The 71,307-nt window shown below is 43.5% G+C and overlaps 3 protein-coding genes across 6 annotated transcripts in view; 2 read left to right on the top strand and 1 right to left on the bottom strand.

The window, feature by feature from the left end:
* LIN9 (lin-9 DREAM MuvB core complex component) overlaps positions 1–8,818 on the top strand; it is a gene marked incomplete at its 5' end in the record, with an annotated part of 40,784 nt that extends 31,966 nt beyond the window's left edge. For all 4 annotated transcript variants that reach the window (XM_080936745.1, XM_080936746.1, XM_080936744.1 and 1 more), the window contains 4 exons: positions 980–1,105; positions 7,453–7,632; positions 7,757–7,854; positions 8,706–8,818. In XM_080936745.1, coding sequence (XP_080792871.1) covers positions 980–1,105; positions 7,453–7,632; positions 7,757–7,854; positions 8,706–8,811 — 510 coding nt within the window. In that variant the 3' untranslated portion in view covers positions 8,812–8,818. The remainder of the gene's footprint in view (positions 1–979; positions 1,106–7,452; positions 7,633–7,756; positions 7,855–8,705) is intronic.
* A 4,844-nt stretch (positions 8,819–13,662) lies between these two features.
* On the bottom strand, positions 13,663–15,947 carry MIXL1 (Mix paired-like homeobox; the record flags this gene model as incomplete). Its single annotated transcript, XM_080921950.1, has 2 exons — positions 13,663–13,968; positions 15,555–15,947. 2 exons carry the CDS (start codon positions 15,945–15,947, stop codon positions 13,663–13,665), a joined length of 699 nt encoding a protein of 232 aa, XP_080778076.1.
* A 28,500-nt stretch (positions 15,948–44,447) lies between these two features.
* Positions 44,448–70,144, top strand: ACBD3 (acyl-CoA binding domain containing 3). The gene is made up of 8 exons (XM_080936657.1): positions 44,448–44,746; positions 50,741–50,882; positions 51,811–51,951; positions 54,330–54,488; positions 56,226–56,400; positions 61,557–61,743; positions 63,393–63,677; positions 68,126–70,144. Exons 1-8 carry the CDS (start codon positions 44,467–44,469, stop codon positions 68,335–68,337), a joined length of 1,581 nt encoding a protein of 526 aa, XP_080792783.1. The 5' UTR covers positions 44,448–44,466; the 3' UTR covers positions 68,338–70,144.
* Positions 70,145–71,307: the final 1,163 nt, after the last annotated feature.

Below are 71,307 nucleotides of genomic sequence, written 5' to 3'. Positions count from 1 at the left end.
CAGAAGAAGGAATTTGTCTGGGTTTATGGCTCTGGAGGACTAAGAGTCCCATCTTGGTGACAGGAGCAGGAAGCTGAGAATTCACATCTTTAACCATAATACAAAGTAGAGAACTAGCTGGGAGTGCCATGGAGTCACAAAGCCTACCTCCTGTGTTATATTTCTTCTATCAAGACTGCACCTCCTAAACTTTCCCAGGGAGTTCCACCAAATATTCAAACATCTGAGCCCACGGTGGGGGGAGGCATTCTAATCTAAACTACTAAGTTCTACTCTCCCCACACCCATTGGCTTGTGGCCATATCAATGTAAAATGAATTTAGACCAACTTCAAAGGTCCCTGTAGTCGTTCACAGTCAACACTGTTTCAAAGTTCAAAGTCTCTTTTAAAACTCAAGACAATCTCTTAATTATAACCTCCTGTAAAATAAAAAGGCAAATTAAATATTTTCTATCAAGGCATAGTGTGGAAGTACTAGATCATAGCAAGACTGGAACCCAGAAGACAAACACCTTGAGCTCCATCTTTGATGTCAAAGGGATGTTGGCTTCATTTAAGTTCTCTGTATATAAAATTTCCACTGAAGGAAGTAAGTGGGAGCTAGAGAGATGGCTGAGTGGCTAAGAATGCATACTGCTCTTGCAGAGAATGAGGGCAGTTCTAGCACTTGCATTGAGCAGCCCACTATCACCTGTGACTCCAACTCCAGGGCAGTCCTATACTCCTTGGGCATTGGTGTTTACATGTCCATACACATTCTCACCTAACTTAAAACAATCAAATAAAAGAGAAAAAAGTGAATAGCAGACATTATGCATCCCTAAAAACCAGGACAATCTCCTCAGGATATTGACACCATTATCAGGTAAGAACAGTACTATTGACTGTAGGCTGGTATAATGACCTGCTATTTGTTTTAGATTATGGAAATTGCATTGTTAAGATAAAACCTTATCAAAATATGTTTTTTCATGTCAGAAATCATATTCCATGCCCATTGGCATTGAATTTCAACGAAGATATGCAACAATTGTTCTAGAGCTTGAGCAGTTGAACAAGGACCTAAACAAAGTTTTGCATAAAGTTCAGCAGTATTGCTACGAGGTGAGTAATTTATGCTGCTTTTATTGTTTTGTTTTGAGACAGGGTCTTACTTTGTAGCTATGGCTATTCTGGATCTTGCTCTGGAGATCAGGCTGGCCTCCAACTCAGAAATCCACCTGCCTCAGCCTCTGTCTTCAAGTGCTGGGATTAAAGGTGTGTGCCATCACACCTGTCCTGGTTTGTATTGTTTTCTCTCTGTTTTGTGACTTGAAGCTTAATGATCTTACCTTCACCTTTTATAGGCTTTGAGTTAAACCAGTATCTTTAAAAGATCTTTTAGTAAAACTAATTTGCATATATATTTACTCATTGGTGTTCAAAGAGTATTTTATACATAATAAACTATCAATATTCAATTACTAAGTTACAAGTGATATTGCTTTATCAAAAAAAGACTTAGAATTAAAAATTCAGAAAAATAATCTTGTATTTTGATGGTGCATTTGTGCATGAGTCTTCATGTTCCTTTGTTGGGGGCAGGTACTTATGGGTTCCAGAGTCAGCAGTCAGTTTCAGAGTCTTCATGTTCCTTTGTTGGGGGCAGGTACTTATGGGTTCCAGAGTCAGCAGTCAGTTTCAGGTATCATTGCTCAGGAACTGTCCACCTTGTTTTATCACACAGGGTCTCACTAGGACCCAGAGCTCACTAAGTGTCTTTTTGTGCCTCCCCAACACTGGGATTGCAAGCACAAACTGTCGTGCCTGTTCGCTATCTGGGTACTGAGGATCAAGTGCAGGTCCTCAGGTTTGCCCTGTTAGTACTTCATATACCATTTCCCCAGTTTCTAGCTAGTCTGTTAGCCATGAACTCATAATTCTTCTGCCTCAACTTCCTCTAGCCTAGAATTACAGACATGTACTATTGCGCCTACCAATTGCACAACCAAAGAACTCTTAATTCCACTGTAGAAGAATTTTAATCCAGCAACATAGCTGTTCCAGCAAGGAAAACATCTAAAGGCCTGGGTCTTTAGTACACACCTTTAATCTCAAACAATGTAGGTAAGATTAGTCTGAAAGTGACTACTAATTGAGGGGCAGACAAAGTGATAAATCAGAAAGATTTGACGAACTCTCATAAGAACAGACGGAAAGAGAGGAGATGTAAGAGCAGAGCAGATTATGTGCCATGGTCAGTAATTTGGGAGTCAGTTGAGTTTGGTGCAGTGAGGTCATTCATTTATGACTTTGTGCAGTTCTGTGCAAGTCAGCAGAAGCAGTTTTTACCAGGACAGTTTTACAGACAGACAGGTTGCAAGAGAAGACAGGAGGAGCCAGAGAATGAGAAGGAGCCAGATTGAATCAGTCAGCTTGAAGAGGAGTTTGAGCCAGAACAGCTGAGTTGAACCAGCCAGCTAGAGTTCAAAAAGCACTAGAAAAGGTGAGTTTATTCAGCAGGAAGTCTAAGAGGCTGAAACATTCTAGACTTAGGCTAGCAGACGGAGGCTGGAAGCTGAAGCCTTTGAGGTCGGACTTGCAGATGTTAAGATTGTATGGAAGCTTCCAGGCCTAGGCCTGGAGATAGTACAGAGAAAGAAATGCTCAGGGCTAAGACCAAGCCATGTGTTCGTACAACTTGGGTCCAGCTCTCCTCTCATCACTCCATCTGAGGAAACAAAATCACCATTTCCATTTACTTTTCCACTATCTCAGAAACCATATTTTGGTTTACTTACTATGTTTCTTTTTTCTTTTTTTCTTTTTTTTTTTTTTTTTTTTGCCTGTGCATATACTTTTGCACCATGTATGCGCCATTGGAAGCCAGAGGTGTCAGCTCCTCTGGAACTGGAGTTACAGACTATTAGCCATCATGGGGTGCTGGGTCCTCTGCAAGAGCAACAGGATTAACTATCCATCTAACTGTCTCCCCAGCCTCCTCCTTTAAATGTGCTTATTTTACTTAAGTGTGCACCATGTGTGTGCTTAGTGCCTCAAGAAGTTAGAGAGGGCTGTGGGTGCCTTGGAATTGGAGTTAAGCCTTGTTCAGAGTCACCATGTGTGTGCTGGAAATCAAACCTGAATCATCTGCACAAACAGTCCTAAGCCGCTCTTTCTCCTTTCAACTGTGTCTTAGAGCTGTGAATCTTGGATTTCAGGGACACAGTTCACGAAAGTGTTCTTAATTTTTTATTCACATATGATTATAAATAGGAGGGTAGTCAGCCGTCTCCTAAATTTGAAACTCTCACTGCTGAGCTTTGTATTAAACTATCATGATGCTTTTCCGTTCTTTGAAGCTGTGTTTCTAATAAGGCCCCTCTGTTTGTGATTTTAATCACCATGTTAGCAAGTCCCCAAAGATCTGCCACAGATGATGATGTTTATCTGCTTGAACGGAACTGAATGAATTGTAGTCATCTATGCCTGTTCCTTTAACCATCCATCCTCACACACCCCAAACCCACACCTGCACCCCTTTCATGGTTCTGGGAGTGACATAACCAGGGCTTTTAATATTCTAGGCAAGTTCTTTGCCACTAAGCTGTATTTCTGATCCTTTGATTTTAGTGATACAATATTGCTCTACAGCCAAGGCTGGCCTTGATCTTAAATCTTCCCACGCTGCTAAGTGCTAAGATTGGAGGTATGTGACTGAGCTTAGCTTGGTCATTATTTATTCCTACTTTCCTGATACTTGCCTGCTACTGTCCATCAGTGACTTGCTCTAGTAAATAGATTTCCTGCCCTGACTAATATCTATCTGGAATAAGTATAGACAACAGGGTTTAAGAGATTTCCATGACAAATGACACATAAAGATAGGGCTTATATATCAGTCTCTGTGTCATCCCCATGGACATTTGTGATAGGCTTCTTTCCTACTCAGATTGATTTCCACAAAGTTCTTGAATTGCAGCATCAATTTAAAGAAATAACCTAAGCACATGACTAAGTAGTTTTATTCCTTAATACACACAGACAGGTGAATACATATTTACCAAAAGGAACATAGAATTTTCATTCCCAGAATGAGAAAATTGATGCCAAAATAAAAGTTAAAAGCAGTTAAAAGTACTGGGTGCTCTTCAAGGGGACCCAGGTTTGATTTTCTACGGCCATGTGATGGTTATTCATTGCACCGTTGCCAGTGACTGCAAACATTTAAAAAACAGTTAAATTCCAACTCTTAGGAAATTGGCTGGCTAACTTATGGGACCCTCCACACAGTTTAATGCTGTTACAGGAGAAACAAAGAAGAGCTGGAGAGTTGACTTGGTAGTTAAGAGCACTTACTGTTCTTGCAGAGGACCTAGGTTCCATTCCTAGTGCCCACATAATGACTCATAAACATCTGGAATGAATCCAGCATTCTCTTCTGATCTCCACAGGCACCAGACATGCACATAGTGTGTAGAAATACATGTAAACAAAAAACCTCATGCACATAAAATAATTTTAAAAACAGGGGTGGGGGGAGCTATCTTCCAGATGTAAATTTTAAGATTTTTTTTAGTTTAATTATTATGAGAATTGTGTGTATGAATGCATGTATACATGTACATGCTGACTCACATGATATGGCACACATGTGGAAGTCAGAGAACCACTTTCCAGTTCTCTCTCTTACCATGGTTTCTAGCATTGAACTTGAGAGGCAAGCACATGTACCTGCTGAGGTAAAGCATGCAAATGAGGTGTGGCAGCAACGTCCCTACAGTCCAAGCTATTCTGGAGACTGAGCTGGGGAGTTGAAGCTAACCTGGGAAACATAGCTTGATGGGTGCTCTTCTCAATAAACAAGCAGAGGGGGAGGAGGAAGGAAAGAGGGAGAGGGAGGAGGAAAGAAAAGGGGGTGGATTTTGTGGGACGGGGTGGCACTTATCTTATGTGGAAATAATTCATTTTTTCCTGTTTATTTCTTTTCTACAGAAAGGATAAAGTCATAGACTGGTTTGAGTGTAATATGGTCCTGGAGAGGCAGGAGGAATAACATGTGCTTGAATGTTTGTTTTGCCTATAAATAAAAGGAAATTGATTAGGATGTAGCTCATGGCTTGTTCAAGGCCAATTCTGATCCATTGTAAAATCAGGACAGAAGTTGTGGTAAAGTCCTCACTGCACAAGTGTGAGGACCTGCATAGATCTCAGCACTAAGGAAGGACAGCCATGCTTGTCATTCCAGTGCTTGGGAAGTAGGAGCAGGCAGGCTCCTGGGGCACTTTTGGTACAGGGATAGTTTGACTGAGGGTACCTGAAGTTGACCTCTGGCCTTCTGTACGCATGTGCACACACACAGAAACATTTATTCACACATACAGAGAGGAAACTGAAGAGAAAACCAAGCAAGCACAAGTCAACTCTACAAGTGAGCACACTGAGAGATGAAGTCTGGCTTCATCTCAGTGGACACACACTAGAGCAGACAAACTGATGCTGATGGCAGGAACTAAGTGTTTTCAACATCCACCTTTAGTCTGGTGCCAAATTCTAAACTCACTAGGAAAGTTCTATTCTCACAGTGGCATGAAATAGCAGTCCTGAAATTCTGTGTATTCTAGGGCTGAGCAAATGAGCTTGTTGGGGATAATGGGAGCCAAGTTTCTCCCTGTGGGGGAACAGAGTTGTGAGAAGAGAGACTAACTACATCCTAAGGCATTAGACTGGCACAGGAAGCTAGTCTGAGTTCATGGGTTGTTCATCACTAAATGAGTACGTCTATTAGCTTAGGAGCAAAGATGTCCTAGCAGCAGAGACCACACCTCACAGCCAGATTTGATCTCAACATTATTCCCAGTAAAAGGAAATAGGGATTCTTGAAAAGAGGCAGTCTGGGGGCCTAGGGCAGCAAGAGGTAGATTAATATGGACCATTTTACTATTTCAGGAAAATGTGCCCCAAAACATTTAAAATCAAGTATCATCATAGAGTTCTGAATGCATATTGGTATTTTTAAAATGTTAACTTGGGCTGAGGTAGTGATGGCTCAGTAAAGTGTTCACCATTCAAGCATGAGGACCTAAGTTCAAATCCTCAGTACCTTCTTTAAAGCTAGGCACAGTGGTATAAACCTGTGATCCTATTACTGCCAAATCAGGGAAATGGACACAGCCAGATGGATCCCTGAGATTGATTGGTATAGGCCACCCCACATACCCAAGTTGGCGCACTTGACTGAGAGACCTTGTCTCATAAAAGAAAGATGAAAAATCACCAGGAAATGACACATGGGGCTTGGAGATATGGCTCGGTGGTTATGTACTCACTGCTCTTACAGAGGACCTGGGTTCTATTCCTACCACACAGTTTAGCAGCTCACAAGTGCCTCTAACTCCAGTTCCAGGGAATCTGATGCCTCTGGCCTCTCTGGGCACCTGTATCCATGTGATACACATAACACACATACGTGCACATACTCAGTAATTATAATGAGGGTTTTTACAGTCTCGCCCTCCTTACATCTTCCCCCTCCCACTGAGGATCTTACAGCTCCCCTCTCCCACTAAGGCGGTCCCACACCCTCCAAGAAGGAGTGCTTCAACCTAATCTGGGCAACCCCTGGAATGTAAGGGAAGAGCCTTGATATATGACCCAGACAGGCACCATAACAGCACTTCCCAGGAAGCAGTGTCTTATCTGGGCAGTCCTGGAAGAATGTGGGGCATAGGTCTTTAGATGCAACCCACATTGGCAGCAGCCAATTGATTTAAAAATCAACTAAACTCACCAATGCTTGCATGCCTAGTCACCATTGCTGTAGCCCACCTGTTGTTAGTAAGTGTATAAAAACTATACTGACAGAGGGCTCGGGGTTGCCTCTTCTAGATGTAGGCCACCCCAGTGCACTGGACTAATAAACCTCTTGCTTTTGCATCAATCCCTGATCTCTCGTCTCATTCATGAGAGCTTCAAATAGATAAGGGTCTTAAAATAACAATAAATTTAAAATAAACGTAACATTTGACAGCCATAGTAATGACTGATACAACCAACAAGCATCATTGGATATTCAGATTGGTAAGGAAAACTGATGCCAAACAGGAACTTTACGTAGCCTCAAAGTCTTTTCTTGAATACTAATTACAAAGAAATCTTCACTATGTGGAAATCTGGCAAACACTTCACTATGTAACAGCAGAAAACCGCATCTCACCAGTAATGAGACAGATAACCACTGGGTACCATGCAGTAATGATACACAGAGATGACTCTGCATCACACTGTGGTACTCCTGCCAGAAATGTGCAAGTTCAGTGTAATTATGACAGCTCACATAGCCTATGTGTAGGGATATTACCCATGTCCTCCAAGTGTCCTTTGACTCCACGTGTATGCCATGGCACATTCGTGTCCACACACACACACACCATTGTCAGGGTATATCTCATGTTTTATTCCTGCATGTTCAGCTTGCACCAGACCAGGGACTCCAGCCTGCTGATCAGCCAACAGACATGAGACGGAGGTGTGAGGAAGAAGCCCAGGAAATTGTCCGGCAAGCCAACTGTGCCTCAGGACAGCCCTGTGTTGAAAACGAAAATCTGACAGACTTAATCTCCAGGCTCACTGCGATTTTATTACAGATTAAGGTAAATTGAGAGAAAAATAGCTTTGTTTTTTTTTTAATCCTAAGAATCATATTAATTTGTTCCTTCTTATTTTTATATTTAGGCTAAAATTTAATTACATTTTGAAACATTTTTTTCCCTGTAGTGTCTGGCAGAGGGAGGAGACCTGAATTCCTTTGAATTCAAATCACTCACAGATTCATTAAATGACATAAAGGACACAATAGATGCTTCTAATATCAGGTAAGTCATAGGTACATGATGGCATTAAGAGTTCTGCTCATTTGTAAAGTATTTGTATTTGTTTATTCTTTAGATATACTTAAAAGAGCTTTTCACTTCTAGTCCTCCTGTTGACAGAATAGACATTTTACATAAGCTCTGCATGAAGGCATCAGGTCGTAACCTCCGGGTTTGGTTTTCTGCAAAGACTATGCTTCTAAGCCTACTTTCCCGCCAGCACCGAAACAGATCTGTGCCTTCCCTGAAGGCTTTCTTAGATTTTGGGATTTTGGGGTTTTTGGTTTGTTTGTTTGTTTGTTTTCTGAGGCATCAGGGTCTCTCTGTAGCCCAGCTGTCCTGGAACTCACTGTGTAAACTGGCCTCAATCTCAGAGATCCGCCTGCCTCTGCCTCCCAAGTACTAAGATTAAAGTTAGCTGTTTTCTAAGAAATGTATATTTGCTAATTAAAACTAAGTACCCCCCCACACACACAAATGCTTTTCTTGAGGTCTTGAGATGGTTCAACAGGTAAAGGCATTTCCCTCCATAGCCCAGCACCTGAGTTCAGTCAGTAGGATATAAAGGTCACAGCTGTCTTCTGATCTCTGGGTACCACAGCACGCATGTGTGCATGTGTACACAGTAGCAAATGAATAAGTTGTAGGGCTGTCAGGATGGCATTTGTCATCCAAACCTGGGGACCTGATCTCAGTCCTCAGAACCCACATAACAGCAGAGAGAAAACAGACTCCACAAATGGTTTCCTGACTGCCACAGTTGTGCCATGGCACACACAATAATAAGAATTAACTAATTCATGTTTTGTTTTTCTTAACTTTGTGATAGTTGATTTTATTTTCTCTTTCTTTAGTTGTTTTCAGAATAATGTAGAGATCCATGTTGCACATATCCAGAGTGGCCTGAGCCAGATGGGAAACTTGCACGCCTTTGCAGCCAACAACACTAACAGAGACTGAGCACAGGAGTCCTGGTACCAGCTGCACAAGACCTCGGTCTGAGGAATCCTTTTCCTTAGTCTAAGCTTCCAACACCAGTAACCTATCTGCTGGGAAACAAGAAAACTGTGCATCTCCAGATACGGCTTTTTAATACACTGTACTGCTTCTTAAACCAGCATTGTGCTGACCAGCATTTACTTATTGTTCTTTTATTATCGAGATGCAGTAGTGTTGCTTCTGTTTCATGTTTATCAGCAAATATTTTTAACCTGAAACTATCTGAATGTACTATCTCATGGAGGAGTATCACCATTGTTTATACATGCATGAATTCTGTGACAGAGAACATGAAGAAGCATGGTCTTTCCATGCATGATGGATGGTGGGAATCCCATCTGAGAATCGGCAGTCCAGTGGATTTAGTTTACCATTGTATCTCAGGCTTCAGGTCCTGAGTGTGGAAAGTCCTAGTCTTAAGGAAGCCCCTGGAATACAGACGGGAAACTTGGACTAAGTACAGTTACATATACTGACAGTTGACATGGTTCTACAGATCAATGTATAATAAATAAGTATTTTAATTTATCATAATTTATAAAAGCTTTGTTTATCAGCAGAAGAAAATGAAGGAGCAGGAGGAACGGTACCGTGGAATGCTGGATTTCAGCAAGTGGACTTGACATGCCTTCCATGATTCAGGGCAAAAGTGCTATTGTTAAGATTTATTTTAAAAAAGACTGATAAACACACTATTTTCATATTTTTTTGTTTATTTGCACAACTTTAAACCAGATTACTGGTTAAAATTCAACAGTACACAATTTATGAAGTAAAAATATTTTATAAAGAAAGCATATGACTGGTGTGAATTATAGAGGGAGGTTTGGGTTTAGTTGTTTTCTTGTTTGGTTTGATTTTCTTTTTAAGAAAATCCCTGCCTAAAATAATCTTGTAAAAAGTATGTATTTTAAAATTTTTGTTTTAATATAGAATATTATAAAGCCAAAATATAATTGCTTTCAGATTTGGAGTTTAAAATAGAGCTATAGAGGTGGTTCTGATTCTTTGACGTCTCATAAAATGAGACTTTTGTATATTAATGTATAATAAAACTGAAATAAGATTATTTTCCCTGAAATTTTTGTATAGTTTAAAAATGCTTCTGTGTTCTTTGTTGGTATTGGGCCACTGCAAATCTTAGTGCAGAGTTTATATTTAGCTAAACTGTTATGTTAATTAAGAAATGCACAAATCTTTTATTCTTAATATTTGTAATTCTAAATAAATCAATCTATGAAATTTAATGTCTGAGAATTTTATTAATGTAAGATGGTAATTAATATCTTAAATGTTTTCATGTTTTCTGACTCTGTAAGTTACCCTCTGAGCAGAGCACCCACACACACACACAAATGAAAGTAACCCTTTTTTTAATCCAGGTGTAGTGTTGCATACCTTTAATCCCACCACTAGGGACTTGGCAGAGGCAAGTACATTTCTGTGAGTTCAGAGCCACTCTGTTCTACATAGAACCTGTCTCCCAAAAAAAAAAAAAAAGTGTTTTTTTTTTTAATGTTTACTACAATAACAGTTTCCACTAAGTTTTTAGGAGATACAGTACAGATCGGTGGCCAGGTCTCTTGTGTTTTTGTTGTCAAATTCTCACGGTATTGCCCAAGCAGGCTTTGCAGCTGGGACTTTAGATGCAGCCCACCGAGCCCAGCTCTGATCATCTGGAAAGTCATCTCTTTCCAAGTATCACTCACTGAGAGGTGGTTTTGTTTTTCTATGAGTAAATCATTGTGGAAACACTAAGCAAGTAAACTTTGTTTCTTAGTACGAACCCAGCAGAAGGCTAAATTTAATATATTCTGCCTAGAAGTCCATGAATGTTTTGACATCTTTAATATTGCATAACACTCACTTGTCACACTTAAGACAGACTTTATTTTGTACATTGCCCTTCAGTGCTGTGTGTCAACAGCAGAGCCTGTGCCTAAGAATATAGCTGAAGTTTTATTTTTGTTAAGGAAGGAAGCACTATCTCATTAAAGTATCTAATTCTGAGTCAGATGCACCTGGGCTTGAATGATTCCATCCCTGGTGAGCATGTTTGCAACTTTACAGAAAGATCCCAGGGCCAGATGGAGCCAAGAGACTGAATCTCAGTTACTTAACAGTAAAAATTACTCAACCCTAAAGTCAAATTTTGTGGTCACTTAAAATGCAAAAAGACAGATTTGCCTTTAAATTTTCTTCATTGAACTGGCCTGGCGTGAGTAAACCCATAATCCCAGCTTATTGGAAGACAGAAGCAGAAGGCTCACAAATTCATGGCCAGCCTGGGCTACAGAGTGAATTCAATATTAACCTGGGCAAGTTGGTAAGATGCTGTCTCAAAGAGCTAAGGGAGAAAAAAAGGCAGTGGGGGGAAGCATAAAAGGGATCAAGCAATGGTAGCACATGCCTTTAATTCCAGCACTCAGGAGGAGTGGATCTCTGAGTTCAGGGTCTACCTGATCTACAGAGTAAGTTCCTGGGCATCCAAACCTTTCTTCCTGTCTGTCTTGTTTTTTATGTGTCTTGTACGTATGTTCGCTGTTTGTATGCCTGGTACCCAAAGAAGCCAGACTTGGACATCCTATCTGGAACTGGAATTAAGGAAAGTTAGGAACCATGTGGCTGCTTCTTCAAGAGCAACAAGTGTTCTGAATCACTGAGCCATCTCTAACCCCTAATTACATGGTTTCTTTTTGACAGTGATTCTGAGTATACCATTAAGTTTAAGGGGTTCTGAGATCTTGACACTAGATTTGCATCATCTCAGTTGGCCTGAACAGTCAGTCATCTAAACTCACCAGTTTAAGTGAGGCTCTGATAGTGAAACTTCAAAGTACCATATTAGTATATATATATTACATTACATTAGTACATTTACATATACTAGGAATGCAAAAATAGGGGGAAAACTCTGAAAACAAAATACTAGTGAGTCTTTGAATACTCGTGAATACTTTCAGCAAAGGTAAGTGTGATGGTTTGAATGAGAATGTCTCCTCTAAGTTTGAATACTTGGTCCCCAGTTGGTGGAACTGCTTGGGAAGGCTTGGGAGGTGTGGTCTGTGGAGGATATGTTACTGGGGGTTGGGCTTTGAGGCTTCAGAAGCCTACACCATCTCTAGTACTCTACCTCCTTGTTTCCAAATGTGAGCTCTTCCTGCCTTCCTGCCTTGGCTTCTCCATCATGGACACTACCTCTCTGTCAGCCCAACTCAACACTTTCTTTTATAAGTTGTCCTGGTCACAGTGTTTATCACAGCAACAGTAAAATAACTAAGACAAGCTTTTTTAAAAAAATTTTTAATCAATTTTATTTTGTATGTGTGTATGTATGTGGGTGCACACCATAGCACACATGTGGAAGTCTAAAAGACAACTTAAATCCATTCTCCTTTCCACTCATGAGGGTCTTGGGGATCAAACTCAGATTGTCATGCTTAGTGACAGTGTGTTTACCTCTACTGAGCCATCTCATCAACCTGGCAAATAAGCTTACTCAAATAAATTCTCAAAGTTCCCTTCAGAATGTTTTCTCGGTCATTCATTATGAACTACTCAACTTTTCCAGGACCAAGGTCTGGGAAAAGAAGGTTCAATTCAAAACAGGGCTCATTTCAATGGGATTTTGTAGGAACAGTAGTAACATTCAGTAATCCACTAATGTTGCACAGGAAACAATAACAAGTGCTAAGGAAAATGGTCATCAAAGTAACAGGTACAAAAAATAAGATTAGTTAAGAAAAGTTCAGGCTTCAGAAAGTGGGGTGCCTGAGCTGTTTTGAAAGAGAAACTTCTTTTTACTGAGTCCCAAGCAGAAAGGAATGACAGAGAAGCACACTGGGTAAATGATCTTAAAAGTTTGCATAAGCTAAAGGTGATGTCATTGACCGGGAGCGTGCTGGACAGGGTCTTACAGTTTCGTAACTGGAGGCTACCAAGGATTTCCAAACAGAGTAATTAAAAAAGGGGAATGAGAGGCATGGGGCTCTTGAAAGAGCTCAAAGTTAGCATCTTTACTGATGGAGTGTGAAGTTGACAGGCTAGATGAGAAACCAGTCAAGTAAGGGCAGGGAAGGTAGCTAGGATACACAGTCAGCTAGGAGAGAGAGACTGAAGAACTCCATGATAATGGCTATAGTTAATATCATTTCATATACTTAAAAATTGCTAATTGATTGTATCATCACAGAAAAAAGGAAGGTGACTGATGTCATGCATGTGTTATGCAGCTTGATTTGGACATATATGTTAATATCATATACAATATTAAGCAAAAATAGCAACATCCAGTCATGATGGTAAACAAAGGTAGGAGGACAAGAGTTCAAGCCATCCTTTCTTACACAGCAAGGTCAAGAACAAAACGCAAAGACATAATAAATGGTGATAAGGTTAGAGTACAGGATGCGAGTTAGAATGAATAACCTCACGTGATAAATCCTGGAGGGACTACAAGAAGATAGCAGCTACCAAGAAACGGGAGAAATTGAGTCAAGCTGAAGGTTCCTATGACGAAAACAAGTTCTGAACAATCAGTCTGAAAAATAAGAATAACCCTAGTAAGAAGGCCAAGGGGATGTGGACCAATAATGTGCAGTCTTGGAGATTCACAGTGACTTCTGGGTGGAAGGGTGGGTAGCTACCGAGAACAAGCCAGCCGTATAGGCTGTCTCGGAGAAGGGAAACCCAAATGTGAGAGGGGATCCAGAACCAAGGCCATGGCCAGTCAGGAGATCAGACAGGGTAGTGCTCTGGCTTGAATCAGTCTCCCAGGTCTCCCTGAGTACATCCTGAACTCTCCCAGAATCCTCAGAAGTTACCTAAGGCAGAAAAGATGTGCTCTTCCCATGAGTCCAACTTTGAGCCAATATCTCCAGAGAGAGATGAGTAAGTTTCAAAACTCTGAGAACCAGATGTACAGACGGCTCCTCCAGCCATGCTGGGATCCGGAATGTGATTCACATCTGCCTCTGGAGGCAGCTGAGGCTTCAGACAACTTGCTTCAGTCCCAGGTGCAGGGTGATGGAGGAAAACTTCCCGCCTTGAGGAGGATAAGGGCTGAAAAGACTTCCCACTCTGCCGCCTGGACTTGGCCCGTCTGTTCTGGAACCACACCTAAGGGACAGGAGGAAACAAGTAAATATTCAGCTGCTTTGAATTGGGGTTTTTATTGTTAATTTGTTTGGGGGTTGATTGAAATAGCATCTCTAGCCAGTGCTGGTCTCAAACTCAGGGTGTAGCTAAGGAGGACCTTGACCTTGAACTTGTGATTCTCATTCTTCCATTCCCCAGAGCTGGGGTTACAGGTTACACCACCACAAATGATTTATGTGGTAGTGAGGACTGAACTCAGGGCTTCATGCATGCTAGGCAAACACTCTACAAACCGAGCTACATCTCTAGACTGGCTTGGAGCGCTTGTGCTGTCGCCTGGTTCACAACTAACAATATATATGGATTCCAGTTATTATCAGCCAGAGTCTGTGCCTTACAGAAAGCACTTGAGCTGATGAGTTGACGTTCAGAGTTCCAAACCTTAAACCTTCTCGGCCATTCTCAGATGCAAAGCTGGAATGGTGTCTGGTTCTGTCTACACTGGATATACTCGGTTTGTTTGTCTGCTTTTCATTTTACACATTAAAAAAAAAGTCTCAGCTGCTCTCTCTCTCTCTCTCTCTCTCTCTCTCTCTCTCTCTGTGTGTGTGTGTGTGTGTGTGTGTGTGTCACTGAGACAAATTCATGCTGCGTAGGGTAGCACACATTTAATCCCAGCATTCTGGAGGCAGACGAAGTTGGATCTCTGTAAACCAGCCTGGTTTACCTGAGCAGCAGGGAGGGGGATGTGGAGGGTGTGGGAGAGAAGAGAGAGAGAGAGAGAGGGAGGGAGAGAGAGGGAGGGAGGGAGGGGGAGAGAGAGAGAGAGAGAAGAGAGAGAGAGAGGGAGGGAGGGAGAGAGGGAGGGAGGGAGAGAGAGAGAGAGAGAGAGGGAGGGAGGGAGAGAGGGAAGGAGGGAGAGGGAGAGGGAGGGAGGGAGAGGGAGAGGAAGGGAGAGAGGGAGAGAGAGAGGGAGGGAGGGAGAGAGAGAGGGAGGGAGGGAGAGGGAGGGAGGGAGAGGGAGAGGAAGGGAGAGAGGGAGAGAGAGAAAGAGAGAGAGAGAGGGAGGGAGGGAGGGAGGGAGGGAGAGAGAGAGAGAGAGAGGGAATGAGGGAAGAAGAGAGAGGGGGGGGTGACAATTGAATAATGAACATTAAAAGTCCACACTCTCCTGAAGTTAAATGAGGCCTCCTGCATAAAAGACATACACTAAGGCACAGACTAACCATCAAGAAGGCAAGCATCTAAACTGGGTGTTGGGGGAACACACCTGTAATCCAAGCACCCAGGAAGCTGAGGCAGGATTGGGAACTGAAGTCCAGCCTCGGACTACGCAGCATGAACTTGTCTCAGTGACAAACACTCAAGCGCGCGCGCCGCATTGTCTTCTTACTGGGAAAGAGCGCAACTATTTCTCACCACCTTCCCGCTGGGACCTTTGATGGGTCTACAAGCCTAGACTACAAGCTAACACGGCCATTACTGGCAGCCCTAGCTTGTAGTCTAAAACCATAAGGTTCAAAGAGTAACTTTTCCCCACAAAATGAATGACCCAACAAGCCTGTAACTCCCCAGCACCTCCACTCGAACTCGTGACTGCGACTTACCTGGATCCTGGACTCGGGTAGCAACGTGAGCGCAGCCAGGCGCTCCCGCAAGTGGATGTCGGGGTACATGGTCTGTCGGAAGACGAGCTCCAGCAACTGCAGCTGCTCGGAGCTGAACGACGTGCGCTTGCGGCGCTGCGGCGCGGATGGGGCGGCCGCGCCTTTGGAGGGTCCCGGTGGATCCTGGCCGGCGGGAGTCTGCGCTGCCGGCCCGGGGTCCCGGCTTGGAAAGCACGGCGTGGCCGCTGGGGCGCGAGAGTCCGGGGGCGCCGGGGGCAGCCCAGCGGCTGGGCGCGCGGCCGGGAGCAGCTGCCCTCCGGGGTGCGCGGCCGGGAAGGTGGGGAAAGCGGCGCCCTCTGCGAACTGCAGCTGCTGGGACCCTGCTGCGGCCATGACTCCCGGACGTTTCCCGGGACCCCCGCGCGCCTGCAGTTATAGCGGCCGGGAGCCGGGGAGGGGGCGGCGGCGCCATCAAAGGCGTGGGTGCGGGGAAGCCGGGTCTCCTCGGGGTGCGAGCCCGCCCCAGCCCCGCCAGACGCCGCGGGAATAATCGCTTCCGCTGACTCCGGGACGGAGTGAGGGAGGCGCGAACTTGAGTCCGGGCCGCCCCGTCCCTTCCCCGCCCATCCGCCGGCCAGCCGGACCACCAATCCACATACCTAGAACCGCTCTGCTCCGGTGGGGTCGTCCCAAGTGCGGGCCAGACTTGGACAGGACTCCCCCCCGCTTCCGGGTCAGAATGTCCCTCGAGAGCGCTTGAATCTCTCGGGGGGCCTGGTTCTCTGGTCCCGCGCGCTGCGCCCGGCCGGCTGTCCGCCTGTCACCATCAAAGGCGCTATTTACCACCCCTGCTATGTGCTAGACCTTACTCCAGGTTGGTTAAACAGCCTAGCCCTGCCCTCGGCAAACCACCCTGACACATCCTGAATCCGAGGGGGGTGAAGATAAAGAGAGCTCAAAGGGGACAGGCACACATCCTGAGCAGGGACGCTGCTCCTGCCTAGAATATCTGTGACCTGTCAACAAGAATGCTGTAAACTGGGCGGGGCTGAAGTTATACCCGGGAGGAAGGGGGTAGCGCTCCTAGAAAGTCCCAACAGTGCTCAGAACTCGAATTAATAAAACCACTCCTTGAAGTTTCTGTTCCCTCTGATGCCATTACTATTTCCTTTGTCGCCTGGAGCTCGTTTGAGGTTCCCCGTTTTGTTTTATGCTGATTTGTAGTTTAGTTGTGATTTCTCTATTGGCTTCCCCTCGTGCATACACGCATTCATTTCTTCATATAAGTCTTTCCCCACCTCCTTACCCTCTGGTCCTGAGAATAGGATCTAGGAACCGGAAATTCCTAAGCAAGACCCTCAGGGAACATCGGTTGAACCAGAAACCGAGTTGCTTCGTAGAGAAATCAGAGGCGTGTAGTGCTATAGCAGAAGCGATAAGGCACAGAGCACTGCTTGCAAGGCCTTAAAGGGGCTCCCTGCTGAGGAAGGGGTGTTCCACAGCCCAGCCCAGCCGAGGACCTGTTTCTGCAGCTTCTTCATTGCTGATAGGAGGTGTCACAGGAGAAGGCATATGTGGGTGCTGGTCATGAACTCATCACGTCTGCTAATACGCATGTGAGTCCCCAAGGAGCCCCCCCCCCAAAAAAAGGTTAATGGGTTGTAAGCCACCTGACACAGTGCTGGGAACTGAACTCTCATTCTCTGGAAGAGCAGTAAGTGGGCATGTCTTTACTGTGGGCAGTTATCCCAGGAGACAGCCCAGGGAGATCCGCAAGCAGCTGGGAGGTGTAGGGTTGAATTGTCCACGCGGGGTAGTGGTGGGAAGTGTCCTGACCTTCTGCCTTACGGAGATGCTGAGAACCACCAGGCCTGCTTTTCCATCTGATCCCCCCCCCACACACACACAAACACACACACACACAAACACACACACACACACACCTCCAATCCCGCTCCATTTCTTTCCTCTTCTATTTCTTTGACATATTTTCAGGTTCACAGTGTATGGAATGGAAAATGGAACCAGATTTTTTTTTCTATACTTTTTTTCCTTCTCCCGCCCCCATACATATCAAGGGTCTCGTGTATCCCAGGCCAGCTATCCTCAAACTCTCTATGTAGCCAAGGATGACTTTGAACGTCTGATCTTCCCACCTCCACGGTGCAAAGCTATATTTACAGACATTCTACACGATGCCTGATTTTGTGCATCGTTGGAGGTCAAACAAGGCCTTGTTACATGCTGAAGAAGCACCATACGAACAGCTATGCTACATCTGCTAGCATTTGTTTATTTAGAGACTGGCTCTCACTATACAGCCCAGGCTGGCCTTGAACTTGAGATCCACCTGCCTCAGCCTCCTTAAAATGAAAGTTCATACCTACTTTTATTTCCCCCCAACCCCCGGGATCATGGTGCTGAGGGTCAAATCCAGGGCCTCGCCCATGCCAGCAAGGCTTTTATCACTTAATTACACACCCGGCTCACCGCTCATCTTTAAAATGAATGACTCGAAAACAAAAAAACTTCTGGTGGCCATGTCAGGCTGCGCTGATGTATGTTTTTATACAGTAGGTGTGTGGTGTGTGTGTTCCCAGTTTTACTCTCCAAGATAATACACTACAATCCAGATCAAAGCCCAGAGACCTGGACAGATGTTACACCAAGCTGACCTCCAGATGTGACTCTTGTGGGAACACTGGATTCCAGTCACCTTGGGAAGAGAGGGGGCTTGGTCTCTGCCACCTAGGAGCTGCTGCCCTTCAGCACAGTGGCTGCGGCACTATTGTCCCTGAAGGGTTCCGGGAGCCAGTCTGAGAAGAAATCAGAGGTCTATGACTACTGCTTCCAGTAGGAGCTGGTGACAACCGAGTCTCAGGCTGGATTCCGAGCTGTAGGAATTCTTCAACCTGCTATGCAGAAATCCCCCAGGTCCCTTGTCCATCAGCCCTCTGCCCCCTTCTGCCAGCTCAGGAGGAACCTTGCAGAGCAGGCTGATGCGAACAGTGACAGGCTGTGTGCTCCTGGGAGCTGTGGCTGTGTGTGGCCAGAAATCATGATGCAGTTTGTGACCTATGATCCTCTAACCTAACCAATGAGCATCGCTTTCTTTTTCCTTTAGATTTGTCCCATAGCACAATGTGTATTGAATAAGAGCTCAGAGTTTCTCATTCTCTCTTCCTTTTGCTCTAAATTTGGCTTTTCCTTTTTTTTTTTTTTAATTCTCTCTGTCTCTCTCCCCCTCTCTGTCTCTTTCTTGGCGGCAAGCACTTTTACCTGCTGAGTATCTTGCTGGCTGTGAATGGAGTTTTTCTTGCATGTGCCCTTGTCCAGATACAGAGAAGACTCAGGTTGGAACTGGAAGCAATAGAAAGAAAACCTCCTAGTCAGGCATGATGGTGCATACCTTTAATCCCAGCACTCAGAAGGCAAGAGGGGAGGCTTTCTATGAGTCTGAGGCTAGCTTGGTCATACATAACAAGTTTTAGGATAGCTAGGACTATATAGCCCTGCCTCAAGAAAAAAGAGGGAGGGAGGCATGCACGCATGCCCAGGCCCTTGCACATGGTGGGGGGAGAGAGAGAGGGAGAGAGCACACCTTTTATACCCTTCGGCATTGCTTCAGAATTATTTTAAATCATGCTCATAAAAGCCAGCTGTGGTTATTGAGTGCCTATTTTTCCAGTACTTAGGGGGTTGAGGCAGGAGCATCACATCAAGTCCCACCTGGTCTACACATGATATTCCAGGTCAGTCAGGACTACATAACAAGACACTGCCTCAAAATCTAAAATAAATAAACAAGTCACATGCACGGATTTTGTGAGGCATTTTTTAAGCCTTTTGAGAGTTCTTCTTTTTTTTTTTTAAAGATTTATTTCTTTACATATATGAGTACATTGTAGCTGTCTTCAGACACACCATAAGAGGGCATTTGGTTGTGAATCACCATGTGGTTGCTGGGATTTGAACTCAGGACCTCTGGAAGAACAGACGGTGCTCTTAACCACTGAGCCATCTCTGTAGCCCCAAGAGAGGTCTTCTTTTGTAGTTATTTTTTTGGGACGAGGTCTCGCTGTGCGGTTCAGGCTGGCTGGAATCTCTGGTCCTGATTCACCCTTCTTATGCTGAGGATACAGGCATGTACCATCAAGTCAGCCTCAATGTTGGAAGAATAGCTGTGGTGGGGCCTTCTGGGTTAGATCCTGGAAAAGAAAAAAGATACAAATCTAGAAATGGGTAGATTTTAATTAAGACCCACAGCACAGCATGTCCAAGACCCTCTGAAGAACAAAACAAACAACCAAAACTTGACTTTTACAAAGCCGAAGCAAAGGATGCTGTGCCCTCAGCGATATCGGGTTTCCCCTTTGTTCATGATGGGCTGGGTGACGGGGGCCACTGCAGCATCTGCAAAAGCTCCCCCGTGCACACGTATGTGCAATGAAAGTAACTACTGCTTTTTTGTTCGAGGACTTGTCATGAATACTGTGTATGAAAGCTAACAAAATGGCTCAGTGGGTAAAGGCGCTTACCTCTAAGGCTGATGATCCCCAGAACTCACATAACTGTTAAAGAAGAGAAGCAACTTCACATATGCACCATGGCACAAACAGCCCCCCCCCCGCCACAAATTAATAAATACTTTATGTGTGTGTTGAATGTGTATGTACATGTTTGTATGTATACATGTGTGTGTATGCATATGCACCTGTGTGCCTATGTATGGAGGGCAGGAGTGATGTAAGGTATCTTTCTCAACTTGCTCTCTTTGTAAAAAAATATTCGTTTTTTAAATTTATGTGTCTATGTATGTGTGTGTGTGTGTGTGTGTGTGCACATGGGTATGTGTACAGTGCTCACAGAGATCATAAGAGAGGATTAGAGCCCCTGGGACTGGAGTTATATAAGTAATTGTGACTGTCCAACATAGGTGCTGGAAAACAAACTTGGAATCTCTGCAAGAACTTAACCACTTAGGATCACCCTGGCCCCTCATCTTACTTTATCAAGACAGGGTCTGCTACTAACCCTAGAGTTCTCGGAGTCCGCTGGAGGTACTGGACAGGGAGCTCCTGGGCTCCGTTTCTTGAACTTGAGACATGAACTCCAGGCATGTTCTGCTGGGATGGGTTCTTACATGTATGTAGACATCCAGATTCAGGTGTCTATGCCTGAACAGAAATCACTTTGCCTGCCAAGCTAATACCCCAACCTTATAAATACTTACTGAACTCAAATTCTGTGTTCTGCTGGCCATTTCTCTTCTGTAAATATGCATTAAGTAGTGCTTCTTTCATATTTATTACTCCAAATGGAAAATATAAAGGACTCATCTTCTTAATAATACCTTTAAATTAACCAGGCATAGTGGCACATGCCTTTAATTCTAGCACTTGGGAGGCAGAGGCAGACTTCTGGGAGTTCAAGGCCAGAACTCAGTCTACAGATTGAGTTCCAGAACAGCCAGAGCCACATAGTGCGTGCCTGTCTCAAAAATAATTTTTAATCTTTAATATATGTCTTTAATTTATACATATAATGTGTGTGTGTATATGCATATATGTGTATAGAGAGAGAACCGTTTCACAAAAAGATACACTGTGAAGTTTAAGGTTCAATAATAAAGGACCTTGTCAAGCAGAAGCAGGTTATACACTGGTTACTGAAAAGCAGACTGAAGTTTAAGGCTAGCTCAGACAGCCATAGCTGAGATTAAGGTCTGGATTTGCCCTCTCCAAGCCCAGGGCTAGCTCACTACATGATAGGATGTGCTAAGTGCTTTAGGCCAGTACTCATACTTAGTATTGATAACATCTGTTGCAACATACTCGGGTAAGAACTCAGTGAAACAGAAGGCAGTCCTCAGACACACCCGTGCCATGAGGGAAGCCTTGGTCAGCCAAAGCCACAGCTAGGCTGGGACAGACAAGGCCACTTGGAGTCACTATCCCTTCTGCAGCTTCCATGTTTCTTGCCACCTTTCCCATCCCCAACACCCAAATATCAGAGGCCTGCCTTTCCTCCCCAAGTGCTAAGTGTCCTCTTCCTCTGCTCTCTTTGTTGTTGGAGTTGGGCCCTCTCCCTGGGCTGTCCAGGACCTGGTGGAGGAGCCCAGGGTGTTTATTAAAGGGAAACCAGGAAAAGGCAGCCCAGGGAGCTGATGGCTCTACTTCCCCCATGAGATCTCTTTTCCCTTTGATCCTGATCTTGCTTTGATTTCCTTCACTCTCCACCTTCAGTTTCTGAAGTTTATTTCACAGTCAGTGGTTACAGTAGACAGAGACGGTGTCCTTCCAAAAGGCATACTGTGGCAAGCCATTGGAAGCCTCTTCTGTGTTCTCCTGGCAGGAGGTATAAATTCATCTGACTAACACGGCATCCCTTTAGATCCTGTTATGGGGTATCTTCAAAAAGAACGGCACCTTCTCTTCTGGCCGTTATCTGCCACCGCTTCTGAGTAGGAAGGACCACTCTGGGGGAGTCTTTCATGAACCGGTTTATGCAACTAAGCAATAAGGTTGAAAAAAGCAGAGAAAGAAAACACTGGATCTGAAAACTGTCAAGACAGTCCAAGCCTGTGTGGTGGTGCACACCTGTCAACTCAGCAAGACCCTGTCTCAGCACATTAGCAAAAGACAAATACTTGGTTCTCAAATCCATTGACTGACATTAAGATGTAACTTTCTGAAAGGAGCATCCCGGTGACTGAATGGCTGGACCGCCCAGCTCTGCCGCCAGTCCTTCCCCCCACCCCCTTAAACTCTGACTCAACCCCTCCTATTATTAAGTGCCCCAAAGACACTTTCACTTTGCTACTGGTTTAAACAGTGCCACAGACCTCCCTCTTCTTAACTTTGTTTTGGGATTAACTAAGCTCGTTAGCACTGAGACTTTGACTACTAACCATTTCCCACTAAAAGGGGGGAAAATGAGTCCTTAGAGAAACAACCCATTCCAAGGTTGGAGCCTCAAATATTTTGGCCTAGAATATTTAGACACACTGAAAGGGAGAAACAGCAAGCTACGAAGGAGTGGGTACTCTAAAGAAATCATCTGGGGACAGGGCAGATGGCTCCACAGGTGAAAGAGCTAGAGCTCGCTGTCAAGGAGAGAGCTGATTCCTGTACATTTCCTGATTTCTACAGATGGAATGCTCTCTCTGTCTGTCTGTCTGTCTGTCTGTCTGTCTGTCTCTCTCTCTCTCTCTCTCTCTCTCACACACACACACACACACACACACACGCACACATGCACACACTAAATGTAAGCACATTTTTTAAAGAAGTTAACTACTTTGGCCTGGGATCACTTGTCAAGACATATAAGACCCTGGCTTAAATCCTCAGTTATAAGGATGGAGGAGGAGGAAGTGGAGAATGGGGAGAAGGAAGACTTAGAGAAAAGGAAGAAGAAAAGGAGGCAGGGCTGGGTTGTGATTCAGTGGTCTAGCATTTATCTACCGTGTGTTGGGGACATGGGTTTTCCATCCATCCCTAAGTATTTTAAAAACAAGAAAAAGCCAGTACCTTTAAAATAAGTGGAGACAGGAAAATGAAATGGCAGGAGGGGGTAGGGGTTAGGGGGAGGGTAGGCTTTCTGGGAGGAAAGTGGTACCTCAAATGAGCTCATCTAGGACCAGGCCTTCCTTTGCTGTGTCCCCAGAGAGCACCATTCCCAAGGGCACTGGAGTTGACTGGTAGGGGGCACGCCCTTCCTGTGAAGGGAAGGTTCTGGGAGGTAGGAGGTCAGAGGCTGAACCTCTATGCAGTGTGGGCACAGCAGGTTGTGAGGCGCGACAGGAGATGGGTATAAACCAAAGTGCTGATACATGTGACCGGCCTGTGCTGAAACAACTGTGCGGGTAGCTGACTGGGCCCTGAACCGAGACTGAGGACCAGAGTTCTGCATCCCAAGGATGTCGAACGAAAGAATTGCTCACCTGCAGACAAAACAACAGGCTCTTCTTCCACTGCTCCAGGGAGCCATCTTCCTCGCCTAAACTGTTCGGTGCACATGACTGGGGACTCGGAGCTGATTTCTGGGCTGTCTCCAGCAATTTCCTGTGTTGTTACATTTCCCGCAGAAGAATTAGCTCAGCAGAGGACCAGCTCAGAACTGTTCTTTAACCGTGTGTGTGTGTGTGTGTGTGTGTGTGTGTGTGTGTGTGTGTGCATTCATGCTACAGTGGGCAAATCAAGCTCAGAGGACCACTTGCCAGAACCAGTTCTCACTTTCCTTCCATTATGTGGACCCCAGGAATCAAACTCACTGAGTCAAGCTTTGAGGCATACATGTTTACCTGCTGAGTTGCTTCTATGGTTCTTTTCTGAGTTTTTGAGACAGTATCCTTCTATACTGGCCAGGCTGTTGGAGAATAGCTTGCCAAGCTATTCTCTCTTAGCTAAATGTTGCAGTTATAAGCACGTATCACCCACCACACCTGGCTTTTGTTTTTTGAAATACAATTTAAGGCACAGGACATTCATTGAAAGTCCTCTTTGTCTGTTTCTTGCAGTACTGGGAATAGAACCCAGGATCTTGAGCTGGAGAGATGGCTCAGCGGTTAAGAGCACTGGCTGCTCTTCCAAAGGACCTGAGATCAATTCCCAGCAACCACATGGTGGCTCAAAACCCTCTTTAATGGCATCCGATGCCCTTTTTCTGGTCTGTCTGAAAACAGCTACAGTGTACTCATATACATAAAATAAATAAATCTTAAAAAAAAAAAAAAGAACCCAGGATCTCAAAGCTGCTAGACAAGTGCTCTACCACTGAGCTGTATCACTAGCTCCATGGCAAATCATATCCAAGCAGCAGCATAGAACATGCTAGACTACTATAAAATCTGTAGTAGTCTCAATATTTATTTGATATATTGAGAGAAATTTCTGAGCTGGTTAGTGGCAGTCCCTTCCTTTAATGCCAGCACTGTGGAGGCAGAGGTAGACTTATCTCTGAGTTCAAATGCAGCCTGTCTACAGACTGAGTTCCAGGTCACCAAGGCCTAGACAGAGAAACTCTTGTCTCAAAAAAGAAGAAAAGAAAGAAGAATCTGAGTACACAACCTACCATCTGCACGTATGCAAACCTTCAGGAAAAAGGGGACTGAGTGAGGACAGGGGTACCTTTATTTTATTTTATTTTTTTAAGATTTTACTTACTTATTTTATGTATGTGGGTACACTGTCACTGTCTTCAGACACACCAGAAGAGGGCTCCAGATCTCATTATAGATGGTTGTGAGCAACCGTGTGGTTGCTGAGAATTGTACTTAGGACCTCTGGAAGAGCAGCCAGTGCTCTTAACCACTGAGCCACCTCTCCAGCCCAGGGGTACCTTTAAAGCATTAGAGACAGAAAGTGTGTCTTCTGTACACTCTTATGATCTTTGGTATAGTGTAGACTTTAGAGGGCTGGAATTAGCCAGTAAAATGAACCTGGATCCCGGATAACTGAGAAGACACTGCATGACCAAGGACAGTCCTGCTTTGGAACTTTCAGTTTCTGAATCAGGTGGGCAAGCAGGGTAATTCACCCCAGCAGGTCCCTAAGCAAGTGTTGTGTGGGCTGTGTGGCCTTTGGGGCCACTTGTTTTGATCCAACGATACAACCTGGGCTTCAAGGGTAAGAATTAGGGTTCAAGGAAAACAGGGCTTGTATTAGTTTATTGGGACTCTCAGAGGGCTGGAGTCCAAGGGCTGAGGGCCAGGGGTCCCCAGGGCCCAGATGAAGGGGCTGATGAGCCTCTGGGAACATCCACTCCAGACTCTAAAGCTTTCTCCCTGCCACCAGCCTAAGCTCCATTCTCCCCTGTGTGGGGTTATCCTTCCCCAGTCTGGAGCCTGCTCCTTCCAGGGGCTCTCCCTCCATTCATGCTCAGGCTCAGCAGAGTTCTTGACCTTGCTGGGAAAGTGAGGGTGTGTGAACCCTTTCCCCAAGAACAGTTTATTGTTTTCTGCAGGGTGTTAGGGAAAAAAAATGAAGAGAATGGTGGGGGGGGGTGTGAAATGGCCCATGGAGGTGCGGCGAGGCCTGGGGACAAGGGAGATGCCTCTGGGGAGCCCATATTGGGAGTCCCTTCCCTGTGAGGGACCAGCCACAGGACGGTATAGTACAGAATAGAGTTTATTTAGGTCATGGGAGAGTTAAGAGGGTAACTCTTAACTGTGGGGTGGGGTTTACAGAATCCTCACACAGGGTACTCAGCCTTCCAACCTGCACTGGAGTCACTAGACTAGGGCTCCCTGTGCAACTGTTCATGGAACCCACAAAATCTGAGCCTAACTTGTCCCTTGTTCGCCAAGGTCAGCCGAGAATGTGGTGGAACACAGTGAAGGTTTGGTCAGCATCCCAGAAAGGGAGATGTGAAGGGGTCAGGTGCCTCTGCTGTTGGCCTACAAATGACCCCAGCCATCCCTATGCCTCTAGATCAGGACTCCATAACATGAACATCACACAATACCCAGTTAACGGCATTCTTTGTTGGGCCCTGGTACTGAGGCTGCTGATGGAGGGATCCTGGAGTTGTTCATATTTACTATATAGCTCTGCCCACAGCCTGACCATCTACCCTGACTGCCTCCTGGCCAGGCCTCTAGCAAGATACCCCCAGCCCCCAGCCCACCCAAGTCTGTCACATCTCATGTACAAAGCTTTGCAAAGTAGGGGTTTTCTTCAGATGTGCTGGTGTGAGCTTCCATCTGGTCTGTGAGCTCCTGGTGGGCAGGCACGCCAGGCTTAGGGGATCTTGGGGCAGTTTTGGTGGTGGGTGTTGAGGCTGTGGTTTTATGAGGATCTGGAGCCCCAAATTCATAAAGTTGCAAAGGCAGAGATAGATTAAAGCCCCTACTCCACCTGCTATAGTTTCGAAGGTGCCGAGAGTCTTATCCAAGAACAAGACTCACCATTTTGTTAGAAGGCACACAGGGCTTCTCTCAGCCCCTGAAGGTGTCTTTCAACAAATCTGTCCTCAGAGGAACTAGACACCCAGTCAACGGTTTGCAGCTCTGCCACCTGGAGCAACGGGACAGTGCAATGGACAGTCACTCTTAGATCCTAAGGGCAAGTGTGCCCCTTTCCTTCCCTTCTTCCTGGGAGCTTTGGTAGCTGGAACTTTTCACTTCCTTTATAAGCCCAGATGAAAGGCTGTGGTGGGATGAAAGGCTCTGGGGGGCTGGCTGGAGGAAGTGGTCAGCTGACAGGTAGTTGTGAAGCCACCTGGAGAGGTGCCAGTAGAGAATTAGCCATCAGCCACACCTAGGGGTAAGGGTGCTGAAGGCCGGAGGGGCCCTTATCAGGGATGAAATCTGTCATTTCCCTGAGAAGAAGGCCTGAGTCCAAGGCTTTGGGACCAGAAAAGTGGTCCTGAGTGAGTCCCATATCCACCCATGAGCTTCTGTTTCCAGGCACGGGATAGATAGATGGAACACAGATTGAGAGAGAGAGACACAGAGAGAGAGAGACAGAGAGAGACACAGAGAGACAGGAACAGAGACAGAGGCAGAGAGACAGAGTTGGGGGGGAAGGGAGAGAGAAAGAGAAACACAATAGCCCTGGAAGCTCTGTGTGTGACCTTTCTACTATTCCTGAGGTTGATTTTATTCACCTTTGATCAATTATTAAACAAACAGTCACAGAGCTGGGCTGGGGAGATGGCTCAGTGGGTAAAGTTCTTGCAGTGTAATACTAACCCTGACAACCTGAGTTCGAATCTATCCCCCATGATCCAATGTGCAAAGCTGGGCAGCAATAACCTCAGCCCTCCTAGATGAGAAACAGAGGCAGGAAAGCCAACCCATACACTGGTTAGTCTGGAGACCCAACCCAACGGCAGAAACAAGAGAGATCCTGCCTCAAATAATGCTGAAGGTTGCCCTCTGACCTCCATATGCACACGGTGGCTCTATTCAGTCATCTGAATTACTACTATAACACTAAGACTAGAGGGTCAATGGAGCTGAGGGTTCAAGGCTAACCTGGGTATATACTGAAAACCTTTCTTGAGAGCTAGGCAGTGGTGGTGCACACTTTTAGTTCCAGCATTAAGGAGGCAGAGGCATGCAAATCTCTGTGAGTTCAAAGCCAGCCTGATCTACAGGGTGAGTTCCAGTACAGCTGGAGCTACACAGAGAAGCCCTGTCTTGACAAAACAAAACAAAACAAAACAAAACATCAACAAAGAAAACCTATCTTGGGGGCTGGAGAGATGGCTCAGAGGTTAAAAGCACTGACTGCTCTTCCAGAGGTCCTGAGTTCAAATCCCAGCAACCACATAGTGGCTCACAACCATCTGTTGTGATCCAGTGAGATCCAATGCTCTCTTCTGGTGTGTATGAAGACAACTACAGTGTGCTTATATATAGTAAATAAACAATCTTTTAAAAAAAATTTTAAAAAAAGAAAACCTATCTTGAAAAAAAAAAAAAAGCGTAGCAAGTAGATTGTTTCCTCACAGTGTTTTCCAGGAGTGCCAAAGCTTATCCAGAGTCCCAGATTGTCACACGTAGGAGAGGTTTCAAGCTGAAGGCTGGCCCCTCTCTCCCTCTCATCATCCCTCAGCCCTGTCTAGAAGGGACTGGAAACCATGTACTCAGTCAGACCTCATCAAGACGGGTGATTCCAACATCTCAGGACAGGGGTTGGCGTTGGGGAGCTAGAGCCACCTGCTTCAGAACTCTGCTTCCTTGTTGGCACAAGAGCACCAGGTATCAAGCCATGTCCTCTCTGAGCATCCCTAATGAGTGCAGTATTGAGAAAACAACCCTGCCTTCTGACAACCAACAAACATGTGTTCCCTGCAGCCCTGTAGCCTGCCAGTGACCAGTGTGTCCTCTTCCCTGCCCTCTCTCAGCATTCTTAAACAAGACCTTTGTTTTTATTACTGCTGTGTATATGGCCTGTGTGTGGAGAGGGCATGCCATGTCTCCTGTGTGAGACTGCCAGAGGACCATTTTGTGGAGATGATTTTCTCCTTCTGCCTTTTCTTAGGTTCTGGGGGGTTGAACTCACGTTCTCTGGCTTGTGCATTAAGTGCCTTGTCCCACTGAGCCATCTTAGTACTCCACCGATTCTTATTTAAAAGTATACAACACTGTGGCATTTGGTACATTCACATGATGTGCGACCATTAGGTCTGTCTAGAGCCAAAATACTCCTGTTAGACCTACAGGGAACTTCACTAGTCACTGACTCCCCCATTCCTCTCAGCAGCCACCGATTAGTGCTTCCTGTCTACATTAGTACTTCTTGTCTGTAGATTTGCCTATTCCAACTACCCTAACTAAGACAGTGGGTAACTTAGTTTCTCAAATGAAGATACTGGTACAGTGGGGATGAGACTAAATAATTTCCCTCAAACTTGACTGTTTTGTGTGCAAGGCTGGACTTGAACTCAGGACTGCTTTTATACTATACTACAGTGTAACTTCACTATCACAATATTCCAGTGCTCTTCGTGTGTGTGTGTGTGTGTGTGTGTGTGTGTGTGTGTGTGTGTGTGTGTTATTTGTTGGGTTTTCTCACTAGAGCATTTTTAAGGCTCATCTGTGTACTTCCTTGTAAAATCTTCTGCTACAGAATACTTCAGCAAAAACCTCCCACCCTTGATGTCTGAACATCTTAGTTATATGTTTTGGTTTGGATCTGAAAAGACCACTAGGGCCTTGTATGTTGAAAGCCTGGGTCCCTGGTGCAGCAATGTTCAGAGTTGAGTCTCCTGGGAAGTGGTTGAATCACAGGGTACTGACCTGTCAACGGGTGAATCTTCTAACTGGTTCTTAATCTGATGGGTAGTTAAAAGGTGAAGAACATGTAGGAGACAGAGGTGAAGTAAACGGTGGGAGAACTCTAGGGACACACCCCTAGGGGTGTGGCTTGTTTCCTCTCTTCTCCTTGTTAGGTCTTTTCCCTCACTCCACAGCCCAGAGTTGCCATGAGGGAAGTAGCTTTGCTCCATCCTCTCTTACACCACGAGATCCTGTCTCACCATAGGCCTAGAAACAGGGGAGCCAGCCCATGGGGGCTAGAGCGATGGTTCAACAGTTCAGTTCCCAGCACCTACATGGTTGCTCACAAGTGAATGTAGCTCCAGTTTCAGAGAATCCATGGGCAGTGAGCATGTGCATGGTACACACATACATACATACATACACACACACACACACACACACAGAGGCAAAGTACACACAAAAATAAAATAAATGTTTAAAGAAGAAAGAAAAGAATTAAGGGAGTCCTATGACCATGAACTACAACTCTGACCCAAAAGTAAATTTGATTTTTTTCCTCTTCCTCTTCTTCTTTTCTTCCTCTTCCTCCTCCTCCTCCTCCTCTTCTTCTTCCTCTTTTCTTCTTCTTCTTCTTTTCTTCTCTTCTTTTTCTTCTTCCTCCTCCTCCTCCTCCCCCTTCTCCTTTTTCTTGTCAAAGTCTCTCTCATCGTGACCTTGGCTGTCCTGGAGGCTGGCCTCAGACTCGGGGGTCTGCCTGCCTCTGCTTGCTGAGTGCTGGGACCATAGGTGTGCATCACCAAGTCCAGCTAAAACTTTGATTTCTTTAATAAGTTGATTTTGTTAGGTCTTTTGTCACGGGGTGGGGGGGGGGGACATCGTTTTGTCAGTTCTCCTCCACCCACCAGATGGTGACTGTTGATCCTAGACCACCTTCAGTGAGAAACCTGTTTAGTCAGTTTAACCCTTGATGCTTCTTCCTCTGGTAAAGTCCTACCCACTGCCTCCATCCTGCTCCATGGCTGCACATACACACTTGGCCCTGCTGTATCTGCATTGAGCCCTATCTCTCTTCATGGTAGTCTCCTTACCTGTCATGTGTCTGTCCCCTTGCTCTAACAGGTACCAGGGTTTCTCTGTGTAATCCTGGTTATCCTGGAACTTGCTCTGTAGACCAGGGTGGCCTCAAACTCACAGAGATTCACCTGACAATGCTCCCATCCCCATTCCCACCCTTGCAGTGCTTGGACTAAAGGTGTGTGCCACCAAAGCCTGGCCTTTTTTTTTTTTTTCATTATTCAACACAAACACCTTTTTGTGACATGGCACTGCACCCATCCCCAGGTGTGTCTGAGAGTGCTCCCTGCATGGGTGAGTCCTCATGCCCAGGTATGTCTGAGAGTGCTCCCTGCATGGGTGAGTCCTCATGCCCAGGTGTGTCTGAGAGTGCTCCCTGCATGGGTGAGTCCTCATGCCCAGGTATGTCTGAGAGTGCTCCCTGCATGGGTGAGTCCTCATGCCCAGGTGTGTCTGAGAGTCCTCCTGCATGGGTGAGTCCTCATGCCCAGGTGTGTCTGAGAGTGCTCCCTGCATGGGTGAGTCCTCATGCCCAGGTATGTCTGAGAGTGCTCCCTGCATGGGTGAGTCCTCATGCCCAGGTGTGTCTGAGAGTCCTCCTGCAGTCAGTGCTCTTAACTGCTAAGCCATCTCTCCAGACCTTAGTTTTTGTTGTTTTCGTTTTTTTGAGACAGGTTTTTTTTCTGTGTAGCTCTGACTCTCCTGGAACTCACTCTGTAAACTAGGCTGGCCTTGAACTCACAGATCTGCCTGCCTCTGCTTCCTAAGTGCTGATACTAAAGGCAAATGCCACCACAGCCTGGCCTTCTTCTTGATTTTTGTTTCATTTTACTTTGAGACAATGTCTGACTAATTTTTCCACAATGACCTCCAACATAGACTCTGTAGACCCTGGTGGCTATGAACTCCTGCCTCAGTCTCCATACTACCTGGTTTACAGACCTGCATCATCAGACCCATTTTTGTGTGAATTCTTCTTTTTTCCAAAAATATGTGCTATTTTGTGACTAAGAAGCAAATGTATTAGAAACTATAAAAGTAACTTTTTGTGAGGTTTTTGCTTTTGAGACAGAATTTCTTTTTTTTTTAAATTTGTGTGTACACTGTAGCTATTTTCAGACACACCAGAAGAAGGTGTCAGATCCCATTACAGATGATTGTGAGCCACCATGTGGTTGCTGAGATTTGAACTCAGGACCTCTGGAAGAGCAGCCAGTGCTCTTAACCACTGAGCCATCTCTCCAGCCTGAGACAGAATTTCTACTTATACCATTGGCTGTCCTGGAACTTAATGTAGGTTCATATCTACAGATATGTACCTGCCTCTGCCTGTGCTGGAACTAACAGGTTGTTTTGATGATTTTATCACTGTGAAAAATATTTTGTTTTATACTCTGTGTGTGTAGCATATCTATGTATGTTGTTCATGTTCGTGGGGCGTATGTTCACATCTGTGTGTATTTAGTGGCCTCAGGTTGACGTCTCTAAACATCTCCAGTTGATCTGGAAATCCTGTCTCCACTATCCCAGACTAGAATTACAAAATGGGCCACCATACCTAGCAAGGATCTGACTATGGGCCCTGAGCACTTTTCACATGCTTGAACCCCTGAGCCATCTTCCCACCTTATGTTTTGAGACAGGGTCTCTCACTGAACCTGGCATTTGCTGGTGCATCGAGGCTGGCTGGCCAGAGAGCTCTGCTTCTCTCTGCTCCTTGGTACTGCGGCTATAGGCATGTGCTAGTCTTTTACAGGGGTACTGGAGAGCCAAACCCAGGCACTCCCCTTTTCAACAGTCCTCTACACCCTGAGACTTCTCTCAGACCTTATTTTTTTATATTCACTAATATACACCATATGTTGAAACACATTAATTATAATTACTATTAACAATTAATAAAATTCAGAGCCGGAAGGACAGCTCAGTGGTTAAGAGCACTGGCTGTTCTTGCAGAGGACCCAGGTTTAATAATTCCCAGCACCCACATGGCAGCTCACAACTGTCTGTAACTCCAGTTCCAGGGGATCCAACAGCACACAGATATACGTGCAGGCAAAAACGCCAATGCACGTGAAATAAATAAATAATTGTTAAAAAATAGAATTAATAAAATTAAAAGGAGGATTGGAGAGATGGCTCAGTGGTTAAGAGCACTGACTGCTCTTCCAGAGGTCCTGAGTTCAAATCCCAGCAACCACATGGTGGTTCACAACAATCTGTAATGAGATCTGATGCCCTCTTCTGGTGTGTCTGAAGACAGCTACAGTGTACTTATATATAATAAATAAATACATTTTTAAAAAATTAAAAGGAGATAAAATTATAACAAGAAGAAAGTACTGTCTGACCTCATTGTCTGGCCCACGACTGTTATGTTCTCCGGCTTCTCAGAGCCAGGCAAGGTGGCAGGACCGCTGGTCCCCGGCCCTTGGGACACTTGCCAGGAAGATTCCTTGGGCCTAGGGCGTGGAGGCCAGTCTGGGTAATCCAGTGAAACTTGTCTTATTTTTAGGAAGGAATGATGCTGAGGATGAAGAGGCGGAGGAAGAAAAGGAAGAGGAAGAAGAGAGAGGAAAGCGGTGGGCATGGCTTACACTTCCAGACACTGAGGCAGGAGGATTATGAGGAGTCTGAGGCCAACCTGGCTACGTAGTAAGTACCAGTACCAGGGCCACCAAACCTCCCAGCAGGCCCTGTCTCAGAATACAGACGACTGGGCGTGTCGGTAGGATGCTTGCCTAACATGCATGAGGCCCTGGACTGAATGGATCATATAGTGTCATATAAAATCAGGCGTGGTGGCACATGCCTCCAGTCTCAGAACTTGAGAGAAGGATCATAAGTCTCAGGAATATGTAAAATTGTCAAAGGAAAAATGTAAATAATAAACTAATTAAATACTGAAGTTTGGGGACACCCTAGGCTACACGTCAGTTCAAGGCCACCCTGGTGAGATCCTTGTCTAAAATAAAATGAAAGAGAAAGGAAAAACAGCAACAGCAATATTGCTTTTGTTAAAAAAAAAAAAAAAAAAAGAACAGATGCAGCCTGACACACAGCCTGTGTTGGGGAAGGCTTGGTCCCCTGTCCCTTTAGTACTTATTATAAGGTCTTTTATAGTTGGGGCTCTGTCTGTTTAGCACCTCGGTATCTGCCCTAGCCAAAATCCTGCTGTCTGACACCTGGGAAACCAACTCCCTGCCCTGGCTGTGGTTTGCACACCACATTTCCCTGGATGTCTGACTTCCTGCTGCTAGGAGATATGCAGTGAGATATGGCAGCCAGACCAGTCTCCTGCTCTCCTGGGTCCCCTAGCACTCTCAAGGGAGTTGCCCCTAGAAGCAGAAGACCTGGCGGTGCTCAGTCCTAGGGACAGCAGATGATCTGAGGCTCAACCACCATCACCCCACCAGTCACTGAGAAAAAACAGTTTGTGATGGTCTCAGAATAGGACTTGCATTTTATATGTCCATACAGTGAACCTCTGAATGGCTTTCTGTTTGTTTGAAACAGGGTTTCTCTGTGTAGCCTTGACTGTCCAGGAACTCGCTATGTAGACCAGCCTGGCCTTGAACTCAGAGCTCTCCTGCCTCCATCTCTGAAATGCTGGGATAAAAGACTTATGTGCCCAGCTTTTGAATAGTTTTAATGTCCACAAAATTTCCAGAGAAGGGTCACCTATATAAATGAATTTCTTTTCTTAGAAATTTTGTAAGTTAAAGGATCGTATCTCTGTGCTTGGGTATATAGGTAGCTCAGTGGTAGGGCAGTCGCCTAAATATGGGAGGCTGGGTTTCTTTCATCCCTAGCACCACAGAAGCCAAACAAAAAAACAAAACTCAGGCAGCACCTACAAACACTCTGTTCACCGTCTTCCGTGTGCATCTGTGGCAGGAGTCTTCTTGATGTTTCTGTGGAGAAAGTCAAGAATCTTTCCTCTACGCTCTGGCTGAGTTCTGCTAAAATCTCAGTCTTGTTAGGCGCTTTCTCTTCCATACTGTCAGGACACTTCCAAAGTCACCATGTGAATGTCCTTTTGGACAGATGCGTTTCCTCAAGGTAGTAAAACAAGCTACTAAAAAGGATCTCCTTGACAAAGGCTTTGGGGGAATGTTCTCCGGAGGGAAATAACCAGGACACCATGTTTGCTCAATCCACAACAGATGTGGATTTAGCACTGGACGTGTGTCAGGCTGCAGGAGATTTTGAAGAGATTTTCACAACCATAGATTTTGAAGCAAGATAAAAAGCCAGGTGTTGGCCAGGCACCATGCACACCTTTAGCATCAGCATTTGGGAGGCAGAGGCAGGCAGATCAAGGAGAGTTCAAGGCTAGATAGAGAGACCTTCACACACAGAGACACACACACACACACACACACACACACACACACACACAGAAAGAGAGAGAGAGAGAGAGAGAGAGAGAGAGAGAGGGAGAGAGGGAGGGAGGGAGGGAGGGAGGGAGAGAAACTCAAAGCATCCAGTTGTTAGATAGCACAATCCGTCAGCCCAGCATTCAGAAGACCAGAGACAGAAGACCCTCAGCTTGAAGGCTATCCTGGCATCCTGGTTTGGGTGCACAGCATGGTGCACCACTGAGGAGTGACCACCCCGAAGTCTCTGTGCCTCTTTCTTTCTTTGTTTTGATAGGATCTCATCCTGCAGTCCCGTCTGACTTTACACTCATGGTAATTCTACTGCCTCAGCCTCTCGAGTGCTGATATTATTGTACTCGAATCTGTGAGAAGTGCTTAAACGATGGATGCTTTCTTCAGGGAATTTTTTTTTCCTTTGGAAGGTGTTCCTTCTTTGTCCTGTGCACAGAGTAAGAGACCAATACATACATAATGAAAAGGTAAAAATGGCTGAGTTTTGGAAGGAGAGGAAGGTTACAAAATTTACATTTAGGATGACTTAACTTAAGCTGCTCTCTGAGAACTGGGGAACCTCTGAGGAGCTCATACAGTGAATTTAGGAAATAGCCTCAGAAGGGAAAGGAGGGCTAAGAGAGAGGCTCTGACCTACACACCACATCTGTTTATCCACTGACAAGTTTTATTTAGTATCTACCATGTGTTGAGCACTAGGCAACACTGCCACAGACTTTGAAAAAATAAAAGGTAATTAATAGGTGGGTTTGATGGTACATGGCTATAATCTCTCTTTTTTAAAAGATTTATTTATTTATTATATATGACTGCACTGTAGCTGTCTTCAGACACACCAGAAGAGGGCATCAGATCTCATTACAGATGGTTATGAGCCACCATGTGGTTGCTGGGATTTGAACTCAGGACTTCTGGAAGAGCAGAGAGTGCTGTCAACCACTGAGCCATCTTTCCAGCCCCAAGAATATAATCTCAACACTTGGGAAGCTGAAACAAGCTCAATGTCAAGGCTAGCCTGGGCTACACAGAAAGTTCCAGGTTAGCCTCGGTTACATGGGAAGCCTGCCTCAAAAGGAACAAAAGGAATAGAATGATGAGGGAGAGAGAGAAGAAAAGGGAAAGTAGAAGGAAGAAAAGGAGAATGAGGAGAAAAGTGATTTAAAGTGGAAATAAACTAGGGCCAGTAGCTTATTTTTACAGCTCTGTGGTCTCAAGTCCGCAGGAGGCAGAAAGACTAGAAGCTCCAGCTCCAGCACACCTATGAAGTAAGTTTAAGGTCAGTCTTGGAATTTAGTAAGAATTTGTCTCCAAACTGAAAAAAAAAAAAAAAAAAAAAAAAAAAAACTGGCCAGAGAGGTGGTCAGAGGTTAAGAGCACTGGCTGCTCTTCTAGAGGTTCCAGAGGTCCTGAGTTCAGTTCCCAGCAAACACATGGTGGCTCATAACCATCTGTCATGAAATCTGATGCCTTCTAGTGTGTCTGAAGACAGTGACAGTATACTCACACACATAAAATAAATAAATCTTTAAAAAACAAAAACTGTGGGGGCTGGGGATGTAGCTCCCTGGTAGAGCACTTGCTTAGCATGTAGGAGGCACTAGGTTTGATAACCAGTGCCATCAAAAAAATTAGGCTTACTCTTCTTTCTCAGACAACTGTGAGTGATATTTAAAAAGTAATCCATGCGTAGCATCCACCCTGTACCCAGACAGGTGTTGAGATCTCAGGCAGAACCAACCCCTGTGTCTGCTGCTCTTCCCTGTGAGGTATTACAGTTAAGCAGTGCAAAGGATTAAACTACACTGATTTACTTACTGTGAAGGGCAGACACCCTGGTATATATGTAGAAGTCAAAGATCGGCCTCAAGAATGGGTTTTTTTTTCCCTGTGGGTCCCAGGAAACAAACAAGTTGTTCAGCTTCACAGCGAGTGCCTGGACTGTCTTAGCCCTCTCCTTGAATCCAATGTAAGGGATTAAAATAGTTATTAAAAACAGACAGTTATAATGATAATAATCATACTTGCAGCCAGGCAGTGGGGGCACATACTTTGTTCTCAGCACTTGTGAGGCAGAGGCAGGCAGAGTTCTGTGAGTTTGAGGCCAGCCTGGTCTACTGTGTGGAAACCCATCCTAAAAAACAAAACAAGAGAGGGAGCACCTTCATGGAAACAAGTGGAGGGGGAGGAGGGATGGGAGTAGAGGAAAAAGAAATAACATTTGAAATGTAAATACAGAGAATATCCAATAAAAACAAAAAAGAAATGTAAAACAAAACAAAAACTTGTAATTACTTTGTTCACTATGACAAATGATTGAAATCAATCTAATTGTCCATCAATAGAAGAATGTATAATGAAATTCTAGTATGTATATAAAATGAAATACTTTTTGTCTCTAAAGAAAAATGAAGTTTAATAAAGAAAAATGGATAGACTTAGAATGTATATCTTTGTATAAGACTGGGGAATAGAGAATTAGGCAGGCCAGTGGTTAAAAGCACTGTGCTCTTTCAGAGTTTGACCCGAAAACCCCACACAGCAGCTCACCAGGAATACATAGTACATACACACACACACACAGACACACACACACACCACACACACTAAGCTGGGCAGTGGTGGCGCACACCCATAATTCCAGCACTTGAGTGGCAGCAGCAGGCAGATCTCTGAGTTCCAGGCCAGACTGGTCTGCAGAGTGAGTTCCAAGATAGCCACAGCTGCACAGAGAAAAGCCTGTCTCAACACTGAAATAAATTAAATACATAAATAATTAAATAAATAAATGTATGTGTAATGAAAGGTCACCACAATCTCAGAAAGAAACACAGCATGTTTTCTCTCATTTGCAGAATCTAGCCAACAATACATGTACATGTGCAAATATGTCCATGTGGTTGCAGTAAAACAGGAAGACAAAACACGAAAGGCTGCCTACAAGGAGACGAAGAGGGGCTGACTGTGGGTAATGAGCTCGGGCTAAGAAGGAGGAAATAAAAACAACTGGTTTTCTGATTCTCATTCTGTAATGGAGCGTTTGCTTTTGGGGGTGGATAACTGTAAAAAATATATTTTATACCAAAAGTATCAAATTTAATGTGAAGCCTCACAACTTCCATTTTAAGTGCCAGTTCAAACTGTACAGTTTAAACTCTGGGTCTGGTTAACTTAAGTGTGTAATGTTTTTTTATTTATCTGCAAGGTTTTGTTTTTTTTTTTTTAAGATTTGTTTATTTTATGTACAGGAGTACAGTGTAGCTGTCTTCAGACACACCCGAAGAGGGCATCATTGAATTCAATTCCCAGCACTCACACAGTGACTCACAACCATCTGTAATGGGATCTGGTGTCCTCTTCTGGTGTGTCTGAAGATAGTTACAATGTACTCATACATAAAATAAATAAATCTTTAAAAAAAAACATGAAGTACGTAGTATATGCTATAGAGGGATAGAGGGTTAGAAATGCTTTTTTTTTTTTTTTTTTTTTTTTTTTTTTTTTTTTTTTAGGGAGATTTCACTATGTAGCCCTGGCTGACCTGAAAACTTGTTCTATGTAGACCAGCATGCTGTATATGGCCTCGAACTCACAGAAATACATCTGCCTCTGCTTCTGCTTCATAAGCCATATCTAACAAAAGCTTACTTTCTTGCACAGAAGCCAACAGGGTAGGAGCTGGATCTGGGTCTGCAGGTTTGGTCTCAGGATCCTTCTCACCTTCTTGGTGTAAAGTGAGTAATAATTCCAGAGCTGACACTAAGGGGGTCATACATGCTGGTTATTCTTCTAAGCAGGGTGGCACGTGTTTGCTTTGCTCTGTGTTCTGATTAGGTTCTGTGGATAACATTTCATTACATAGTTAGGTAGTGGTGGGGCTGCCTTCAGGGCTCTGCAGACTGGCTCACCTCTCTGCTGTTAATATTTTATTATGACACATCTCCCTGGCTTTACATTTCTCCTCCATATAATGTGGCTCTAACAACTATCTATTGAATGTATGTGAGTACATGGTCATTGTCTTCAGACACACCACAAGAGGTCAGCGGATCCCCATGTGGTTGCTGGGATTTGAACTCAGGACCTCTGGAAGAGCAGTCAGTGCTCTAACCACTGAGCAATCTCTCCAGCCCTATCGTAAAGCTCTTAAGAGGGGATATGAGGCTAAGATAGGTGTGTGCACCACACCCAGCTTGAGAGATTCTTGAGTAAGATGTTAAGCCAAGCATATCACAGTAAGTGTGAAATAAAACACCAAACCGTTACTTATAGTCCAAGAGCTCCTCATGTGAGTGTTTGTTGGGTATCCAGAAGTGTACTGTGTATAGACCCTGGCCTTGCAAGAACAGAACCCCCTGAAGAATGTTCTTGTTAAACGGCCAGCACAGTGGCTCAATGGGAGAGTGCTTGCTTCACATGTGCGAGGCTTTAGATGTAATTCCAAATAAAACTTAGGTGTGCTGCCAAAATAAAAATGGTTTATTCAGGACAGGTGGGGAAGCTTTTTACAGTCGAGCTCCAAGGACCAGGCATGGTGGTGCACTTGGGTGCAGACAAAGGCAGATCTCTTCTGATCTCTTCAAAACCAGCCTGGTCTACCTAGCAAGGGCCAGGTCAGCCGGGCTGCACAGTGAGACTTGTCTAAAAAAAGCAAAAACCCTGTGTGTAACCATGCACTCTCCTGGAATGATCTCACTGTTGTGTGTGCTGAGGGGAACTGGTCTGCAGCTTGTTGGCTGCCAGCCTAGCTCCAGGTTCAGTGACAGACCCTATCTCAAAGGACTAAGGTACATGGTGATCCAAAAGGGACAATCAGTGATCTAATCTGGCTTCCAGAAGTGTATCACTCACACACCTATTCATCCTACACATACACATATTCACACATACAGGCATGCAGATGCATACACATGATCATACACACACACACACACACACACACACACACACACACACACACACACAAATTATATGACAATTAGTTTTTACTAGGAACATTTAGAAAAATTTTGCCTTCCTCAGAATACTGCCTCGGGTGGACCAGTCCCCAACTGTGCTTGCTTGGCTGCCAGGAATGTTCACAGTACAGTGCCTCATCTCCCCTTGCAGGTTTACCGTTCATCTCCCACCAGGAGTGGGTGATAGGGTGTGTTTGACAGTCCCATCTGCCCAGTAGATGCAGCAGTACCAATGATGGGCAGCAGGTGGCGCAGAGGCACCCTGAAGTGTAAGCTTTGGTCTTGGACTGAATTAAATGGATCCCTAGAAAAAAGGCCTTAATCTACCTCCTCTACCCCTTCCTCCCCCCTTTCCCTCCCCTACCTCTCTTCCTTTTTTTTTTTTTTTTTTTTTCCTTTTGTGGTTTTTGGTATGTAGCCCTGGCTAGACTAGAACTAGTATGTAGAATGGGCTTGATTTGAACTCACAGAGATCTCTGCTTCCTGAGTAATGGGATTAAACACATGTGCCACAATACCTGTTATCACTTTTACATTTGAACATGAAAAAATATCCATAATTTAAAAAAATGTGCAGTGGTGTTTTGTCTGCATGTGTCAGATCCCCTGGAACTGGAGTTGCAGACAGTTGTGAGCTGCCATGTGGGTTCTGGGAATTGAACCCAGGTCTTCTGGAAGAACAGCCAATGCTCTTAACCACTGAGCCATCTCCAGCCCCTTTAGCAGACCATGGCTTTTAAGAATGTTTTAAGAGACTAGAGAGATGGCTCAGCAGTCAAAAACAACAAAACAAAAGAAAAAAAAAAAAAAAAAAAAAAAAAAAAACTCTTGCTGCCCTGCAGAGGACCAGAGTTCAGTTCCTAGGAATCTTGTCAGACAGCTCACAACCGCCTGTAACTCCAGCTATAGACAAACTAAGGATCCAAACCCTCTTCTGGCCTTTTCAGACACCCATCCTCACACATACACATAAGTAAACGATAAAATAAATCCTTAAAACAAAAGGAATGTTTGGAGCCAAGTACAGTGATATGCATTTTTAGTCCCAGCTACTGGGAAAGCTGAGAAAAGAGGATGACTTGAACCCACAAGTTTGAAGCCAATCTGGAGAACCCAAATGAGACCAAGAAAGACTTGGGAGGTAGAGGCAAGAGGACCAAGTGTTTAGTGCTGGACCAGTGAGAGGGATCAATGGGGAAAGGTTGTTGTGGCTGTGCCTGACAGCCTGAGTTGGATTATTAAGCCCCACGTGGTGGAAGGAAGGAACAAGTTGTTCCTTAAACCTGACATGCTCCATGTCATACACAAATGAATAATAATTCTTTAAAAAGTAAAAAAAAAATCAATAATAAAAAAATAGAAAAAGAAAAAATAGTTCAATCTCATGCTTCAATATATAACAAATTTTAGGCCAGGCTAGGCTGTATGTAACTCTGCCTCAGGAAGGAAGCAAGAAGGAAGGGAGGGAGAAAGGGAATGAATTCCAAGTGTGGTGTGGTAGCACACACACCTGTAACATCAGCAGTCAGTAGACTGAGGCAGATTGCCTAAGTGTGAGGTCAGCTCAGGCTCCACAGTGAGTTTAAAGCCAGTCTGAGCTATATAAGAAAGCTGTCTCAAAAACAAAAGAAAAACAACAGAAGTGAGGGGATGTTCTCTGCAGGCAGATAGAGAGGAACACAGTGCCAGCTACTGGGAATCATGTCTTATCCCTTTCCTTGTAGAGCTTCTGGTGCTAAGTTAACCTAAACCCATTCATTAACACTGCATGATCAAATCATGGAAGAAATGAGTCAAATTATTCATCCTTCTCCCTTTATTTCCTCTGTGCTAGGATTACAGCTATTTTGCCACAATGCCCAGTGTCTCTTCTGTCTAATGAAGCCACACACACCTACTCTGGTGTTGTAGACAACCCCCACGTAATGGCACTATAATATAGTGTTAGGGAAGTGGTTACTCATAAGGTTATCACCCTCATGAGATAACCATCCTTAGAGGTCCCAAAGAGCTCCTGTGCTTCTACCATTCGAGAACATAGCAAAAACATGGATGCATAGGGACCAGAAAGTGACCCTTAACAGTGTCCTGTGACAAAACCTTTCCTGGAGAGGTAACACACAGGTCTGCTCACCCCAGATAGGGAGCCCACACAAACCCAAGTACTGATACCACCAAAATCCAGCTCAGACACTAATGAGTTTTATTGGGGTTACTTACAGGAATATGGGTGAGGGGTCACTTACAGGAGCAGAAATAACTCAGAGAAGCTGCATCACCAAAGCCCACCCCAGGATGAATGACAGCTCACAAGGCTGGGAACCTGAAGCTTACTGCACAGGCTGCAGGCAGCTCAACATGTCAAAGAGGGTCCTTCCAGGTGCCTCAGTTGGTTTAAATATCTCCTAAGCAGGGCTACTGGGCTTGCTTCTTCCAGGCAGCCCTACCTGGTCTTTGATCTGGTCTCAACGTCTCCCTCTTAGATCAGCTCTCTTTTGATCTTAGGGGAATTACTCTGATAGGAGGGGCCTAGTTGAATCTGGTCAGTTTCAGGAACTTCCTGAAGCTATTTTGAGTTGTTTGCTTTCCTGCTTAAGGAGCTTCCTGGAGGATATAGTGTTTTAATCTTAGAGGAAACTGTTATGCATCAATCAGCCTTCAAAACAGCCAGTGCCTTGATCCTGAACATCTCAGAAGAACATGTCAGAAGTGTGAAATACAGAGCTGTTGTTTATAAACCACCCAGGCTGTAGTATGTAGTTATAGTGCAGAAACAAACTAAGAGAAATGACCAGACAGACAACAACATCAATCTATCCTTTTATGTGGCCCATGATAACAGCTTGGACAGTGTCTGTCACACAGGACAGGAACGGCTGTGAACTTAGGGCACATCTCAAAACCTGTGTAACACCAGCTATTATCATTAAGCACTGGCAATAAGCCTGTAGTCTCTAGACTGCTTCATTTTAAGGTAAGCCAGAAACCTGATGATACGACATTGAAGTTCTGGATTTTAACAGGCTACCAAACAGTCCAGATTTAAAGTAGATACCAATTCTTCAAGTTGAGTCCAGGGACAGACTCTACCCTGTGAGCTCCCCCTGGGATAATGGCTCTTGCATATGCTAATGGTGTACATAATAGTGGTTACATTTTATTAAAAGCTATCAGCCAGTAAGGCCTTTCTAGTTTTTTGAATTGTTTTGTTTCAAGAAAAGGTTTCTTTGTGTGGCCTTGGCTGTCCTGGAGCTCACTCTGTAGACCAGGCTGGCTTTGAACTCAAAGATCTGCCTGTCTCTGTCTCCTGAGTGCTGGGATTACAGGCGTGTAATCCTCCCCCTACTCCTTTCTAAATGCTTTACATTTTGCTGTGCTTTGGGAACAGAATGCCCTCCCTAAGCCCTTGTGTTAAAACCTTGGTTCCCATGTTGGCACTAAGCAGAGGTGACTTTAAGGTTGGACTAGTAGGCCTCTGATAATTTCACATAGACTCTGGAAAACATACTAACACATAGGCTCCTGAGGCCAGTGTTTTCAACAAGCTAAGAGGGAGAGAGGAAACAGCAGCTAGGAACCTGCTCAAGGGTACTGAGGCAGAGGTTACCTTCCAGCAGCCTGGCTCTGGACTCACCTCCTGGACCATGATGCCTTGGGGTTGGACACCACAACTGCTCTCCTTATTTCCATAGTACCTGATATATAAGGTAGTCCTTAAATACATGTTGAGCTGAACTGACACTGTATGTAATTGAAGTATGTGTTCATCCATTCATTCAACTCAATCAAACATCCCCTAAGCTGGCGCACCTGTACAGTGTATGCATGAAAGAACAATTTTTCACTTTGGATGATTGGAAGATTCTTGCAACAGAACCAAAAATCCCAGAATCCAGCACCAGGCACCGGGAAGCAGAGCACTGTGAGTTTGAGGTTAGTCTGGTCGGGCCTACATAGTGAGTTCCAAGACAACCAGGGCTGTGTAGCTCACAGCCCTGTCTCAAAAACAAAAGCAAACAAACAAAAATTAAAAAGAGACTGCTATGTACTCTCTGGCTGTTTCTCCTTAACTACTCCCTACTTTCTGTGCCTGACACTGCAGAGATTCGGTCTTCTGGCCCTACACTTTCATGGCAAGGACAGTCAAATTGGCTTCATGCTGTCCTGATTGCTAGCCCTGATGGCATGCACATGTAGACAAAGCCATTGGGAGATTGATGCAGGAGGACAAAGGCTAAAGAGTAAGTTCAAAACCAGCCTGAGCTACACAGATTAAAAAAAAAAAAAAAAAAAAGTCAAACACTCCCTCCCTTAGCAGAACGAACATAATTTCAGGGAGAGGATGAACACTCTGTGGGGGAGGAAAACTGTGTGCAATTTGCCAACAGCGACTCTGCACAGATGTCCCCTGCAGGGTCAGACGCGCGCAAAGCCACTGCCCGCACAGCTGCTTGGGTTTCACTTCATACGCCCCCGCCAGGAACCACCAGGACGGAACCACAGGACTGCCAGGTCCTGGGCGGGAGATCTGCCCCGGCAGTGGGTGCGGGGTGAGTCTGAGACTGGCGTCAGGTACCAGGCAAGCAAGAACCGGGAGGGGAGTGACCCGCACGCCCGGGGGCGGGGCACCAGGCTCTTTCAAACCCCAGCCGCGTCGGCAGCGGAAGTTCCGGTGTCGGCGAGCGGAGGTGAGAGGTCAGCAGGAAGTCGATACGTGGCTGCCGCCTGTCCCCGCCGAGGAGGCGCTGCGAGCGGAGATGGCGGCGCAGCTGAACGTAGAGCAGCAGCTCGAGGTGTCGCTCGACGGCCTCACGCTGAGTCCGGACTCGGAGGAGCGGCCCGGCGCGGAGGGTGCCCCCCTGCAGGCACCGCTGTCCTCGCCCCCCGGGGATGGACTGGGCTCGGGCGCCGCGGGGCAGCACCGGGAGCCCGGGGAGGCGGCGGCTGAGGGCGCGGCCGAGGAGGCGCGGCGGATGGAGCAGCACTGGGGCTTTGGCCTGGAGGAGCTCTACGGCCTGGCCCTGCGCTTCTACAAAAGTGAGCGGGTCACTCGCCTCTGCGCGGCCGCGGGCCGGCCATGCCTGCCCCACCCACCCGAGCTAGGCCGGGGTGACCGGAGCGCCGCTCCGTCCTTGGTGGCACCCGGAGTTTGTCAGTACCGGCCTAGCCCCTGGTCACACCCCTGAGACACCTAGAACCTAGTTTAGCAGCCCGTGTCGCCTGAGATTGCTGGGGCGTTACACCTGGTTTAAGTTTTCTGGTTAACTGAGCTAGAGAGGGAGAAGAGCGCGCGCCTCCCGGGGCTCCTCTTCTGGGGTGGATTTTTCCTTTTTCTTATTTATCGGGTTTCCTCCCAGTCTTCCATAGCTCACAACAACATTAAAGCGATTTAAAAAAAAAATCTTAGTGGAAGAAAATTGTATTGGTTCCCACACTTACCTTTTCTAGCCTTGGAAACCGTGAGAATGTATAGGACGTGATCATTCGGCGATAGGGATGTGGCGAAGGATAAAGTGAAATACTAAGTTCATTTATTTCCTTTTGCTTGAGTAAGTAAATAAAGGCCACTGTGTTCTAGTAACTTCTAAGTGGCTAGGAAACTCTATCTTGTAAGTGATTAATGAAGACTAAGGCGAGAAGTTCTCATTCTCTGTTTTTTAAAAAAACAAAATTGTGATGTGCGGTGGTTTTCCTCCGTTTTTCTTCTCTAGTTAATAGTGGACATGACAGTCACAAGATTTGGTCAGTGGGAAAGAGATTGACTAATAGTCTGATTTTTAAAAGATATTTAGGTTCTTGAGTGGGAAAGCAAAGAGAGATAAGGGCAAATGAAACTTTCAAAGTGGTTGCTAGGCTCCACATGTGTTCCGGAACAGCGTATTTATGACATTTCCCAGAGATCATGTTTTTGGGTTACATGTTTGCCAGCTAAAGTTGTGCTGTTCACTGTCGTCGCGACCCATGTTAAGGTAGTTTTGTTTTTAAGTTAGCTTTAATTGTGCAAACTAGTGAAATTCTGCGGAAAAATTCCAGAACAATAAATGGTCACTCTCCATACATAATGTTTTAAAGTTTACCCTTGAACTGTTCAGCGCCAGGGCACCAGGAGTTCAGCCTTGACTGTGTGGTAGCTGAATGGGGGGTGGGGGGAACTGGTAGCGAGTTTCTCGATAGTGAGTTTAGGATCACTTTATCTCTTTAGTCACAGGTTTGATCTTAGAGTTGTAAATACATGCAAATCCACCAGTTTCTGTACAGTTCACATAGCAGCACTTGCTCTTAAAAGTTAATTTTTGGAGCTTGCTTTTCAATAACAAACTGCAAGAAACAGGGAAGAACCAACTTTAACTTTTTTTTAAAGAAGTTTTAATTTTGTGTGTGAGTGAGAGAGTGTCAGTGTCAGCGTGGATCCCCAGAATCTCTGGAGCTGGCACTCAAGGATGTTCTGAACTACCTGACTTGGGTGTTGGGAATTGAGCTAGGGTCCTTGGGAAGAGCATTGTTCATTCTTTACCAGTGAGGTTCTATGGCTTCAGAACCAGAGAGAACCAACTTCTAATCTTTGATTTTGCTGCATGGGTAACAGAGGGAGGAGGGATATTTCGTCTGAGCCCATCTTATTTGAAAATAGCAATATCTGCTTTAAGAGAAGAAAACACTAATGGTATCACACACTTAATCCCAGAACTAGGGAGGCAGAGGCAGGTGGATCTCTGAATTTGAGGCCGGCCTGGCCAACACTGTTCTGGGACAGCCAAAGCTATATAGAGCCTGTCTAAAAACAATAACAACAACCACCTAAGCAAACAAATTATTAGCTTAGAACATTGTATAATGGGCAGCAAATTTAGCATCGTTTTGGGTCAGCAGCCTCATTCTAAATTATTGTTGCTATATAAATTCCTAGAAATGTAACTAGACTCACATTTAAGACTTAGTTTTAGGGCTGGAGAGATGGCTCAGCAGTTAAGAGCACTGACTGCTCTTCCAGAGGTCCTGAGTTCAAATCCCAGCAACCACATGGAGTCTCAAAAAAGACTTAGATTTTTTTTTTTTAATTTAAGATTATTTATTTATTATATGTAAGTACACTGTAGCTGTCTTCAGACACACCAGAAGAGGGCATCAGGTCCCCTTACAGAAGGAAGTGCATCGATGGGGGTAGTTTGCTCAATTCCTAAATTAAGTGATTAAAACTATGTCCAGGCACTTAAAACAGCTGCATAGCAACTCAGCTAATTTGTGTGCGTTATTGCTTGTGATAACAGTGAGGAGCAGGTAGTATAGCCAGAGCTAATTACCAGAGGGAAAAGGATCAACAGAAACCGGGGTGAATCCAGTAAGGCTGCTTTTGTTTATTTGTTTGGGGTGTGTATATGAGTATTTTCTATGTGGAAGTCACAGGACAGCCTTGGGTGTTGGTTCTCCTTGAGACAGCATCTCCTTTGCTGCTTTGTACACCAGTCTAGTCATGTGCCATAGTCCTGTTCTAGCTTCTCTTTATGGAAGAAAGCTGAGTTTACAGATGTCCACTATTTTGTGTTTCTTGAGTTTTTTTTTTTTTTGTTGTTGTTTTGTTTTTTTAAGGAGATCTAAACTTAGGTCCTCATGCATTTACAGCAAATAAATGCTGAGCCATCATTCCCAACTCGGCCCTTCATTTTAAATTACATTTTATCTTCTGTGGACTAAATTTGAATTGTGAAAGCAAGATTATTTTCTATTAAAAATAGCTGGAGAAGCCTAGGATGCAGCTCAGTCGGTAGGGTGCTTGCTTGTCTGGCTTTAGGACCTGGGTTTATCAATGCTACCATATAAGCAAGCCATGGTGTTGCAGGCCTGAAATTTCAACACTTAGGGTGTAGATCTGAAGTTTAAGGCCACTCTCAGCTACATAGTGAGTGCAAGACCACTCTGGAATAGATACATGAAATACCCCACCCCACCCACAGTCAAAAAGTGTTTTGTGTTGCATACTTGTAATAGTGATGATCATAAGTCAGTGATGGATGACTTTATCAACAACTGGATTTTTTACTAAGGTGAAGTGCTTGCTCAGCGTGCATAACAGAACATACATAACTAGGCCCTGAGTTCTACCTCAGAGGATGGGACTTGTAAAATAACATGAGGTGTTCGTTATGATGAACCTGTAAGTTAGAGTTTTACTATCTAAACATCAGGGGTTTTTGTACCCTTGTGGATAAGGCTTAATCCCAGGATACTGTTGTGAATGGTACAATCTTCGCTCTTAAGGAGCCTGGAAGCAAAAGACTTAAAGGGCCAGTTGACACCTGCAGAGCAAATGTGTATTGAGGAAATAGTGCCACTCCAGAAAGGATAGTGGAGAGGGGCTGGGGCTGGGCATGTGTGTCTGGGAAATGACAAACAGGAGGCAGTTGGATGAAGTGAGGAGAAAGTTGAATACAGATCCTGGAAGGTCTTGATGAAGTTGTGTATAGTTAGCCTTCTTGTTAGATGAACAACTAGCGAAGATTTTTCAGAGGAAAGAAATTGTTCTTAATTCTATTTTAGCAAGATTAGGCTTTCTTAGCCTTTTCTGTTAAGGTCCAAAAAAATTCCAGAGCTTTATACTTCTGGGGTGAAATTAGCTTGGTTTTGTTGAGTTATTCAGGGCTTAGATTTTTCCTTTTCAAATATTTAATTGCGGTTAGTTTGTCTGGTAGGTTGGTTGCATTAATTTGTTATTTCAAACTAATGGTTGTCAGTGGTTACAGAGCAGATATTTACTAGATGTCAGGTGCATGCTGCATGCATACTATTTTACTGAATCCTCCCCCTGGGAGTTCTGTGTTATCTGTATCTCTTAGTTGAGGGACTTGGCCCAGGCTATTCAGTTATTTCTTGTAAGAGGCACGGTTGGATCTCTCTCTGGTTTCAGACAGTTATTCCACTGCAAAAGGTGAAAAGTAGGTAGGACCCGACTTTCTGGTAATACACTGAGGGAAAGAATTCAAATGTACTATTGAGTTACTTTGTTACTTGAATATTTTTGGCATGAAAATATTAAGAACAAGTGGAATGATCAGAGTTGGTTTTGTTTGGTTTAGATTTATTTTATTTACATGGCTGTATGAATATATATATGTACCACTTGCTGCCTGCTGCCCTCAGAGACCAGAAGAAGGCATTGGGTCCCTGGAAATGAAGTTACAGATGGTTATGAGCCACCATGTGGGTTCTGGAAATAGAACCCAGATCCTCTGAAAACACAGCCAGTGCTCCAGCCCCTTTTGATCAACTCCTGTTCTCTAGCTTTTTAAATCTGATGGTATGGGTAGCTTTAACTGCAGTGTCTTTGATTAATAAAGTTGAATACCCATTTAGATGTTTATTAGCCTTTTCCCCCTGTTGATATAATTCAATTCATATTCTTTTTCTTTTTCTTTGAGGCAGTGTCTCTATGTAGCCTTGGCAGTCCTCAAACTCAAAACTCCTAGAGATCTGCCTACCTCTGCCTCCTGAATGCTGGGACTAAAGGCATGTGCCAACACTGCCTCGCTTTTTGTTTGTTTATTTCTTAATTTTATTTAAGAGTACACTATGTGTATGGATGAAACTTGTACATGGTTTATACTTGATTTTTAAAATATTTTCATATTTATTGGTGGAGGCAATATCATGATGTGTGGTCAGAGGACAACTGAGTTAGTGCTTTTCTTCCTCTATGTGGATTAGGGATCAACCTCAGGTTGTCAGATTAGCTGCTGAGCCATCTTGCCAGACGGGGTTTTGTTTTTTGTTTTTGTTTTTGGTAGTTCATTTTTACTAGAATCAATTAAAAACTATTATGACTGTTTTAATGGGGGGATTATTTAAAGATTATCATTTTACCAGGACCCAGTTATATACTGTTTTTGAGTATAAGTAATAGTTCATTTTTTGTCAGACTAGCTTAATTCTGCCTTTCTTTTTTCTTGTATTTATTTTTCAGAGACAGTCTTGCTATGTAGTCTAGGATGACCTTGAACTCACTGTATAGCTTACACTGTCCTCAAACTAATGGTGATCTTCCTGCTGAAATTCTTATTATAGTTGTATGTTATCACCTTTGATTTTGCCTTCTTAATAGCCCTATTGGAAACCTGTCAGAGTCAATGATAAGGAAAACAAAGAATCACATAGTAATAATAATAATATACTGTTGACCTTTGACATGGTGATGTCATCTTCCTTTTATTGATAACTAAACTAAGAAAGTAACTCATTCCACCACGACAGGGAAATGTCTGAGGTGTAAACGCCACCCAACTGATTCCAAAGCCCATGCCAAAACATCAGACAGCCTCAGTGGAGCAAATATACTTTAAATACAGCCTTTCGAAGTATATATGTGTGATTTAATGCATGATCCTATTCAAAGTGATTAAAATTGTTTTTTAAGGATCATTTTTAGCTCTACATGGTGGCAGAGGCAGGCAAATCTCTGAGTTTCTAGCTAGCTTGGCTCTGAATAGTGAGTTTCAAGCCACCACGTGCAGCATGGTGAGAGATCCTGTCTTACAAACAACAATAAAAATAAGCACTTAAAATATGTTTTTCTTAAATGTATGTCTAATGTTCAAATTATACTGTTTATGTGCCTGTTGGCAGTTTGACAGATGTATTTCTCTGTGCTAACTTTAACATAAATAATGATAGTTCAACAAAAAAAATAATTCAAGCTGGTTATGGTGATCTATGCCTGCAATCCTAGTATTTAGGGACTGAATCAGAACTGAATGTGAGGCCGACCTGGGCTGCATAAAAAGCTAGAACCCACCCTGGGCTATAGTAAAAGACCTGACTTAAAGAAAAGCCATAGAGAGTGAGAGGATGAAGAGAAGATCTTCTATAAAGGATTTGTACTTTAAGCCCCATTAAAATTTAGTAGGTAAAATAACAATCTGAACCTACTGTCTTATGTTATTGGCGTACTCTCTATCCATAGCAAAGCTTCAATGCGCTTCTAATGCTGGAAACTGTATTTTGCCAACACTAATTGTTTTCTTTTAATTTCATTTCTTTTAGTAAAAGATGGCAAAGCCTTCCATCCAACTTATGAAGAAAAACTGAAGTTCGTGGCACTGCATAAGCAAGTTCTTTTGGGGCCATATAACCCAGACACTTGCCCTGAGGTTGGATTCTTTGATGTGTTGGGGAATGATAGGAGGTAACAGTGTTTTCTTATTTCGTAATTTAATAATAATAGAAAGAAGTATAATATATATATTGCTTAAGGTATAAGTAGCAAACTTCTTAGCTTAACACAATAACTAAAACATTGATTTTGCTCATAGATTCTAAATCCTATTGTGGAAGAAGTTTACTTATCTGAGTATAAAACAAGTACTATTTCATCTGATTCTTTCTAAATAATATTAAAAGCAGCCATTTAAAACATGTGCTGGGCTAGAGAGATGGCTCAGTAGTTAGGAGCAGTGACTTCCAGAGGTCTTGAGTTCAATTCCCAGCAGCCACATGGTGGCTCACAACCATCTGTAATGGGATCTGATGCCCTCTTCTGGTGTGTCCAAGGACAGCTACAGTGTACTCATTTACATTAAATAACTCTTTAAAAAAGCAAAAACAAATATGCTACTCGACCTGGAGAGATGGCTCAGCTGTTAAGAGCACCAGCTGCTCTTCTAGGGGTCCTGGGTTTGATTCTCAACAGCCCTAACCATCTGTAATTCCAGTGTCAGAGTAACTGATGCCCTCTTCTGTCCTCCAAGTGCACAGATAAACATACAGGCAAAACACTCAGACATAAATAAAAAATAAAATGCATACTATTGGTTTCCTCATTGAGACATGGAATTTTGCCAGAAAATGGAATATTTTTGTTTAGTTCATGTTAAAAATGTAAAGAAAATATAGATTACTTTTTGTGAATAAACAAAATGTACTTATATTTTGGATTGTTTATGGCATCTTATTTAATATATCAATGTAAATTTGTTGAAACTTGAAGTTTTGACCTTTTTGCTTCTGGTAAAAACAGTTTATTTTAATTGTAATTGAGTTTTTCATATGTAGATTTAAGTATGATTCTCATTCTGCTAAGGGAAGAAGATAACCGTTCTTTTCTTTCTTTGCAGGAGAGAATGGGCAGCTCTGGGAAACATGTCCAAGGAAGATGCCATGGTAGAGTTTGTGAAGCTTCTAAATAGGTGTTGTCCTCTCCTCTCAGCATATGTTGCATCCCACAGAATAGAAAAGGAAGAAGAAGAAAAAAGAAGGTGATGTCACAGGACATGGTAGCACACAGGGCAGGCACTGTGCATTGACACTTTGCTTTCTGGAGTGTGTTCTGTCAGAGATCTTCTTACTGTTCTTCACTTCCTGCTTCTTGATTGCAATTTTTCAAATCTCTTCATGTGAGTGGGTGAAGGGAGGAGGGGCTGCTTCCTTCTCTGTACCTCGTAAAGTGAACCTACCTCCTATCTGTAGAGGTGTTCCTTACCCCACCCCCACCCCAGAGACAATTTTGCTACTGTAGCCCAGGTTGGCCTCCTGAATGAATGCTGGGATTATACATGAGTACTGCTACAAAAGTACTAGCTATTTTCCTTCCCTCCTATTCTCTGATGTTGGCTTTGGATCCTAGATGACTTGTTAGTTAGTTAGTTAGTTAAATTTGGAGTAGCTTCTACAGAGCTCACTGGTTTCTGTTTCTGAGATTCTCTCAGCACCCATGTGGAGGCTCACAGCATCTATAATTCCAGTTCCAGAGAATCCAACATTCTTCCAAGAATGCCGATTCACAGACATACATAAAGGCAAAACGTCCATATACATAAAATAAAGATTAAATTAAAAATTAGACAAAGAATAGCCTAAGCATGAAGGAATTATAGAATTGCTTCACTGGAGGCTCATGCCCTGTAATCCTGCTATTTGGAAGGCAGAGCCAGAAGATTGCTCAAAATTCAAGACTAGCCTGTTCCTCATAGCAAGTCCCAGGCTAGCCAGAGCTGTAGTCTTAAACAAACAAATCCAGTGACATAAATAACATTTCATCGATAAGTAACCAAAATAATGTTTTGCATCCCAATAAAAATACTTTTAATTATATTTATTTTCTGTATATAGGTGTTTTGTTTGCATGTATGTCTTTTTTTTTTTAAGTATTTATTCTTTTATGAGTACACTGTAGCTGTCAGACACACCAGAAGAGGGCATTAGATCCCATTATAGATAGTTGTGAGCCACTATGTACTATGTGGTTGCTGGGAATTGAACTCAGGACCTCTGGAAGAGCAGCCAGTGTTCTTAACCACTGAGCCATCTCTCTAGGCCCATGTATGTCTTTGTATTATGTGTATACATTGTTCTCAGAAGCCAGACAGGGTTGGTTCACCTGGCACTGGAGTTCCAGATGGATGTGAGCCACCATGTGGATGCTGGGAGTCAAACTTGGGTTCTGGGAGAGCAGCCTGTGCTCTTAACCACTGAGCTGTCTTCCCAACCCCCAGTTTGAGTCTTTAAAAAAAAAAAGATTTATTCTTAAATTTAATTTTATGTATGTATGAGTAGACAGAAAAGGGCACCAGATCCTCTGGAGCTGGAGGTGAGGGCTCTGGAGACTGAATTCTGGTCTCTCAGAAGATTAGTAACATGCTCTTAATTGCAGAGCTTTCTTTCCAACCTTCCCTGCCCTATCCATTTTATTATTATTATTTTTTTTAAGATTTATTTATTTTATGTATATGAGCACACTGTTGCTGTCTTCAGACACACCAGAAGAGGGCATCAGATCCCATTACAGATGGTTATGAACCACCATGTGGTTGCTGGGAATTGAACTCAGGACCTCTGGAAGAGCAGCCAGTGTTCTTAACCACTGAGCCATCTCCCTATTTGGTTGGTTTTTTGTTCCCTCCATTAATTTATTTACTTATTCACTTTACATCCTGATTGCTGCTGTGTAGTCGGTCTCCCGTCAGCCCCTACTCCAAACCCCACCCCACCACCCCCCATCCACCTTCACACAGTCCCTCCATCTCTCGCACAGTTTTTTTTTTTTGTTTTGTTTTTCAAGGCAAGAGTTTTCTCTGTGTAGCCCTGGCTATCCTGGAACTTGCTGTGTAGACCAAATTGGTCTCGAACTCGGAGATCTGCCTGCCTGCCTCCCTCCCCATCCCCCCTTCCCCGAGTGCTGGAATTAACGGTGTGCTGCCTACTTTTAAAGACAGGGTGTCACTGTATATCAGCCTGCCTCTGCCTTCCTAGTTCAGAGAACCACTGTGCCAGGCTAAGACTTGGTACTTAATGAAAATGGAATAACATCATAGAAAGGTGATTTATATATGATTGTACACTGTTGAGTCTGATACAGTGTCTTTGAAAGTTGCCCCTTTTTTTTATTTTGGTTTTTATTTTTACTTTGTCATTAGAGACTGTGAAAGTACCCACTTAATAATTATTCTTGATGCAGTCATGTTTGTTGTGAGATTGACTCTGACTCCATATTTTGTTTTTACCACATAAAAGTTTGTGTTTCATATTTTGAGAGATTGCTTGCTATTCTCGTCTTATTTTCACTGGAAAGTGAAATATTAATGAGTTAAAAATAGATTGTGCACAGTTCATTCTCTTTGCTCTCTATACCGTGTAGAAAGGCGGAGGAGGAACGAAGGCAGCGTGAAGAGGAGGAGCGAGAGCGGCTGCAAAAGGAGGAAGAAAAACGGAAGCGAGAGGAGGAGGACCGGCTCAGACGGGAGGAGGAAGAGCGGCAGCGGATAGAAGAAGAGAGGCTTCGGCTGGAACAGCAAAAGTGAGTTTGCTGCTTAGATTTTATTTAAAAATGAAAGCCAGGGTACCACCCTGTTTCTGGGATTTTACCTGTGTGTCTTAGAACATTCTGTGACTACGCCTGGGAAGATGGGTGTTTTCTCCTTTCATGTTTACCAGTGACTTCTGTTTGTTATCAGAGGATAATTAATGTGTTGAAATTTAGAGTTAGCGTGTAAAACCTAGAGACTAAAAGCAGCAGCAGAGGTTACTCAGTTGCTCTGTCTTGAGTCCAGTGTCTGTTCTCACGACCTCTTACCTTCTTAGTCTTCCTCTTTGTTCTTACTGCCTTCTATAGTTTCCGTCTGCTTTGTTTTACACAAGACTGTCCGTCTCACTTGGGAATTTTGTGATCCGTTTTCCATGTATCTGAGACCAGCTAGAGTCCACGACCCAGTTAAAAACCCTGAGGACCTAGAGCCTAGCTAGCCCAGTGTATATCAGATAGCCATTCCTAGACCTAGTGCAGGACATGGGAGCTGAAACTTCCTTCTTCAGAAAAGACTGAAAGCCACTTTCACAGAAGGCCTGGTCTTTCAGAGAGCAGCTGGAGACACCAAGAGGAAAACACGGGGAAGAAGGCCTTGGGTTCTTGGGATGGCATGGCAGAAAAGTTAAGCTGGAGAACTTAAGGTATATTGAGTTCTCTTTGCTTACAGCTAGTTTCTCAGAAAAACATTCAGTGGTCACCAGCCTCAAAGTAATCCATGGCCTCAGTATACTTCGAAGGGAGGTTTGAAATGCTGTTCTCTTTTGAATTTGGAGTTGAATACCTTAGCTGGGCCCAGTGTCATGCTTTAGTCAGGAGTGTGATTTACTTAATATATCTGTTATTTACTACATAAATTTGAAGTCTTTGGTAAGTAGTCACATAGCAGTTTTGAAACATAATTTTCTCAGAAAGAAATAAAAATAATTGAACTAATTTGACAGAAATTGGTGTCTCCAAACAAGGCACAGTAGTGTGCAGCTACAATCCCAGCACTTCGGGGGCTGAGTCAGGGCCTGGCATTGTATAATATGACCCTGTGCAGGGAGGCAGGGAGGGGAAGAGAGAGGGAGAGAGCGATCAGTGAACAAGGAGCATGCCCTGCTTTTCTTATCCTCAGCGATTCCTGATAAAGTGAAATGCTACAGCCCGCCCTGCTTTCACTGGTTCTATTCATCCTTAACAGAGCCTGGAGCACCAGCTGCTCTTCTGCCTTGTGCTCTTCTGGAGGTTTAGGTAGGGAAACCATAGCCAGCGTCAAACACCATCCATGCCCAATGGCAGTCTGTCTCACAGCATTGTGGTGAGTTAGTGTTGCTGCCACCAGACTATCTATATTTGAGTTCTGGCTCTTGAGTCTAGCTGCAGTAGATTTTGGACAGTTACTAAACAACCTTAGAGTGTCCTCAAAGGCTAAGTGCATTGGTACATGTAAATGTTCTAAACAGTGCATGGCACATCAAAAGAGCACAGTAGTGTTAATAATTATGACATTGATGGTGGTGATGTACTTAGTATTCTCTATTCCAACTTTTCTTGGAAAACCTAAGGAAAAAATTAGAGGTCAGGTTTTTTCCTTAAGTATTCTGGGCCTAGAATACATGCTTTTTGGTATACATTATTGGCCTGATTATTTTTAAGTTATAAACTATAAAAATACACAAGGACATTTTATTTTGTTATGAACAGTCTCCTGTTGTCAGACTGGCATGTACTTATTAATGTTTTTAGGCAGCAGATAATGGCAGCTTTAAACTCGCAGACTGCCGTGCAATTCCAGCAGTATGCAGCCCAGCAGTACCCAGGGAACTACGAGCAGCAGCAGATTCTCATCCGCCAGCTGCAGGAGCAGCACTACCAGCAGTACATGCAGCAGCTATACCAAGTCCAGCTGGCGCAGCAGCAGGTATGACGGTGGCTGCAGAGAAGGTGTTGTGTCTCCATGGAACCCAGGTTCTTTCCTACCAGTCATGAATGAATTTTGCATTAGCTAGTCTAAGGTATAAAGTAACTCTTTGGTTAATCTTTTAGGCAGTCTGTGTAGCATTGTGTTGACAGTTACAAAAGAAAATGCAGGATCTTGAACCTCAGAAAATGTACTGTATATTGTCACAAGGGCATGTGAGAGTTGTATAGGTCAGTGTCATGACAGTGAGTCTGGTATGGACTGTTAATAGTGCCCTGGAACCATGAGGGCCTGAGTAACTAGCGATAGCATAAGAACGTTTTTCAGGCAAAACATGCACTGTTGGGATCAACAGCTTTAAAGGATGGAGTCCACTCCCATAAGGCCAAAGGCTGGTTCCTCAAAGCTGGGGCAGATCCAGATCCATTATAACTCATGACAGCACAACTCCTTCTCCAGCATCCTGGTCCTAAATATTTCCTTCAACATTTAGGTAGTTTGAGCTGGAGAGATGGCTCAGGTGATTGTGGCCTATGCTCAACCAAAAATACAGGAGAAAGTGCTTAAGGGAAGACATGGAAAGAGTGGTACTTGAGTTCTGTCCTGGCTCTGCTGTTATCTTCGACTTTCTGACGTGTTACTGCTGCTCCAATTTCCTGCCTTTTCTCTGTTCTTTGAGAATAAGACACAAGATCAAGGTTTCTAACCTCACAGGATAATAAAAGGAAGATAAGGATAGTAACTAGGCCTGGTGTTGTAAACCTATAATACCAGCTACCCCGGTGGCTGAGAGTTCACGCTAGTCTGGGCACCTTAGAAGGACCCCATTTCCAAGTAAAAAGGGGGAGAGATGGGATAGATGGGAATAGGTAAATTGATTGATTTACAAATGCTCACTATATTGGGCATTTTTGGACAGAGTCAACATACACACATTCATTATACAATAATAAATGTTTTTAGGAAAGTAGAAATTTTTAAAATAAATGGACCTCTCTTCTCCTAGTCTTAGAAACCAATGAGATGTTAAAAGGCTCTATAGGTTCTGTATAATCCACGATCGGATCAGAAAGTACTAAACCATTTTAATAATAATAATAATAATAATCCTTTTTGAAAGATGCTTCTCCCTCTTATGTAGCCTTTTTCTACCTTATCACTTCTTTCCCCTTTTTCTGCTTAGTTGATAGGCATTGAGATAATTAATAAGGTTACTGTTATATCTAGTCTTGTTCATAGGCTGCTGTCTCTTTATGAGGAGAAAGTCATCCTGGTAGAATAAATTAAAAAATGGGACAGAAGTCGCAGTTGGAATTAGTATGATCATATTCTAATTGGTTGCTTCTGGAACTAGATAGGTCTAGTAGACTACCTGAGAATTGAGCCTCACAGTTCATTACCACTCAGGTTCTTTTCTTCCAATTACTAATGAATTTTACATGAGGAGAAGGAAGAAATGGAGTTTACTAGTCTGAAGTATTAACTTTTGTGTAAACACTGAACAAGACTGCTGTGCCTGTCCTTTTGATGGTATAGCTGCCTAGCTTGTCTTATTCTATTGTCCCTATACCCTTTGAGTTTTTGTTGTCTTTTTGGTTTTTGGTGGGATATGGGTGGGAGGGTGTTTGTTTTTTGGGTTTTTTTTTTTTTTTAAGTTGATTTGGTTTGGGGAGGGTGTTTGTTTTTTGTTTTTTTCAAGACAGGGTTTCTCTGTGTGACAGTGCTGGGTATCCTGGAACTCACCCTATAGACCAGGCTGGCCTCAAACTCACAGAGATCTGCCTGCCTCTGCTTCTCAAGTGCTGGGATTAAAGGCATCACCACTGCCACCAGTAGTCTTAGGCTTCTTGTGTGTCCCAGACTGAGAGTCTAAACCCCGCCTCTCAGGGACTGCGATTACAAACAAGCACTGCCATACCAGATCTTGTGCTTTCTAAACCTTCCCCAAAGTATATGTCTTTTTTAAAAAGAGAGTTGCATATGTAATTGCAGCTTGCTGTATCTAGTAAATATCCTTGTCAGTGGGATCCAGAGAAGGGAGTTTACTGATTTTACTGGAGAGTTTCATGATTTCCTTCAAGAATGTTTTCACTCCCTTCACCATCATGTAATGTTTTGGATGTGGTTTTTTTTTTTTTTTTTTTTTTTTTTTTTTTGGTTGCATGCGTTTTTTTTGAATAGCTGGTGCCTTTTCCTTGGAAGTGATTTTGAGTCTAAGCCTTAAAGTCTTCTATGAAGTGGCAGAGAGAAGTGTTTAAACCCAGCACTGGAGAGGAAGACAGGTGAATCTCTTTGTGAGTTTTAGGCCAGTCTGTACAAATAGTTCAAGATCAGCCAAGCTTGCATAGAGAGACCCTGTCTTTGGGTCACAGTGGCAGGAACTTGAGATAGATGATCACATCACCTCCACAGTCAAGAGCAAAGAGAGATGTTGCTTTCTACTGAGTTTCCCCACTCACACTGTTCAAGAGCCTTACCTAGGGAGTGGTACTGCCCACAGTGGGCTGGGTCACATCAATTATGTAATAAAGACAGTTACTGCTCACAGACATTTCCATAGACCAATCCAATCTAATATAAACAATATTTTACAAGACTTTTCCTAGCAGATTCTAAATTATATCAAGATGACAATTAAAACTAACTTGTATAGTGAGTCATCTTACCAACCATTAGGAATTTGGGGGGGATTTATTTACTTATCTATCTATCTATCTATTTAGATTTATTATGTATACAGTGTTCTGCCTGCATGTATGCCTGCAGGCCAGAAGAGGGCATCAGATCTCATTACAGATGGTTGTGAGCCACCATGTGGTTGCTGAGAATTGAACTCAGGACCTCTGAAAGAGCAAAAAATGCTCTCAACCTCTGAGCCATCTCTCCAGCCCACCTTCCCCCCCCTTTAAAGATTATTTATTTTATGAGTATGGGTATCTTACCTGAATGTATGTCTATGTGTGTATACATACCTGGTGCCTGCATAAACTGGAAGAGGGCACCAGAACCCTGAACTTGAATGGCAGATGCTTGTGAACCACCATTTGGATACTGGAAACAGAATATGGGTCTTCCAAAAGAGTAGTCAGTACTATTAGCCACTGAACTGTCTCTCTGGCTCCTACAATCTAAATACATACTAGTTAAGTATTATGTCTTTATTTTCCATGAGTAAGTTGTTTTATTTCTCTAAGTACAGAAAATGTTGTGTGTGTACTAATCACACTGTAGTTGATAACACAGTCTTGAATCTGTGCTAAGGTGTGTCAGCAGCTCTCATTGGTATTGCATGTCATGGCAGCCATGGGCAGAGTGTACGTGTTCTGTGTTCTGTGTTCAGGACCAAGGCTATGTGGAAGTGGCCTTCATGCAGTCAAGTAGTAGCGCTCAGCTCTACCTGAGATGTATTATACTTTAATTTTGAACAGATCTGTAGTCCTTGTGCATTCAGAAACCCTGTGCTGTTGTCAGATTTTATGACACATTCCCCCCCCCCACAAACACACACATACTCAGTTCTGTGGCCTCCATATGGATTTGTAACCCAGTTTAAAAAGCTGGGTGCTAGCCAAGTACTCTACCACTGATCCTCCTTTTATTTTTAAGATTAAGAGACTCATTGAGTTGCCCAGCCTGGCATTTTGTATCTCAGCCTGTTTTGAATTTGCAGTCTTCCTGCCTCAGCCTTTCAAGTATCTGGAGTGACTGGCCTGTGCCAGTGGAACTAGCAAATTCCTTTTCTTTGTACTTTCTCTTTCCTTACTTCAGGCTCAAGACACTGCTGCCTTAGCTTCCTAAGCGCTGGGATTCTAGGTTGCAGCACTGTACCCAGACCAGTATTGAATTTTAAGTGAGACAATACTTTGACCTCTAACTTCATTATTATAACCCTTAACTCTTAGATCAATGCTTTTTGTTTGTTTGTGTCTTGGTTTTTCAAGACAGTTTGTGTAGTCCTGGCTGTTGTGGAACTCACTCTGTAAACCAGGCTGGCCTAGAATTTATAGAGATCCTCCTGCCTCTGTCTCCCGAGTACTTAGACTAAAGACATGTGCCACCACCACCTGGCTAGATCAATAGTTATTTTACAGCTTGATTGATGGCTTTATTAAATTTTAGGCTGGATGTGGTAGCATGTGCCTTTAATCTCAGCACTTGAGAGGCAGATGCAGGTGTAAGGCCAGCCTGGGCTACCGAAGCCATGTTTCAATCTATCGGTAAATAAATAAATAAACAAACAAATGGATAACTACACACACTTTATTAAACATTTTTTTGTTGGAGCCTGGGGAATGATTCAGTAGACGAGTGCCTGCTGAGGCTAACATTAGGCTCCATAAAACCTAAATTAATTAAAAAAAAAAATTGTGATTATAGTCTTTGTATGAATATTTCTGTCTATATTAGAATAGTTGTCCACGTATAAGGGTTTTGTTTGCTACTTTATACATTCATCTAGTTCACCAGTTACAGCTTCTGTTTTTGTGAATCTTCTGTGGCCATTTGTTTCTTTGAAGTTACTTTCAATTTCTGTAATTCTGATTTCTGTACTTGATGGTTCAGGTGGAGAAGGTTCAGGTGTTGGTTTTGTTTTTTGTTTTTTGTTGTTGTTCCCACTCAGCCTCTTGAGTGCTGTGCTGGCATATTTAGCATATCCAGTTTGTAGTTTAAAAGACAGTGTGTGTGTATCCCTGGTTGGCCTGGTACTCACTCTGTAAACCAGGCCAGTCTTACACTCAGAGATCTGCCTGACTGCGTCATGAGTGCTAAAGTTAATGGTATACACCATCATCTCCTGTCTATAATGGTACTTTTATTAAAAAACAAAAAATACCTTTTTCTACCCAATCTTATGAATATATATCTGCTGGGCATGGTGGCACGTGCCCTTAATCTCGACACTCACGGGGGCCAGTGGCACATTACTACACTTAATCTTTGCCCTTAGTAGTTTTATCTGAGATTGAATGCTAATCATGTTTGGTTGTCAGTTGGTGTTTTATTAATATTTATTACAGATAAGATAAAACTGGCAAATATTAATTAGTAACTTCTTAGAATGCTTTAGTATAGAGCAAACACATGGTGCAGGCATCACTCCTAGGCAAATGTTAGCCATTTTCATAAGAGCATTTGAACTTTTTCTCAATTTGTAGGCAGCATTACAGAAGCAGCAGGAAGTAGTGGTGGCTGGGGCTTCATTGCCTGCATCATCAAAGGTGGACACAACTGGAACAAGTGATACACTGTCGGTCAATGGACAGGCCAAAACCCACACTGACAATTCTGAAAAAGTCCTTGAGCCAGAAGCTGCAGAAGAAGCCTTGGAAAATGGACCAAAAGGTATGATCTTTGTTTTGGCCCATGTATTTATTCATCCAGATGTTACTCTTAGACCTTGTAAAAAGCAAAAACCAGGAGGATAAGCTGGGTAGCTTTTGGGAACACTTACAGCACTCCTTGGCTCTTTGAGTCTGAATCTGATGTTTCTAATGATGCAGACATAGGAGATCAAGGCTAGAGATCTAGCTCTGCTGAGAGAGAGCAGTTGCCTAGTGTTCACAAAGCCTGGGTTCAGTTTGAGGCACCACATGAAACTGGATGTGGTGGCACATGCCTGTTATCCCAGCAGAGATCTGGTATTTAGACATTTGTCAAATTAACCAACTTCATAAAGCTTTTGTTTTTGTGATCTTCTGAGACCGTTTGTTTCTTCCTAATTTTAATTTTCAGCAGTTGGAAATAAGGATGGGGAGGTTTACGTGGTTTTTCTTTTTCTTTTATTTTTCTCCCCACTTCAGCCTGTGAGTGCTGTGCTGGGTTGAAGCAGACATAGGTAGGGAGGATTCCTGAAACTCACTCTGACCTTCCTTAACTTTTTAGAACAAGTAAGAAAAATAGCTTCAGAGAAGACTACTTTAGTCTTACTGAGGGTTTTTACCAGTGTTTGCTTCACAGTTACTGATTGACTCTGTGAATGTATGTGTGCACATAGAGAGGTCAGAAGACAACTTGGAAAATTTGGTTTTCTCTCTCTCTCTCTCTCTCTCTCTCTCTCTCTCTCTCTCTCTCTCTCTCTCTCCTCCCTCCCTCCCTCCCTCCCTCCCTCCTTGTCTCCCTCTCTCCCCCCCCCTCTCTCTCTCCCCCTTTCCCTCTCCCCCTCTCCCCCTCTCTCCCTCTCTCCCTCTCTCCCTCTCTTTCTCTCTCTCCCTCCCATGTGGACTCTGATGAATAATCTCAAGTAATCAAGCTTGGTGACCAAGTACCTTCACCCGCTGAGGCAGCTCATTGTCATTTTGATTTGTCCTCTTCCTTTTTTTTTTTTTGGAGACGAGGTCTCTCTATGTAGCAGTGGCTGACCTTTATCCCAGAGAGCTCTGTCTGCCACCAAAGTGAAGTGGCCATCAACTCACTGTGTAGCTGAAGACTTTGAATACTAGTTCCTACTTTATGTAGTGCTAGTGACTGAACCCAGGGATTTGTGCATGCCAGGCAAGCACTGAACTGAGCTGTATCCCCAGCTCTGCAAGGGTTTACAAATGAGAGGGAATCTGATTAACTTAGCTGAAAAACCTGCTGAGTTCTGAGTTCTGCAGTACATGTGAATATTGCTCAGTAACGAGATGTTTGTCCTTTCCTTGTGAGTTCCTCCAGTAGCTCTAATATTGTCCAGGATTTTCTGTTTTTCTTAGCTCTTTTCAGAAAAGCCCTTAGAACTTTAAGATGCCCAGAGGTTAAGAATTTTTTCAATGGGTAGAATGAAATGAATGCAGACTGTTAGGAAAACTCACTTGTAAGATTGTGGATTCTGTTTTATTGAAAGGGTGTGGTGACCTCTGAGTACCTGTGACCTTGGATATTACAATGACCTGAGAAGCTTTTCTGGTTCCTTCCATGCTTGGTCTGACCTCACCACATTGCTCTTGGTGTCAGATGTTCTCTGCAGGGTAAGAGCCCTTTGCCTCAGCTTTTGTAAATCCTGTTGCCTTTAGACTCTCTTCCAGTGATTGCAGCTCCATCCATGTGGACAAGACCACAGATCAAAGACTTTAAAGAGAAGATTCGGCAGGATGCAGATTCTGTGATTACCGTACGGCGAGGAGAAGTAGTCACCGTTCGGGTCCCCACTCATGAGGAAGGATCGTACCTCTTCTGGGAATTTGCCACAGATAGTTATGACATTGGGTTTGGGGTTTATTTTGAATGGACAGACTCTCCAAACGCGGCTGTCAGTGTGCATGTCAGTGAGTCCAGTGACGACGAAGAGGAGGAGGAAGGTAGGCCTTGGTTCACATTCAGTCCTGCTAATGCTCATGGACAGGGAGTCCTCTGTTCATGAGTGGGATGTTGGGTGAAGAGGCTCTGAGGAAGGCCCATCTGAACATGAATGTCTCTAAAATGCCAGGAAAGTCTATTTGGTTCTTAACATTGTTCTACTTATAGTCTTGTTTTTGGAAAGCTAAATATGTGAAGACCTTTTGAGGTGTGTTGTTTGTACATTTTGTTTTTAGACAGGACCCTGCTTTGTTGTCCAGGCTGGTCTTGAACTGGTGGACTCAAACAGTCCCCTTCCTTGCCCTCCCTAGTAGCTAGGACTACTGTGGTATGCCTCCAGGCCCCAGTTTGGAAGAGCAAGCAAGAATTCTTGTCAACAAAATAATTTATGTTTCTGATAACATTTTTGTTTTAAAGGTAGGATCCTACTCTGTTAGTTCAATGCCAGCTACACAGAGAAACCTTATCTCGAAAAAATCAAACAAGCAAAACACCAAAGCAAACACCAAAACAAAAAACAAAGACAGGATCCTCCCTGAGTGCTAAGACTATAGGTGTGAGCCACCACCACATCTGGGTAAGACAGGGCTTCATGGAGCCAAAGCTGTCCTTTAATTTACTATATAATCAAGGATGGCCTTGAACTCCTGATTTTCCTGCCTCTGCCTCCCAAATGCTAGCTAAAAAGTTGTGTGTAGGGCTGGAGCGATGGCTCAGTGGTTAAGAGCACTGAGTGCTCTTCCAGAGGTCCTGAGTTCAATTCCCAGCAACCACATGGAAGCTCACAACCATGTGTAATGGGATCTGATGCCCTCTTCTGGTGTGTCTGAAGACAGCTATAGTGCACTTATATGTAATAAATAAATCTTTTTAAAAAAAAGTTGTGTGTAGTAGGTCGGAGTGGCACGGGCAGACCTTCACCCAGGAAGCAGAGGCAGGAAACTCTGAGTTTGGGGACTCATCTAATCTACATAGTGAATTCCAGGACATCCAGGGCTGCTATACAGGAAAGCCCTGTCTGAGAAAACCAAACAACCAGGCTGGAGAGATGGCTCAGCTGTTAAGAGCTCTGAATGCTACTCTTCCAGAGGTCCTCAGTTCAGTCTGTTTCCAGCAACCACATGGTGGCTCACAACCATCTGTAATGGGGTCTGATCCCCTCTTTTGGTGTGTCTGAGGGCAGCTACAGTGTATTCATATAAATAAATCTTTTTTTTAAAACGACTTTATTTTACAAAACAAAGATAAATGTACAGATTTTAAACATTTTTTGCGTAAAATTATACATTTTTGTCAGTACTGTTTTTTCAGACATATAAATAAATCTTTAAAAAAATATATGGGGGGAAACCAATAACAACAAAAAGTTGTGCATAAATAAAGAAAACTCACCCGATTTCAGCCACTCTTCTCTTTGGAAATCACTGTTTTACAAGGGTGACTTTTCATTCCTCTCAGTAAACAGTCAGGAGTTTTGAATGACCTTAGTAAGCTAACTTGCTCTAAGAAATAAGTTAAAGAATCTTTGAGAAGCTGCCCTCCTCACTTTTGTTAGCTGGAAAAACTAGAACTTAGGACATTTCTACAAGCTCTGTCAGCCATATTGAAACTGACATAGGTCTGTAGGGGCAGGCTATGAGTATGGCTGAGAACCCTGGTTCCACACTTCAGGGCTAACCAAGCTGTCTTGTTCTTGTTAAGAATACTTTGGTATTTCATGCTGATATTGAAATGGGCTTAAGAGCTGCTGTTGGAATGGACAGAGTCCATTTGACTTTCAAAGTCAACCTTTCTTTAATCACATTGCTGTGCTTTATCACCACTGGCTCACGTGGAGTCTTACAGAGCTGTTAGCCCATGAGCATGTCTTGAAATTCACTTAATACGTAGTTTAGCAATTGAAATTTCGTACTAGCTTTTCAGCTCCAGAGACAAATGTTGTTATGTGCCATTTTTATATGAACTACCAGAGTATCCCAGGCATCTCAGTACATCTTGCAGACTCTCTCCCTCTCTCCCTCTCTCCCTCTCTCCCTCTCCCTCTCCCTACCAGGCTGCCCTCAAACTCAAATCCACTTGCCTGCTTCTCATGTGCACCACCAATAGGTTGACATGCCTGTCTTGTTTTTTAAGATTTTTAAAGTTTGACTTTTTATTTTAGTTGAGGGAATATTTTGCCTTCTGTATGTTTTTGTACCACATGGATGCCTGATGCCTGCAGAGGTCATGTCTTCTGGAACTGGAGCCTAAAGAATTGTGAGCTGCCATGTGAATGCTGCCAACCGACCTCTGGTCCACTCTAAGGACAAGTTATCTTAATGGCTGAGCCAATTCCAGGGCTTTGGCATTTTGTTTTTAACAATGTTGATTCTGATGTACTAGCAGCAAAGTGAGACATTTCCCATAATACTTAACAAAACCAAAAGTTAGAGGAGGGGGCAAGGAAAGGTAGGATAAAGGTTAAGAGCACTCAATGTTCTTCCAGAGGTCTCACGTTCAGTTCCCAGCACCCATATCCTGGAGCTCACAACACCTGTAACTCTAGCTCCAGGAATTGTATAGCCCTGTCTTAATAAAGGGCCACTACCACTCCTGTTGGTCTCAGTAGTCACATGGCATACTTTCACACACACACACAAGTTAAAATACATATATTTTTTAATTTTTGAAAGGTATCTCAGTAATCTTTGGTTCTGTGGATGTAACAAGATTGGGTCTTGAATTAATGAACCAGTTTGTCTCTCGGATGTCTTTATAGGCAGTGGTATATATTGGAGTGACCCTATAACCCTCATTTCTAAATAAAATACTTTTTTAAGATTGATGTGTGTGTGTGTGTGTGTGTGTGTGTGTGTGTGTGTGTAAGCATGTGTCTGTGGAGATCAGCAGACACTGTCACAGACTGAAGCTGAGGCTAGAGGTGGTTGTGAGTGCTGGGAGCCACACTTGGGTCCCCTGAAATGCAGCGAGCAGTATTAACTCTCCAGCCCAGCATAAAGACATTTAATTGAAGGCGTTGCTGTAGTAAAGCTAGTTTTATTTGGGTCTCCTTTATGGGTGCTGAGATTTTGTTTTGTTTTTTGAGGTGCGGTTTTGTTATAAATTGCTCAGGTGTATAGGTAGAGTGGCCTTGTGCCCACAGAAATCCTTCCTCTAGGATCATAGGCCACACCCACACCTGTTTTGGGGTTTGGGTGTTTTTTTTTTTTGTCTTTTGATTCAAGATTTCACACCTGGCCCAGACAGCTCTCAGATTCATTGTGTAGTTTAAGTTGGCCTTGAATTTATGGCAGTTCTGCCTCAGTTTCCCTTGTGCTGGAATTATTGGTGTGAACCACTGTGTCCAGGTCTCCTCTACTTTTTTCTTTTTCTTTTTCTTTTCTCTTTTTAAGCTCTCAAATGTTTAGAATTACCACCCATCCCCCAAAGGTTTCACTGAATAGCCTTGGCTGTCCTGGAATTGTCTGTAGACCAGGCTGGCCTAAAACTCAGAGCTCTGCCTGCCTCTGCTGCCCAAGTACTGGCATTACAGGTGTGCGCCACCACTACCTGGCAGGTTTCCCAGTTTCTAACTTCTTAAATTGTACATTGAACTTCTCTAAATGAGCCGTTATTGATACTGGTATTGGTAAATTTGTATGTAATTATTCAGATTTCATAAGTTTCTACCTAATTTTTTTAAGATTTATCCTAAAATACCACATGGTATAATTTGTTTTATTTCCTTAAATTCCTTGAGAGCTTCTCATACTTTTAACATTCCTGGCTGTGAACATTAAAATAGAGTTAATAGATGTTGCCAAGGTTCACTCTGCCTTGTTAGAGACCTTAGAAGTCTTTCACCTTCTATATTGAAATGCTCTTGATCTGTTTTCCTTGAGGTTGTTTATATGTAATATGTTAGACTGAGACATTTTGGAATAATCTCATTCTTACAGACTATTAGTGTTTCTTCCCTAACTTGTTATAGCCCAGCAAACTATTAACAGTGAGAGTCTCTACTGTGGTTTTTATATTAAAATATACAGATGCTACAGTCTGCCTCGGCTACCTTCTACCCTTCCTAAAATGAAGGTATGTTCATTGTAGAGCAGCAGTTTTCTTCGGTGTTCCGTGGCTAAGACTGTTATATATAAGGAAGGAGTTAGGAACTGATTAGATACAGAATGGGAAATATAAGCTGGGAATGTGAACAGCAATAACACAGAAGGCTGGGGCACAGGTTGCTACTTCTACCCTGTGTCTGTCACCGTACTTTCGGAGCCCGGCAGCTATGCATAGTGGTGGCCAGGTATTCAGGTGAATGAGGAACATGCACAGTTGACTGAGTTAAGAGAATTCCTAAGAAACAATACCTCAAAGCCTGTAGTTTCATTGTTTGATGAGTGAGGTGATATTCCTGGATCTAACACTTGACTTGTGTCTTCTGTTCTTTCTCACTGTCTCACAGAAAATGTCACCAGTGAAGAGAAAGCCAAAAAGAATGCCAACAAACCTCTGCTGGATGAGATTGTACCTGTATACCGGCGGGACTGTCATGAGGAAGTGTATGCAGGCAGCCACCAGTATCCAGGGAGGGGAGTCTATCTCCTCAAGTTTGATAACTCCTACTCTCTGTGGAGGTCCAAGTCAGTCTACTACAGAGTCTATTATACTAGATAAAGCTGGTGTTACAGAGTTGGGAGTCTAGGGTTGAACAGAAGATGACATTTAATTTCCTTTGACTTTTGTGGCGCATAGGAGTCAGTGTTTACCTTCTCAATTTTGTTCTGATGGTTTATGAACTCTTGTTGAGAACCAAGATTCCTTGAGACTCTTTAGCATTAATGCTCTGAGGTTAAAAGCAGTTCCGAAGACTCATCTAGCCCTTGGGTGCTGACCAGCAGAGCCGCTAGTGAATATTGGAGTTACATGAGCTACGTGTTAATATTCAGTCTCCAAAATAAGCATCCCAGCATTGCCCTGACCTGGCTGGTGGGTGCGCTGCTGTCTGTTCAGTGTACTCCGCAGAGCCGCGTTAGAACTGTAACTGGGAGCGCCTCTGAGCTAGTCTGCTCCATGCAGCCGGCTGTAACTGAAGTGCAGCAGTTAGAGACTTAAAAAGCCCAAGACTTAACAGATTATAGTAGAAAAGAAATGGCCTCAACTTGATCTTACCTGAGTAACCAAGGCTGTTTTGCTTTGGGTACAGCTATTTAGTTAGTTATGTTACAGAGAATTATTTTCTAAAAGAATCTTAAACTTAGACTATTCAAACCCAGTAGGTAACTGACGTGTAGATTCATAGAAGACCTCAGCACCCTTCCCACCAGGTCCTCAGACTCTCAGGCCTTTTCTTCCATTTGCCATTCACAAGACTGCTAACAAAACAAAACTAGTTGATGTTTTGTGGAACATCTCAAATTGAAACTATTTTCTGTAAAAACATATAGCCAGGAGTTTTATAAACTCAGCTGGCACCTAATGAATTAAAATATGCAAAATCACTTTAGTGTAATTCAGCATTTGAAGAGTACCATTGCACTAATAGGAAATCACTGCCAGAGATGGTCCAAATCTCTACTTGTTATTAGGGCACAAACCAATCCACAGTCCTAGAGTGGAGTTACAATGTAGAGAAAATGGGAAATGCACATGCTTAATTGTTGCAGCTTTAATCTATGTCCTGCTGGTGGTAAAAGGATCTTTAGTTCTCTTAGGAAAACAAATCCACATTCATTGTTTCAAATTTGTATAAGAGGTTGACTGTCTAAAGAGAGGGTAGTATAGATAGAAAATGACAGAGACAGTGTGTACCTAGTGTACGTTGTCACTGAAGTCTTAGAGTTAGTTAATTTTGTCATCACAGGTCCCTCCCAGGGTCCCACTGGCTAGCTGCAGTATGCACAGGTCACTACATTCAGGCTGTTTGAGGTCTTCATATGCTGCATTTCTTTCTGTTTTTAATACCTGGTTTTATAGGTTCTCTTGTTTGTTAAGAAACTGGATTATTTTCTCCTAACCAGTGCTTAATTTGTGTTTTTGAATTTTCATTCAGAAGTAACCCAATGTCTACACTGTTACATCCAGAATATTCATTAGGCCCCACAGCTCTTCTGTATATATAGAAACCACAGAGTTAGGATTTTTTTTTAATGAGAAAAATACTGTATTTAAAATGTAAAATAAACTTTTAAAAAGCAAGCACTAATATATATTTCTTTCAGCCTTTGATTACAGTTTTGTCCTTGCACATGTTAAGATAAATTATCTTCTAAAAATCTTGTTCGTGGGAGCAGTGTTTGTCACTTTACATAGCCATCTCTGTCACGTGTTCACATCGGAACGTTTTTGGTTCTAAACTTTTTTATTGCCTTTGGCTGTTGATTAGTACCATACAAGTGCGATTTCAAAAAGATCTTGAAAGTAAAATATTTAATCAATTAAAATGCTTATCTGTAATTCGTTGATATTTCTGTTAATACAGTTTCCTGAAGCACTTAATTGTCTTTCTTCATTTAGATAGGATAAGAAATGCCTTAGATGGTCTAGTTGAAAAAATACCTAAGTCTTTCTGACTGGCTAGTTTTTCCTGTGAATCATAGTGGACTTTAAATTGTTCAGACTTGACAGAAAGGGAAGTGTTGGCTTTTCATCCTGCAGATGACTGGGTTGTCAAGTATTTCCCAGAGCCACCATGTGTGTCTTTGCTGTGATGTGGAAGATAACCTGTTTTATCATGGCTCCTGGGGTGTGTGGTCTCAGCATTGGGCCACAGTGGATGCAGGGCTAATAGGATGGAGTGTTTAGTCCTTGTGCTGTGTGTGGTGTAAGTCCAGTCAGGGGAGCTGTTTGGAAGCCATGTTAACCACTGTCTTAGAGAAGAGAAGCAGCTGCTTCCAGATAATAAATGGCTGCCAGTTACCCACTAAGTGTGGCAGACACTTCAGCAACCCAAGCCATCTTTGTTTCATTCCCGAGTTTTTTTCATGCCACCTAAAAATGTATGTCTGTGTATCTGTTAGGGGCAAAGCAAATCTTAATTAATTTCTCTTCACCATTGTGACCAGACTGGCCTCAAGCTTCCTGTGTAACCCATGCTGCCTTGAATTCCCAGCCCAGCTTCTGCCTCCTAAGTGCTGAGATTGTAGATGTGTGCACACCCAAGCCAGTGTCGGACTTTTAAATTAATTTATTCACGTGTGCAGGTGTTTTACCTCCATGTATGTCTCTGTGTGCCATGTTCACGCCTACTGCTTGCAAAGGTCTAAAGAACTCTAAAGAGGCATTGAGACAGCCTGGAACTAGAGGTTGTGAGCTGCCACATATACATTGGATTATACATGGGAAAGAGGGGGTTTGATTTTGGTTTTTTTTTTTTAACTTTAAAAACATGTCTAGGGGTGCAGAGGTGACTCAGTAGTTAAGAGCATATACTGTTCTTCAGAGGATGAGAGTTTAGTCCTAGCACCCACATGGAGCTGTTCACAACTGTACCTCGAGCTCCAGAGAATCTGATATCATTTTCTGGCCTCTGAGTATGCATATTCCCGTGAGTGTACTTGTGCAGACACATATGTGCATATACATAAGTAAAAAATAAATCTACTCTAAAACCTCTGGTTTGTTTTCGAAAACTTTTCCAGATACTAA

The sequence above is a fragment of the Micromys minutus genome (genome assembly GCF_963924665.1).
Source record: "Micromys minutus genome assembly, chromosome: 1".
In the NCBI taxonomy this organism is placed as follows: Eukaryota; Metazoa; Chordata; class Mammalia; order Rodentia; family Muridae; genus Micromys; species Micromys minutus.
The sequence above is the reverse complement of the archived record's forward strand: the minus strand, read 5'-3'. Positions and strand labels throughout refer to the sequence as shown.

What these genes read in the sequence shown, in the direction of transcription:
- ACBD3 (XM_080936657.1), top strand. Translation starts at nt 44,467, where the DNA reads ATGGCGGCGCAGCTGAACGTAGAGCAGCAGCTCGAGGTGTCGCTCGAC. An exon ending in GGCCCTGCGCTTCTACAAAA is followed by an intron (nt 44,747 to 50,740) that starts GTGAGCGGGTCA and finishes CATTTCTTTTAG; the next exon opens with TAAAAGATGGCAAAGCCTTC. An exon ending in GTGTTGGGGAATGATAGGAG is followed by an intron (nt 50,883 to 51,810) that starts GTAACAGTGTTT and finishes CTTTCTTTGCAG; the next exon opens with GAGAGAATGGGCAGCTCTGG.